Genomic DNA, 67,618 nt, shown 5'->3' with positions numbered 1-67,618 from the left:
CAGGGGCTGGGGAGCAGAGCAGGGCAGGGGCTGGGGAGCAGAGCAGAGCAGGGGCTGGGGAGCAGAGCAGGGGCTGGGGAGCAGAGCAGGGGCTGGGGAGCAGAGCAGGGCAGGGGCTGGGGAGCAGAGCAGAGCAGGGGCTGGGGAGCAGAGCAGGGCAGGGGGCTGGGGAGCAGAGCAGGGGCTGGGGGAGCAGAGCAGGGGGCTGGGGAGCAGAGCAGGGCAGGGGCTGGGGAGCAGAGCAGAGCAGGGGCTGGGGAGCAGAGCAGGGCAGGGGCTGGGGAGCAGAGCAGGGCAGGGGCTGGGAGCAGAGCAGGGCAGGGGCTGGGGAGCAGAGCAGGGCAGGGGCTGGGAGCAGAGCAGGGGCTGGGAGCAGAGCAGGGGCTGGGGAGCAGAGCAGGGCAGGGGCTGGGGAGCAGAGCAGGGCAGGGGCTGGGAGCAGAGCAGGGGGCTGGGGAGCAGAGCAGGGCAGGGGCTGGGAGCAGAGCAGGGCAGGGGCTGGGAGCAGAGCAGGGGCTGGGAGCAGAGCAGGGGCTGGGGAGCAGAGCAGGGCAGGGGCTGGGGAGCAGAGCAGAGCAGGGGCTGGGGAGCAGAGCAGGGCAGGGGCTGGGGAGCAGAGCAGGGCAGGGGGCTGGGGAGCAGAGCAGAGCAGGGGCTGGGGAGCAGAGCAGGGCAGGGGCTGGGGAGCAGAGCAGGGCAGGGGCTGGGGAGCAGAGCAGGGCAGGGGCTGGGGGAGCAGAGCAGGGCAGGGGCTGGGAGCAGAGCAGGGCAGGGGCTGGGAGCAGAGTAGGGCAGGGGCTGGGGAGCAGAGCAGGGGCTGGGGAGCAGAGCAGGGCAGGGGCTGGGGAGCAGAGCAGGGGCTGGGGAGCAGAGCAGGGCAGGGGCTGGGAGCAGAGCAGGGCAGGGGCTGGGGAGCAGAGCAGGGCAGGGGCTGGGGAGCAGAGCAGGGCAGGGGCTGGGGAGCAGAGCAGAGCAGGGGCTGGGGAGCAGAGCAGGGCAGGGGCTGGGGAGCAGAGCAGGGCAGGGGCTGGGAGCAGAGCAGGGGGCTGGGGAGCAGAGCAGGGGCTGGGGAGCAGAGCAGGGCAGGGGCTGGGGAGCAGAGCAGAGCAGGGGCTGGGGAGCAGAGCAGGGCAGGGGCTGGGGAGCAGAGCAGGGCAGGGGCTGGGGAGCAGAGCAGGGGCTGGGGAGCAGAGCAGGGCAGGGGCTGGGGAGCAGAGCAGGGGCTGGGGAGCAGAGCAGGGCAGGGGCTGGGGAGCAGAGCAGGGCAGGGGCTGGGGAGCAGAGCAGGGGCTGGGGAGCAGAGCAGGGCAGGGGCTGGGAGCAGAGCAGGGCAGGGGCTGGGGAGCAGAGCAGGGGCTGGGGAGCAGAGCAGGGCAGGGGCTGGGGAGCAGAGCAGGGCAGGGGCTGGGGAGCAGAGCAGAGCAGGGGCTGGGGAGCAGAGCAGGGCAGGGGCTGGGGAGCAGAGGCAGGGCAGGGGCTGGGTGCAGAGCAGGGCAGGGGCTGGGGAGCAGAGCAGGGCAGGGGCTGGGGAGCAGAGCAGGGCAGGGGCTGGGGAGCAGAGCAGGGCAGGGGCTGGGGAGCAGAGCAGGGCAGGGGCTGGGGAGCAGAGCAGGGCAGGGGCTGGGGAGCAGAGCAGGGCAGGGGCTGGGGAACAGAGCAGGGCAGGGGCTGGGGAGCAGAGCAGGGCAGGGGCTGGGGAGCAGAGCAGGGCAGGGGCTGGGAGCAGAGCAGGGCAGGGGCTGGGAGCAGAGCAGGGCAGGGGCTGGGAGCAGAGCAGGGCAGGGTCACGCAGCAGCCATCGGAGCCGGCGGAGCGGGGAAGGGCTCTGCCGCAACCTGCCCGGAGCAGACTCCGGAGCCATCCTCGATGGCATACTGCCCCCTGCTGGCAGTGCCACCCAGGGAACAGTGCCAGCTCTGGCAGTGCCACACAGGGCACAGTATCTTGCTGGGAAGAACTTTCTCCTCCCCTCCAGCCTGGACCACCCCTGGCACAGCTTGAGACTGTGTCCTCTTGTTCTGGTGCCGGGTGCCTGGGAGTAGAGCCCAACCCCCCCTGGCTGCAGCCTCCCCTCAGGTGCAAGGAGGTCTCCCTCAGCCTCCTTCACTCCACACTGCACACCCCCAGCTCCCTCAGCTGCTCCTCCCCAGCCCTGCTCCCCAGCCCTGCTCTCCCCAGCTCTGTTGCCCTTCCCTGGCCCTGCTCAGCCTCTCAAAGTCCTTCCTGCAGTGTGGGACCCAGAACTGAAGGCAGGATTCAGGTTGTGGCCTCCCCAGTGCCCAGCCCAGGGGCACCACCCCTGCCCTGCCCCTGCTGCCCTCCCCACTGGTGACAGAGGTCAGCCAGAACTGTTTCCAACCCCTCCTCCCCTCCATCACTGCCTCCTCCCTTCCCTCTCAGCCCAGGCTGATGTCTGCCCTGTTGCCATCCATCCCAGGGCAGTGTTTGGCCCCCAGCTCCCCAGGCAGGGGCAGAGGATGGATCTGAGGCTGCCAGCAGCTGGCTGCAGCTCCCCCAGGCCTCGGGGCCGGCAGCCATGGCCGCTCTGCCTCCTCCTCCTCACTGCTGCTCCTCTGTGCTGCTCGTTGGCTGCTCCTGGTTACTCCACAGGGCAGTCCCTGGAGTGCTCTGCACCCAGCTGCCAGCCCACAGGATGTGGCCAGAGCTAAACCAGGAGATGCCAAACACAGCTCCTGAGAGCAGAGGTTAAGCTCTGGGCGGCCAGAGATGGTCTAGGACTTGGTCTCAGGCTTGGAGCATGCTGCTGGCTGGGGCTGGGGCAGGGACAGGGCAGGGCAGGGCAGGGATAGGGCAGGGGCAGGGCAGGGGCAGGGCAGGGGCAGGGCAGAGCAGGGCAGGGCAGGGCAGGGCAGGGGCAGGGCAGGGCAGGGCAGGGCAGGGCAGGGCAGGGGCAGGGCAGGGCAGGGCAGGGCAGGGCAGGGCAAGGCAGGGGCAGGGGCAGGGCAAGGCAGGGGCAGGGCAGGGCAGGGCAGGGTAAGGGGCAGGGGCAGGGCAGGGCAGGGGCAGGGCAGGGCAGGGGCAGGAGCAGGGGCAGGGGCTTGGGAAGGGCAGGAGCAAGGGCAGGGCAGGCTCTGCTGGGCTGCACTCCCTGGAGTCTGTGTGGCTGAACCTGGCTGCTGTGCCTGAGGGCTCCTGGCTGGGCAGAGCTGGTGAGTTCCCAGCTCCAAAGCAGCAGCAGGGGAGCTGCAGCCTCCCCTGGGGGAAGGGCCAGATGGAGACTGTGGAGCTGGGTTGAAGAGCCTGTGGTGAAGGCCCAGCTGAGCTCTGGGGCTGGCAGAGGAGGGCTCAGCCCAGGCAGGGCTCTAGCATCTGCCTCTCCCTGCTGGGGGGAAGGGTTTGGCTGCCAGGCTCCCTGTGGGGCTGAGCCTGGGTGCCCTCAGGAGGGGCTCCCTGAGGGGCTGTGAGCCCAGCTCTCAGCCCAGGGCTCTGCTCCTCTCTGCTCCTCCCCCAGGGCCTCTGTGCTCATCCCAGCTGGAGCAGCTTGGTGCCCCCAGAGCTCTCCCTGGAGTAGTGCAGCTCACAGCCCCAAAGGGCTTCTGCAGAGCAGCTGGGGAGCTGCTGGCAGCAGGAGGAGGATGGAAGGGGCACAGTGGTTCCTCTCCAGGCAGCAGTGAGCTCTTAGACCACCTCAGTTTGGCTCTTGTTGGCATCCTCTGATTCCCCTGCTGGGGCCAGCAGCTCCACAGGAGTGCCTGAGCAGTGCTTTGGACCAACAGCTCTCTCCCCCCCACCCAAGATACCTCCCTGGAGGCCTCTCTGAGCTCTTGGCCTCTTCCTAGGACCTCCCCAAGACTGAGAGTGCTGGACAGGAGCAGGGATGTGACCTGCCCTGGGCCTTTCTGCTTCCTCCAGGCTGCAAGGGCTGTCCTGACCCTGCTCTGCTCTCCTGTCTTGAGCAGCCACAGAACCTCAGACTGCTTTGGGTGGGAAGAGACCTTCCAAGCTCACCCAGGCCACCCCCTGCAGCCCCCAGGGACAGCCCCAGCCAGGGCAGGCTGCTCACAGCCCCAACCAACCTCCCCTGCACTGCTGCCAGGCATGGGGCAGCTCCCAGCTCTCTGGGCAGCCTGGGCCAGGCTCTCCCCACCCTCACTGCCAAACATTTCTCCTTCTCTCCACTCCCAAGCTGCCTCTCAGTTTCCAGCCACCCCTCCTTGTGCTGCCCCACCAGGCCCTGCCCCTGCAGCTCTGCAGTCCCTGCTGGCCTCTCCTTTGGCCTCTGCTGCATTGCTGCCCCCTGGGTGGCCCAGCACAGCCTCTGGGTGGCCCAGGGACAGCAGGGTGGCTCACTGCAGCCTGGACAACAGGGCACCTGCTGGCTCCTGCTGCTGGCACTGCTGCACCCTCTAGCAAGGCAAGGTGCCAGTCCAGGCTGGGCAGTGCCCCATGGCATGGGGAAGGGGCCCACAGCTCCCCTCCCACAGCTGCCTCCTGTGGCCAGAGGCAGGCTCTGGGGGGCAGGTGGGGCACAGCTGGGAGCCCATGGCAATGGCCTCAGCATGGCCTGGATGGTCTGAGAGGTCTCTGCCAGCTGAAACACTTCTGTGGGTCAGCTCCATGTCCTCCAAGAGTGCAAGTGGCCTTCAGGTCCTCAGGAGGCTCCAGCTGCTCCCCACTGACCTCTGTCCATAGCCTCACAGAGTGCTCTGGGCTGGAAGGGAGCTCCACAGCTCCTCCAGTCCTGCCCCCTGCACTCAGCAGGGACATCCTCCCCTGGGGCAGCTTGCTCAGAGCCCTGGGCAGCCTCACCTGGAATAGCTCCAGGGCTGGGACCTCAGCCCCCTCCCTGGGCCAAGCAGGAGCCTGTGGCCACTCTCCAGCAGCACAGCAGACAGAATGCAGCTGCTGGGCCCTGGCCCTGTGGCCTCTGCAGAGAACACTGCCCTGGGAAGCCCTCAGCAGCTCCATGGATGCCATCAGGGAGCAGAAGACGCTTCCAGAGGAGATTCATCAGGCTCCTGCCAGGAATGCACAGTTTCTGCTCCTGTGGAGGTGCCCTGCTCTGCTGCTCCCCTGCTGCCCTGCTCTGCTGCTGCCCTGCTCTGCTGCTCCCCTGCTGCCCTGCTCCCCTGCTGCCCTGCTCCCCTGCTGCCCTCCTCCCCTGATGCCCTGCTCCCCTGCTGCCCTGCTCTGCTGCTCCCCTGCTGCCCTGCTCCCCTGCTGCCCTGCTCCCCTGCTGCCCTCCTCCCCTGCTGCCCTGCTCCCCTGCTGCCCTCCTCCCCTGCTGCCCTGCTGCCCTCCTCCCCTGCTGCCCTCCTCCCCTGGTGCCCTGCTGCCCTCCTCCCCTGCTGCCCTGCTCCCCTGCTGCCCTGCTCCCCTGCTGCCCTCCTCCCCTGCTGCCCTGCTCCCCTGCTGCCCTGCTCCCCTGCTCTGCTGCTGCCCTGCTCTGCTGCTGCCCTCCTCCCCTGGTGCCCTCCTCCCCTGCTGCCCTCCTCCCCTGCTGCCCTCCTCCCCTGCTCCCCTGCTGCCCTCCTCCCCTGCTGCCCTCCTCCCCTGCTCCCCTCCTCCCCTGCTGCCCTCCTCCCCTGGTGCCCTGCTGCCCTCCTCCCCTGCTGCCCTGCTCTGCTGCTGCCCTGCTCTGCTGCTGCCCTCCTCCCCTGCTGCCCTCCTGCCCTGCTGCCCTGCTGCCCTGCTCCCCTGGTGACCTGCTCCCCTGCTGCCCTGCTCCCCTGCTGCCCTCCTCCCCTGGTGCCCTGGTGCCCTGCTGCCCTGGTGCCCTGCTCTGCTGATGCCCTGCTGCCCTCCTCCCCTGATGCCCTCCTCCCCTGCTCCCCTGCTGCCCTCCTCCCCTGCTGCCCTGCTCCCCTGCTGCCCTGGTGCCCTGCTCTGCTGATGCCCTGCTGCCCTCCTCCCCTGCTGCCCTCCTCCCCTGCTGCCCTCCTCCCCTGCTCCCCTGCTGCCCTCCTCCCCTGCTGCCCTGCTCCCCTGCTGCCCTGCTCCCCTGGTGCCCTGCTGCCCTCCTCCCCTGCTCCTCTGCTGCCCTCCTCCCCTGCTGCCCTGCTCCCCTGCTGCCCTCCTCCCCTGCTTCCCTGCTGAGCTACTGCCCTGCTGCCCTGCTGCCCTGCTGAGCTGCTGCCCTGCTCCCCTGGTGCCCTGTTCTGTGTGCCCTGCCCTGGGTGCCCCTGTGCCCCTGGCTGAGCTTTTGAGGCCCCTTCCAGCCCCCAGCATCCTGTGGCTGTGACTCTGTGACCCTGCACCTGCAGGAGGCTCTCTGTGGGCTCACTGCCTCCTCCTCCTCCTCTGTGCCCTGTGCTGCAGCCCAGTTCTTCACTCAGAGAGTTGTTGGCCACTGGGATGTGCTGCCCAGGGAGGTGGTGGAGTCCCCAGCCCTGGAGGTGTTCAAGAGGGGATTGGATGTGGCACTTGGAGCCATGGTCTCATCATGAGGTCTGTGGTGACAGCTTGGACTTGGTGATGCTTGGGGTCTCTTCCAACCTTGGTGACACCATGAGACTGTGAGACTGGAGCATTGCTCAGCAAGCTCCCCTTGGTTGTGAGACAGGGGAGCATGGCATGCTCTCTGGGGGCTCCTCCAGGGACTCCTCCAGGGACTCCTCTATGGGCTCCTCCATGAGCTCCTCCAGGGACTCCTCCAGGGGCTCCTCTATGGGCTCCTCCATGGGCTCCTCCAGGGACTCCTCCCTGGGATCCTCCATGGGCTCCTCCTTGGGCTCCTCCTTGGGCTCTTCCATAGTCTCCTCCATGGGCTCCTCCATGGGCTCCTCCATAGTCTCCTCCATGGGCTCCTCCTTGGGCTCCTCCATAGTCTCCTCCATAGTCTCCTCCATGGGCTCCTCCATGGGCTCCTCCTTGGGCTCCTCCATAGTCTCCTCCATGGGATCCTCCATGGGCTCCTCCATGGACTCCTCCATGGGATCCTCCATAGTCTCCTCCATGGGCTCCTCCATGGGCTCCTCCATGGGATCCTCCATGGGCTCCTCCTTGGGCTCCTCCATGGGCTCCTCCATAGTCTCCTCCATAGTCTCCTCCCTGGGCTCCTCCTTGGGCTCCTCCCTGAGCTCCTCCATGGGCTCCTCCATGGGGTCCTCCATGGGCTCCTCCATGGACTCCTCCATGAGCTCCTCCACTCTCCCACTTGGAGGCAGGTGTCTCTTTCATCCTGATCTGCTGCCATAGAATCATAGAATCCCCAAGGTTGGAAGAGACCTCAGAGCTCATCAAGTCCAACCTGTCACCACAGACCTCATGACTAAACCATGGCTCCAAGTGCCACATCCAATCCCCTCTTGAACCCCTGCAGGGATGGGGACTCCACCACCTCCCGGGGCAGCACATCCCAGTGGCCAAGAACTCTCTGTGGAAGAGCTTTCTCCTCACCTCCTTCCTGGGGGGGGACATCTTCTATGTCTTTATCAGTGATCTGGGTGAGGAGATGGAGGCACCTGCAGCAGATCTGCAGGTGGCACCAGGCTGGGTGGCTGTGTCCCTCTGCTGGAGGGTAGGGAGGCTTTGCAGGGGGAGCTGGACAGGTGAGAGCCAAGGGGCAAGGCTCATTCTATGAAGTTCAACAAGGCCAAGGGCCAGGTCCAGGAGAGGGGCAGGTTGAAGATGGGGGAAAATTACTTTGCTGCAGGAGTGGTCAGGGACTGGCCCAGGCTGCCCAGGGAGGTGGTGGAGTCCCCATGGCTGGAGATGTTCCAAAACCCTGGGGCCATGGCACCTGGGGCCATGGTTTGGTGGCCATGGTGGGGCTGGGTCGCTGGTTGGAGTGGGTGATCCTGGGGAGCTTTTCCAGCCCAAGCACTGCTGTGGTGCTATGGAGTGGTTATGGAGTGGTTTGGGCTGGAAAAGAGCCTTTGGGATCATTGCATCCAACGCAGCGCTGCCAGCTCCGCAGGGCGCCGTCGAGCACCCGGGAGCTGGCACCGAGAGGCTGCGGTGTGCGAGCCCGCAGGGTGCCTGAGCCGCCCGCAGCGATGGGAGGCACCCCGCGGCACCGGCCCGGCCCGCCGGGGGGCTCGGGGCCGGAGGGTCCCGGGAGAGCCCCGGGGGAGCCGCGGGGGTGCCCGGCGCCCTCAGTCCCGTCGTGGCCGGCGGCTGTGGGCCGGGCCGGGCCGGGCTGGGCCGGGGGAAGGGGGAAGCGGCCGCCCCCGCCCTCAGTTAAAGAGCCACAGCGCAGGGCGGCCGCGCAGCGAGCGCGGAACGGCACCGCCGGCACCATGCGCTCCGCAGCCGCCCTGTGCTGCCTCCTCCTCCTCACTCTCCTCTTCATCCTCATCCTCCTGCCGCCACCGCCCGCCGCCGCCTACTTCGGGTCAGCACCGCCCGCGGGGACCGGCCCTTAGCATCGCCTCCGCGCCCCGGGGAGCGCGCAAAATCCGCGGGGCAGCGCTGGAGGGGACGGGGGTGGGAACGCGCAACGTCCGCGGGGCAGCGCTGGAGGAGACATGGGGAGGGAGCACAAAATCCGCGGAGCAGCGCTGGAGGGGATGGGGCAGGGAGCACAAAATCCGCGGAGCAGCGCTGGAGGGGACGGGGCAGGGAGCGCGCAGCGTCCGCGGGGCAGCACTCGAAGGGACATGGGGAAAGAGTACAAAATCCGCGGGGTAGCGGGGGGAACACCAGGGAGGGAGAGCGCTTTTTCCGCGGTTGCGCTGCCGAAGGCGGGCGCGGAGGCTCCGCGGGGTTGCTCGGTCCTCGGACAGGTCCCGGCCGGAGCCCGGCGGGGTGCGGGAGAGGGTCCCGGCCGGGCCGCGCACCTGCAGCCGCCGGCGCACGCCAGAGCCCGGGGAGCATCCCCGCAGCCTCCGGAGATCCCCCGGAGATCCCCTAGAGTATCCCCGCAGCCGCCGGAGATCCCCCAGAGTATCCCCGCAGCCCCCGGAGATCCCCCAGAGTATCCCCGCAGCCCCGGGAGGTTCTCCGGAGATCTCACAGAGTATCCCCGCAGCCCCTGGAGATCCCCCGGAGATCCCCTAGAGTATCCCCGCAGCCCCCGGAGGATCCCCGGAGATCCCCCAGAGTATCCCCGCAGCCCCCGGAGGTCCCCCGGAGATCCCCCAGAGTATCCCCGCAGCCCCCGGAGCATCCCCGCAGCCCCCGGAGGTCCCCCGGAGATCCCCAGAGTATCCCCGCAGCCCCCGGAGCACCTCCGCAGCGGGGACAGAGGTGGGAGGAAGGGTCGGGGTGCAGGGTGTCGCAGGAGCCCCCGCCGCGCTCCCGGGCACCCCGGCGAAGGGGAAGGATCAGCGAGGGCGGCAGGGCGCTGGGGGAGGCTTTTCCTTGGGAGATGCCTGGAGGAGAAGTGGGTTTCCTGAAGTGGTCGTGTTGGAATCTGGCTCCGCTCAGGCTCCGCTCAGCCCCGGGGCGCTGCTGGCTTTGCTGCCGCTCCCCAGGCTGCTTCCCCGGGAGCAGGGAGCCGGCGGCGGCCGGGGCCGGCAGGGGGGCGCCGGCGAGGTGTGGGCGCTGCGCGGCTCCGGGGGGATGGAGCTGTGCTGGGAACGGAGGGGCAGAGATGGTGCTGCAGCCTGGGGGCTCTGGCTCGTATCCCAGCCACCCACCCCCTCCCGTTTTAGTGTGCTTGGGGGGAGGGCAAAAATGAGTTTGAACAGGTTGGGTCAGCGCCGCATTTCTGGGGAAGGTTTGGGTTGTTTCGGGTTTGCTTTAATTTGGGGGTTGCTTTGCTTTGTTCTGTTCTGTTCTCTGGTGGTTGGCTTGCTTTGGTTCCTTTGCTTTGGTTTTGCTGTGGCTTTGTTCTGGTTTGGTCTGTGTCGTTTTGCTTGGGGAGCTGCTTCTCAGGCAGGTGCCTGACCCTGAGCAGCGCTGCTGCTGCCCGGCGCGCAGGGGCCGGGGGAGGAGACACAACACTTGCAGACACTGCTGTGGGTGAGCTCAGGACAGGTCTGCACTGGCTGGCACTTGGGGAGGGTCTCAGCGGCTCCCTGCTGACCCTCCCAGACACCTCTCCGTGTCTCTGCTGTCTGCTTTCTGCTGCGAGGCTTCCCCAAACCACCTGGGTCAGAGCTGATCACTTGTGTCCTGCGGCTGGGCCAGGGAGGACTCTCCCTGCTGGGTCATCCCCAGGCTGTCTCTGGACCTGCCCTGCAGCGGAGCTGTGTTTGGCTTCCCAGACACAGGGGCCCAGGGCTGGGCTTGGTGGAGGGGAGGGCTTAGTGCCCCCAGCCCAGCTTGGCCAGGGAAGAGCTTTGTGCCCCCAGCCCAGCTTGGTGGAGAGGAGAGCTTTGTGCCCCCAGCCCAGCTTGGCCAGGGGAGAGCTTTGTGCCCCCACCCCAGCTTGGCGGAGGGGAGAGCTTTGTGCCCCCAGCCCAGCTTGGTGGAGGGGAGAGCTTTGTGCCCCCAGCCCAGCTTGGCCAGGGGAGAGCTTTGTGCCCCCAGCCCAGCTTGGTGGAGGGGAGAGCTTTGTGCCCCCAGCCCAGCTTGGCCAGGGGAGAGCTTTGTGCCCCCAGCCCAGCTTGGCCAGGGGAGAGCTTTGTGCCCCCAGCCCAGCTTGGTGGAGGGGAGAGCTTTGTGCCCCCAGCCCAGCTTGGCAAGGGGAGAGCTTTGTGCCCCCAGCCCAGCTTGGTGGAGGGGAGAGCATTGTGCCCCCAGCCCAGCTTGGCAAGGGGAGGGCTTTGTGCCCCCAGCCCAGCTTGGCAAGGGGAGAGCTTTGTGCCCCCAGCCCAGCTTGGCCAGGGGAGAGCTTAGTGCCCCCAGCCCAGCTTGGCAAGGGGAGAGCTTTGTGCCCCCAGCCCAGCTTGGTGGAGGGGAGAGCATTGTGCCCCCAGCCCAGCTTAGCAAGGGGAGAGCTTTGTGCCCCCAGCCCAGCTTAGCAAGGGGAGAGCTTTGTGCCCCCAGCCCAGCTTGGCAAGGGGAGAGCTTTGTGCCCCCAGCCCAGCTTGGCAAGGGGAGAGCTTTGTGCCCCCAGCCCAGCTTGGCCAGGGGAGAGCTTAGTGCCCCCAGCCCAGCTTGGCAAGGGGAGAGCTTTGTGCCCCCAGCCCAGCTTGGTGGAGGGGAGAGCATTGTGCCCCCAGCCCAGCTTAGCAAGGGGAGAGCTTTGTGCCCCCAGCCCAGCTTAGCAAGGGGAGAGCTTTGTGCCCCCAGCCCAGCTTGGCAAGGGGAGAGCTTTGTGCCCCCAGCCCAGCTTGGCAAGGGGAGAGCTTTGTGCCCCCAGCCCAGCTTGGTGGAGAGGAGAGCTTTGTGCCCCCAGCCCAGCTTGGTGGAGGGGAGAGCTTTGTGCCCCCAGCCCAGCTTGGCCAGGGGAGGGCTTTGTGCCCCCAGCCCAGCTTGGCCAGGGGAGGGCTTTGTGCCCCCAGCCCAGCTTGGCAAGGGGAGGGCTTTGTGCCCCCAGCCCAGCTTGGCCAGGGAAGAGCTTTGTGCCCCCAGCCCAACTTGGCAAGGGGAGGGCTTTGTGCCCCCAGCCCAGCTTGGCCAGGGGAGGGCTTTGTGCCCCCAGCCCAGCTTAGCAAGGGGAGGGCTTTGTGCCCCCAGCCCAGCTTGGCCAGGGAAGAGCTTTGTGCCCCCAGCCCAACTTGGCAAGGGGAGGGCTTAGTGCCCCCAGCCCAGCTTGGTGGAGGGGAGAGCTTTGTGCCCCCAGCCCAGCTTGGCAAGGGGAGAGCTTTGTGCCCCCAGCCCAGCTTGGCCAGGGAAGAGCATTGTGCCCCCAGCCCAGCTTGGTGGAGGGGAGAGCATTGTGCCCCCAGCCCAGCTTGGTGGAGGGGAGAGCTTTGTGCCCCCAGCCCAGCTTGGCAAGGGGAGAGCTTTGTGCCCCCAGCCCAGCTTGGTGGAGGGGAGAGCTTTGTGCCCCCAGCCCAGCTTGGTCAGGGGAGGGCTTTGTGCCCCCAGCCCAGCTTGGTGGAGGGGAGAGCTTTGTGCCCCCAGCCCAGCTTGGCAAGGGGAGAGCTTTGTGCCCCCAGCCCAGCTTGGCAAGGGGAGAGCTTTGTGCCCCCAGCCCAGCTTGGTGGAGGGGAGAGCTTTGTGCCCCCAGCCCAGCTTGGTGGAGGGGAGAGCTTTGCGCCCCCAGCCCAGCTTGGCAAGGGGAGAGCTTTGTGCCCCCAGCCCAGCTTGGCCAGGGGAGAGCTTTGTGCCCCCAGCCCAGCTTGGTGGAGAGGAGAGCTTTGTGCCCCCAGCCCAGCTTGGTGGAGGGGAGAGCTTTGTGCCCCCAGCCCAGCTTGGCCAGGGGAGGGCTTTGTGCCCCCAGCCCAGCTTGGCCAGGGGAGGGCTTTGTGCCCCCAGCCCAGCTTGGCAAGGGGAGGGCTTTGTGCCCCCAGCCCAGCTTGGCCAGGGAAGAGCTTTGTGCCCCCAGCCCAACTTGGCAAGGGGAGGGCTTTGTGCCCCCAGCCCAGCTTGGCCAGGGGAGGGCTTTGTGCCCCCAGCCCAGCTTAGCAAGGGGAGGGCTTTGTGCCCCCAGCCCAGCTTGGCCAGGGAAGAGCTTTGTGCCCCCAGCCCAACTTGGCAAGGGGAGGGCTTAGTGCCCCCAGCCCAGCTTGGTGGAGGGGAGAGCTTTGTGCCCCCAGCCCAGCTTGGCAAGGGGAGAGCTTTGTGCCCCCAGCCCAGCTTGGCCAGGGAAGAGCATTGTGCCCCCAGCCCAGCTTGGTGGAGGGGAGAGCATTGTGCCCCCAGCCCAGCTTGGTGGAGGGGAGAGCTTTGTGCCCCCAGCCCAGCTTGGCAAGGGGAGAGCTTTGTGCCCCCAGCCCAGCTTGGTGGAGGGGAGAGCTTTGTGCCCCCAGCCCAGCTTGGTCAGGGGAGGGCTTTGTGCCCCCAGCCCAGCTTGGTGGAGGGGAGAGCTTTGTGCCCCCAGCCCAGCTTGGCAAGGGGAGAGCTTTGTGCCCCCAGCCCAGCTTGGCAAGGGGAGAGCTTTGTGCCCCCAGCCCAGCTTGGTGGAGGGGAGAGCTTTGTGCCCCCAGCCCAGCTTGGTGGAGGGGAGAGCTTTGCGCCCCCAGCCCAGCTTGGCAAGGGGAGAGCTTTGTGCCCCCAGCCCAGCTTGGCCAGGGGAGAGCTTTGTGCCCCCAGCCCAGCTTGGTGGAGAGGAGAGCTTTGTGCCCCCAGCCCAGCTTGGCCAAGGGAGAGCTTTTTGCCCCCAGCCCAGCTTGGTGGAGGGGAGAGCTTTTTGCCCCCAGCCCAGCTTGGCCAGGGGAGGGCTTTGTGCCCCCAGCCCAGCTTGGCCAGGGGAGGGCTTTGTGCCCCCAGCCCAGCTAACCCACAGGAGGTGGCTGGAGGCTGTTGCTGGAGCTGCTCTCTCTTGCTGAAGCCACCTGAGTGCCTCCTGGCCCCGTGGCAGTGACCTGTCAGCTGCTTTCAGGACACATGAGCTCAGTGTGTGCTGCCCCTGGGTGATGCACAGCTCAGATGTGAGGACCTGGTGTCACCTTTTAATGCTTCTTCCCTTGGGGGGCTGGGCATGGACGTGTCCTGTGTGGTCTCACTCCTCACTGCAACGTCACAAGAGGAGACTAAAGTCTAAGGCCTCAGGGAGTGTTTGGTGGTGAGTGCTGATGTGAGACCTGGGAGGGCTTTCAGAGACAAGCTGGAGCTGATGGACTGCAGAGGCACTGGAGGGGCACTGGAGGGGCACTGGAGGGGCACTGCAGAGGCACTGGAGGGGCACTGGAGGGGCACTGCAGAGGCGCTGCAGAGACACTGGAGGGGCACTGCAGAGGCACTGGAGGGGCACTGCAGAGACACTGCAGAGACACTGGAGGGGCACTGCAGAGACACTGGAGGGGCACTGCAGAGACACTGGAGGGGCACTGGAGGGGCACTGCAGAGACACTGCAGAGACACTGGAGGGGCACTGGAGGGGCACTGCAGAGGCACTGCAGAGACACTGGAGGGGCACTGGAGGGGCACTGCAGAGGCACTGCAGAGACACTGGAGGGGCACTGGAGGGGCACTGCAGAGACACTGGAGGGGCACTGCAGAGGCACTGGAGGGGCACTGGAGGGGCACTGCAGAGGCACTGGAGGGGCACTGCAGAGGCACTGGAGGGGCACTGGAGGGGCACTGCAGAGGCACTGGAGGGGCACTGGAGGGGCACTGCAGAGGCACTGGAGGGGCACTGGAGGGGCACTGGAGGGGCACTGCAGAGGCACTGCAGAGACACTGGAGGGGCACTGCAGAGACACTGGAGGGGCACTGGAGGGGCACTGCAGAGGCACTGGAGGGGCACTGCAGAGGCACTGCAGAGACACTGGAGGGGCACTGGAGGGGCACTGCAGAGGCACTGGAGGGGCACTGCAGAGGCACTGCAGAGACACTGGAGGGGCACTGGAGGGGCACTGCAGAGGCACTGCAGAGGCACTGGAGGGGCACTGGAGGGGCACTGCAGAGACACTGGAGGGGCACTGGAGGGGCACTGCAGAGGCACTGCAGAGACACTGGAGGGGCACTGGAGCCCTTTAGAAGCCCTGAGGTGGCTGCCAGCCCTGGCTCAGTTCAGCAGTAAGGCATCTGGCACCCAAGTCACTGCTGAGCTGCAGGGGACCTTAGAGCCTGCTTCAGCAGCTGCCTCTGCGTGTGGCAGAGAGGAGGGAGCCAGGCACAGGAGCCACAGCTCTGCTCTCCAAACACTTCATTGGGAGAACCTTCAAAGATGTAACAGTGGAGGAGGCTTTTGGGTGGCTACCAGCAGGGAGAGGACCTGAGCCCTCTCTGTGGTTTGGCAAGGGTGAGGTGGTGCTGGTGGAGGAGGTTTAGGCTGCAGGTGAGGAAGAAATTCTTCCCAGCAAGAGAGATTGGCCACTGGGATGTGCTGCCCAGGGAGGTGGTGGAGTCCCCATCCCTGGAGGTGGTCAGGAAAGGCTTGGATGAGGCACTTGGTGCCATGGGTTAGCTGTCAGGAGGGGTTAGGGATTAGGTCATGGGTTGGACTTGATGAGCTCTGAGGTCTTTCCCAGCCTGGCTGATTCTGTGATAGCAGTGAAGAAAAGGCCATGGGAGGCACTGCTCAGGATGTGAGGGAGACTTCTGAGGCTGTCAGGGAGGGACAGGACTGGGGGGGATGGAGCAGAACTAGAAGTGGGGAGATTGAGATTGGCTGTGAGGAAGAAGTTGTTCCCCAGGAGGGTGGTGAGAGCCTGGCACAGGCTGCCCAGGGAGGTGGTGGAAGCCTCCTGCCTGGAGGTGTTTGCAGCCAGGCTGGAGGTGGCTGTGAGCAACCTGCTGTGGTGTGAGGTGTCCCTGGGCATGGCAGGGGGCTGGAGCTGGCTGAGCCTTGAGCTCCCTGCCAGCCCTGACAGCTCTGTGGTTCCATGATTCCAGCAGGACAAAGGTGAGGCAAGAAGTGTGCAGGGTAGTGCAGCAAAAGCTGTCCAAGGGCCTGGGAAGGGTGAAGGGCACCAAGCAATATGCAAAGTGGATTGGGTGCAGTCCTGGGCACACTACCCTAAGCCATCCTGCTTTTGGCAGGGGCATTGGGCTTGGTGATCTCTGGAGGTGCCTTCCAGCCTCTTAACTGTGAGTGTGGCCAAGGTGAGCAGAGCCTCACAACAGAGAGATCAGCACAGACCCTTTGGATGGTTTGGATTGAAAAGAACCTCAGAGATCATCTGCTCCAACCCTGGACCTGGAGGGGTGCTTGGCTCTGGCACAGGACATCCAGGGGCAGAGCTCCTCTGGGAGCACAGGGAGCAGGGCAAAGTCTCTGTCCTTGAGCTGCTGCCCTCTGGTTGTGAGAATCGTGGAACCACAGAGTGGCTCAGGCTGGAAGGGACCTCAGAGATCTTCTGCTCCAAGCCCCTGCCATGCCCAGGACACCTCCCACCAGCCCAGGGCCTCATCCAGCCTGGCCTTGGACACCTCCAGGCAGGAGGCAGCCACAGCTGCTCTGGGCAGCCTGCTCCAGGGTCTGACCACCCTCACAGTGAAGGATTTCTTCCTTGTAGCTAATCTGCATCTCCCCTCTGTCAGTCTGCAGCCCTTACATCCCACCCCACCTCTACAGGCCCTGGCAAAGTCCCTGCCCAGCTCTCCTGTAGCTGCCTTTAAGCACTGCAAGACCACAGTAAGGTTTTCCCAGAGCCTCCTCTCCTCCAGGCTGAAGACCCCCAGCTCCCTCAGCCTGTCCCCACAGCAGAGGTGCTCCAGCCTCTGCCACCTTCCTAGTGCCCCTCTGGACCCACCTGAGCAGGTCCAATGTCCTTCTGCTGTGGGCAGACCCTAGAGGCCACAGCCCCAGACTGGCTGTTGGGCTGCCTGCTGCCAGGGCTGAGCTTCAACAGCCCTTGAGCCACAGAGGGGCAAATTACAGCCCCCCTGTCAGAGAGGGGCACTGCAGTCAGCTCTGCCCCAGATGTGGCCCAGCTGCTGCCCAGGCTGTGCTGGGGCTGCCTGGCTCAGGAGCTGCAGGAGCTCCCCAGAGGGACACCTCTGAAAGTCCTTTCTGCTTCCTTTGCTTTCCCCTTTGCTTCAGTCCTCCCCCAGGCTGCTGCCTCCCCTGAGGTATTCCCTCCTCAGCCAGGCTTTCCCTTTGGGATGCACAGCCCCTGGGGTGGGTGAGTGGCTGGGAGCCTCCCTAAACTCTCTCAGCCTCCTGCTGCCTTCTTAGGGGCCCTGTGACACAAAGGGAAAAGCAGTTTAGGAAGTGCTGGAGGGCAAAGAGCTCCTCACAGGGTCTGAGGTTAGGAAGAGGCTCACCTCGGGTAGGACATTGTTGGGCAGGCAGAAGCAACAAACTTCTCCTGGGGAGACCTCCAGGGAGCAGGCTGCAGCTTGTCTCACCATGGGGCAGCCTGGCCTGAGCTCTGTGTCACCCACATCTGCTGCAGGGTTTCTGTGAGGCTCCTCCTGAAACACCAGAGGTGGGCAGAGAGGCTCCAGGCTTCCTGGAGCTACACATGGGCTGCTGTCCTCATCCTCAGCTCCTCCTGTCCCAGCCTCACCCTCAGCTCCTCCTGTCCCATCCTCATCCTCAGCTCCTCCTGTCCCATCCTGATCCTCAGCTCCTCCTGTCCCAGCCTCATCCTCAGCTCCTCCTGTCCCAGCCTGATCCTCAGCCCCTCCTGTCCCATCCTGATCCTCAGCTCCTCCTGTCCCAGCCTCATCCTCAGCTCCTCCTGTCCCAGCCTCACCCTCAGCTCCTCCTGTCCCAGCCTCATCCTCAGCTCCTCCTGTCCCAGCCTCATCCTCAGCTCCTCCTGTCCCAGCCTGATCCTCAGCCCCTCCTGCCCCATCCTGATCCTCAGCTCCTCCTCTCCCATCCTCATCCTCAGCCCCTGCTGTCCCAGCCCCCCCCTGCCCTCTCTCCCCCTGCTGCTCCTGCTCCCATCACTCAGTGGCACAACTTCAGCTCCTGTCAGGATGGAGGAGTTTCTGGGGCCCCTCAGAGAGTAAATTAAATCCCTGGCTTGAGGCTCTGCTGACCACCCCTGGTGTCCAGTTTGTGGGTCCCCAGCTGAAGAGGGACAAAGATCTGCTGGAGAGAGTCCAGGGGAGGCTACAAGGATGATTCAGGGACTGAAGATCTCTGCTCAGGGCAGAGGCTGAGAGCCTTGGGGCTGTTGAGCCTGGAGAGGAGGAGGCTGAGAGGGATCTGATCAATGCCTATCAATAGCTGAGGGCTGGGGGACAGGTGCCAGGCTCTGCTCAGAGCTGCTCAGGAACAGGAGAAGGAGCAGCAGGGACAAGCTGGGAGCCAGGAGGTGCCACCTCAACAGGAGGAGAAACTTCTTAGGTGTGAGGCTGCTGGAGGCCTGGAGCAGGCTGCCCAGAGAGGCTGTGGAGAGCTTCCAACCCCCCCTGGATGTGTTCCTGTGCCCTGCCCTGGGTGCCCTGCCCTGGGTGCCCAGCCCTGGGTGCCCTGCTCTGGCAGGGGTTGGACTGGATGAGCTCTGGAGGTGCCTTGCAACCCCTCCACCCTGTGGCTGTGATGGTGTCAAATGAGACCTTGATCCAGATGTGAGTGCCTCAGAGCTGCTGTGCTCAGCTGCCCTGTGCCCCTCCAGAGCTGCCCAGCAGGCTCTGGGGCCCAGCAGCCCAGGCTCCTCGTCTGCTGGGGCAGCTCTCTGGTACTGCCCTGGGGGGCAGAGGCAGGCACTCTGCTGCCCAGCTGCCAGCGCTCCTGCCGAGGCTTCTGCAGCCCTTCCTCCCCCTGCCGAGGAGACACAGGCGGCGCTGGGGCTCCTCACAGCCTGCAGCCTGGCAGGGGGCTCGTGGCAGCCTCTCCTTTGGGTGCTGCTGGGGTGGTCAAAGAGAGTCTGGCAGCAGGGAGAGAGGGGCAGGGCAGCTCTCAGCTGAGCCCTGGGGAGATGGAGGCCCCAGGTGGGTCTGCAGTGACCACCCAGCAGGGGGGATGGGAAGTGCAGAGGCATTCCAGAGGCAAGGGCTCCCCAGCTGCTCCCCAGCTGCTTTTGCTTCTCTTTGGTCCCCACATCCCAGCAGGTTAGGGATCCCCAGGGCTGCTTTTGCTTCTCTTTGGTCCCCACATCCCAGGAGGTTAGGGATCCCCAGAGCTGCTTTTGCTTCTCTTTGGTCCCCTTGCTCTCTTTAGTCTCCATCCCAAGAGGTTAGGGCTCCCCAGGGCTGCTTTTGCTTCTCTTTGGTCCCCACATCCCAGCAGGTTAGGGCTCCCCAGGGCTGCTTTTGCTTCCCTTTGGTCCCCTTGCTCTCTTCAGTCTCCATCCCAAGAGGTTAGGGCTCCCCAGGGCTGCTTTTGCTTCCCTTTGGTCCCCTTGCTCTCTTCAGTCTCCACATCCCAGGAGGTTAGGGCTCCCCAGGGCTGCTTATGCTTCTCTTTGGTCCCCACATCCCAAGAGGTTAGGGCTCCCCAGGGCTGCTTTTGCTTCCCTTTGGTCCCCACATCCCAGCAGGTTAGGGCTCCCCAGGGCTGCTTTTGCTTCCCTTTGGTCCCCACATCCCAGCAGGTTAGGGCTCCCCAGGGCTGCTTTTGCTTCCCTTTGGTCCCCACATCCCAGCAGGTTAGGGCTCCCCAGGGCTGCTTTTGCTTCCCTTTGGTCCCCTTGCTCTCTTCAGTCTCCATCCCAGGAGGTTAGGGCTACCCTTGGTTGCTTTTGCTTCTCTTCTCTTGCTCTCTTCAGTCTCCATCCCAGGAGATGGCATTTCCCCAAGAATCATCCTGCTGGGTGCTGAGTGCTTGCTGCAGGGGATGTGGCCAGTCCAGAGCTGGGCTGCCAATCAGCTCTCCTGTGTAATGATTGACCCCAGTGCTGGCCTGGGCTGATGGGCAGAGTGCACTGCCCTGAGCCCCAGGGCTGCCTGCAGATGTTCCATGTGGCTGAGCTCAGGGGGGGAAGGATTCAAACCAAGTGTGTGCAGAGGCCAGCAGGGGCAGGGCAGGGGTGGTGCCCCTGGGCTGGGCACTGGGGAGGCCACAGCTGGAACCCTGGGGTCACTTCTGGGTCCCTCACTGCAAGAAGGACTTTGAGAGGCTGAGCAGGGCCAGGGAAGGGCAACAGAGCTGGGGAAGGGTCTGGAGAGCAGGGCTGGGGAGGAGCAGCTGAGGGAGCTGGGGGCGGTTAGTGTGGAGTGAAGGAGGCTGAGGGAGACCTCCTTGCTCTCTGCAGCCCTGGGAGGAGGCTGCAGTGAGCTGGGGGTTGGGCTCTGCTCCCCAGGCTCAGGGGATGGAAGGAGAGGAAATGGCTGAAACTGTGCCAGGGGAGGCTGAGGTTGGAGAGGAGGCAAAATGTCTTTGGTGCAGGAGTGGTCAGGGCCTGGCAGAGGCTGCCCAGGGAGGTGGTGGAGTCCCCAGGGCTGGAGGTGCTCAGGAACCTGTGGCCATGGCCCTTGGGGTGGTGGTTTGGTGGCCATGGGGGGGCTGGGCTGAACTCAAGGATAGTAAAAGCTTCTTCCAAGCCAAACAATTCTGTGAGTCTCTGATTCCATGGCTGTGAGAGCCCAGGGGAGGGTGAGGAAGCCAGCCAGGGTGAGCCAAGTGAAGCCAAGGCACTGGTGCAAGGGCTCCCATCTAGACCCTCACTCCACTGGCACAGACACAGAGCTCTCATCCCAGGGCAGTGGGAGGAGTTCCCATGCTGCTCTCTGTGGAGTTCCAGGAGGATTCATTTCCAAACCCCAAATGCTATCTGGACACAACAGCTCTTGGTGTTCCCAGGAAGGGTTTGCAGCAAGTAGGGGAAAAAACAACCAAACCACCACCCCCAAAAGGCTAATTCCAAAGGACTTCAACCCAGCACCTCCCATCAGCCTCACCTGAGCTTTCACTTCCAGCCCTTTGTGAGGAGCAGAGTGCTTGACACAGAGCCTGGAGGACAAGAGGTGCCAAGATGTCATCTGCCAGAGGGTCTGACACGACCCTTTGAGATCAAGAGTGTGTCCCAAGGTGCTGCTCTGGGGGTCCTGCCACCTTCCCCCCCTGAGGGCAGCAGGTGGGACAAAGGTGCCCAGGGGTTGAGTGGTGGAGGCTCCATCCCTGCAGACATTCAGCAGCAGGCTCAGTGTGGCCCTGGGCAGCCTGCTCCAGCTGGAGCTGTCCCTGCTGCCTGCAGGGGGTTGGACAGGATGACCTCTGGGGGTCCCTTCCCACCTGATGTACTGATTGCAGAGGGCCCTTGCCAGGCTGGGCAGATGGGCAGAGGCCAACAGGATGGCATTCAACAAGTGCCAGGGGCTGCACTTTGGCCACAACAACCCCAGGCAGGGGGTCAGAGTGGCTGAGAGCTGCCAAACAGAGAGGGACCTGGGGGTGCTGATTGGCAGCTGCCTGAACAGGAGCCAGCAGTGTGCCCAGGGGGCCAAGAAGGCCAAGGGCATCCTGGCCTGCAGCAGGCAGAGTGTGGCCAGCAGGAGCAGGGAAGTCCTTGTGCCCTGTGCTCAGCACTGCTGAGGCCACACCTGGAGTCCTGTGTCCAGTTCTGGGCTCCTCAGGTTAGGAAAGAGGTTGAGCTGCTGGAAGGTGTCCAGAGAAGGGCAAGAAAGCTGGGGAGGGGTCTGGAGCACAGCCCTGGGAGGAGAGGCTGAGGGAGCTGGGGTTGCTTAGCCTGCAGAAGAGGAGGCTCAGGGGAGACCTTCTTGCTCTCTGCAACTCCCTGCAGGGAGGCTGTAGCCAGGTGGGGGTTGGGCTCTTCTCCCAGGCACCCAGCACCAGAACAAGAGGACACAGTCTCAAGCTGTGCCAGGGGAGGTTTAGGCTGGGGGTGAGTAGAAAGTTCTTCCCAGAGAGGGTCATTCATCATTGGGATGTGCTGCCCAGGGAGGTGGTGGAGTCCCCATCCCTGGAGGTGTTCAGGAGGGGATTGGATGTGACACTTGGGGCCATGGGCTAGTCATGAGGTCTCTGGTGCCAGGTTGGACTTGATGATCTCTGAGGTCTTTTCCAACCTTGGTGATACTGTGAGACTCTGTGAGTCTGTGTAGTCAGGAGAGCTCAGGAGGCTGCTGGCCACCCAACTGCCCAGGGCTTGGGAAGCAGTGCTGCTCTGAAAGGATTAAACCTGCTCCCTGAGCTGCAGGCAGAGAGGAGAGCTGGGGACCTGTCGTGCTCCCTGGTGGCCTTGCTCTGATCTCATCCTCCCACACTCCCTCAGCCCTCCCTGCAGGCTTGCTGCAGCTCCCTGTGGGCTGGAGAGATTGCTGTGCAACATGAAAGGCTCCTGAGATCAGATAGGAGCACTGCTGTGGCTCCTGGCCTGGGAGGGGGAGCAGGGGCACATTTCTCGGGGGGTTTAAGGCCCTGCAGACCCAGGGGACGTTGGGCACTGCACAGGAAAAGGCTCTCATTAAAAGTCTCTTAAGCAGCTGGAATGTGGCTGGAAGGAGATTAAAGGAAATAGATGAACTTAGCAAAGTGCTCAGAGCCCAAAGCAGAGGGAAGGGAAAAGTTTGAGCTCCTCATTGTTCTCTGGGGGTGCAGGCAGGTGTGCATTAATGCAGGGAGCTGCCTGCTCCTGCTGTATGATCTGCAGATAATGAGCCCTCAATCATCCCCAGCTGAGCTGCAGCTGAGCTGCAAACCTCTGCAGCTTGATAGTTAACCTCCCAAGAATGCCCTGGCACCTGAGCTCCAGCCCCATCTCATCCCACCTTAGGCTCACCCCCAGAAGACACAGCCAGAGCCACCTGAAGGTGTCCAGAGCAGGGCAAGGAGGCTGGGGAGGGGTCTGGAGCACAGCCCTGGGAGGAGAGGCTGAGGGAGCTGGGGTTGCTTAGCCTGCAGAAGAGGAGGCTCAGGGGAGACCTTCTTGCTCTCTGCAGCTCCCTGCAGGGAGGTTGTAGCCAGGTGGGGGTTGGGCTCTTCTCCCAGGCACCCAGCCCCAGAACAAGAGGACACAGTCTCAAGCTGTGCCAGGGGAGGTTCAGGCTGGAGGTGAGGAGAAAGTTCTTCACTGAGAGAGTTGTTAGCCCTTGGGATGTGCTGCCCAGGGAGGTGGTGGAGTCCCCATCCCTGGAGGTGTTCAAGAGGGGATTGGATGTGGCACTTGGAGCCATGGGTTAGTTGTCAGGAGGGGTTGGGTGCCAGGTTGGACTGGATGAGCTCTGAGGTCTTTTCCAACCTTGGTGATTCTCCAGGGTGACCTCAGCTGTGTCTGCCCCAGGAGTGAGCTCTGCCCCCAGCTGCTCCACCTTGGGCAGCTCCTTGGACCTCTCTGCTGCTTGCCTCAACTGAGGGTTAGGTGAGGCAGGAGTCCTGAGAGCTGTGCCTGGGCCCTGGTCCCAAGCCATGGAGCCTGTTCCCTGCAGGATCACAGAACCATGGGATCATGGAATGTTACGGCTTGGAAGGGATCTCTGGAGATCATTGAGTCCAACCCCCTGCCAGAGCAGGGTCACCCAGGGCAGGCCACACAGGAACACATCCAGGCAGGGCTGGGAAGGCTCCAGAGGAGACTCCACAACCTCTCTGGGCAGCCTGCTCCAGGCCTCTGGGAGCCTCACAGTGCAGAAGTTCCTCCTCATGCTGAGCTGCAACCTCCTGTGCTGCAGTTTCCATCCACTGCCCCTTGGCCTATCCCAGGGCACAGTGAGCAGAGCCTGGCCCTGTCCCTTCCTTCCTGCCCCCCAGCCCTCAGCTATTGATAGCCATTGATCAGATCCCTCTCAGCCTTCTCCTCTGCAGCCTGACCAGCCCCAGGGCTCCCAGCCTCATCCCCTCCAAGCACAGTGCTGCTGGCTTTCCATGCTGCCCCTCTCCTGGCCTGGCTGAGCAGGGGGCAGTGCCCCTGGGGGAGGCTCTCACAGGAGCATTGATTTATTGCAGGGAGCTTCAGCCACCTGCCTTGGCCCAGCCAAGCTGCTGCTGATTGTGCCTGCTCCTCCAGGCCTCCAGCTCTAGAGGCACCCCCAAGGGCTGCTGCACCTTCACAACTCCATCAACCCAAGCAGTACTCAGTTTGCCAGGGAGCAGCAGGCAGGGAGGGTGTCAGAGCTCAAAGTGGGGCTGGATCCAGTTTTAGGAAGTGTTTTGGGTTTCCTTTTCCCCCATGAAGCTTTTGCTTTGCTGGGGGTAGCAGATGAGTTGGGTTTGGTGTCTGTGCTGTGTGGGTGGCCCCAGGCTGTGCTTGCTGGGAGCTGCTGAGAGTGCTCTAAAAATGGAATCAGATTCTCCAGAGGTTGCTGTCCTGGTGCCTGCCCCTGCCCTGTCCAAGCTTCCCACAAGCAGTCACAATCAGCATCCCCCAGGGGCTGGAGAATGGCAGCAGCTCCTCCTCCCAGACCTCAGTGCTCATAGCCTGGGGGTGATCCCTGGGACACCCTGGGGGTGATGCATAGGACATCCTGGGGGTGATCCCTGGGACACCCTGGGGGTGATGCATAGGACATCCTGGGGGTGATCCCTGGGACACCCTGGGGGTGATCCATAGGACATCCTGGGGGTGATCCCTGGGACACCCTGGGGGTGATCCCTGGGACATCCTGGGGGTGATCCATAGGACATCCTGGAGGTGATCCCTGGGACACCCTGGGGGTGATCCATGGGAAACCCTGGAGCTGATCCATAGGACATCCTGGAGGTGATCCCTGGGACACCCTGGGGGTGATCCATGGGGGTGACCCTGGAGATAGAATAGAATAGAATAGAGTAGAATAGAATAGAATAGAATAGAATAGAATAAACCAGGTTGGAAGAGACCTCAGAGCTCATCCAGTCCAACCTCTCCCCCAGCACCATCTGAGCAACTCAACCATGGCACCAAGGGCCTCATCCAGGCTCTTCCTGAACACCTCCAGGGCTGGGGACTCCACCACCTCCCTGGGCAGCACATCCCCAGGGCCAATCTCTCTTGCTGGGAAGAATTTCTTCCTCACCTCCAGCCTGAACCTCCCCTGGCACAGCTTGAGACTGTGTCCTCTTGTTCTGGTGCTGGGTGCCTGGGAGAAGAGCCCAACCCCCCCCTGGCTTCAACCTCCCTGCAGGGAGTTGCAGAGAGCAAGAAGGTCTCCCCTGAGCCTCCTCTTCTGCAGGCTAAGCAACCCCAGCTCCCTCAGCCTCTCCTCCCAGGGCTGTGCTCCAGACCCCTCCCCAGCTTTCTTGCCCTTCTCTGGACACCTTCCAGCAGCTCAACCTCTTTCCTAAGCTGAGGAGCCCAGAACTGGACACAGGACTCCAGGTGTGGCCTTGGGATGAGTAAGGACAATCAGGCAGCAGTCATCTCTGCAGCTCTCTGCTTTGTTCCCAGTTGAAGTCTTCCTGTTGGGCTTGGAAAGAGAGCCACCAGACCCCCACCCAGGAGCTGCTGCTGCTCCTGAAGCCCCTGTGACAAGGAAGGGCTGAGAGCTGATCACAGCCTGTGGAGGAGGGAGCTGGTCTGTCCCCTCCTGGTCAGTGAAGCCTCTGCTGCTGTGCCAGCAGTGTCAGACAGGGATGCATGCTGGCTCAGCTGGGGTGGAGAACACTGAGCTCAGCCTGCAGCCTGGCAGGGTGGGAGCTCTGCTTGCCCAGAGAAGGGACCTGGGGCAGCTGGGATGCTGGGCACAGGTGGTGGTTCTGTTGGCACATGGAGAATCAGAGGCTTGCTGTAGAGCACCTCAGTGGAGCTGCAGAGGTGGCTCCAGGCAGTGAGCAAAGGCAGTGGTGCTCATGGAGCTCCTCAGCTCCTCCCTCCAGTGTCTGTTCCCTTTTCCCTGGGTGCCATGGCCTTGGGGAACGGTGACCTGCAGCACAGAGTCACCAGAACCCACATCTGACCTGCTGAGCAGCTGTGCTGGGGTCTGGCTGCTGGAGACCCCCACAGTCACAGAGCCACAGAGCAGACCTGGCTGGAAGAGAGCTCCAAGCTCAGCCAGTCCAGCCCCTGACCCAGCACTGCAGGCTCAGCACCAAACCATGGCCCTAAGCACCAGGGCCCTGCTGCTTGCACACCCCCAGGCATGCTGACTCCAGCACTGCCCTGGGCAGCCTCTGCCAATGCCTGAGATCCCTTCCAGGGCACAAAGATTTCCTGAGCTCCAGCCTGAGCCTCCCCTGGGGCAGCCTGGAACCATTGCCTCTGCTCCTGGCCCTTGGCACCAAGGAGCAGAGGCTGTGCCCTGCTCACTGCAACCTCCCTGCAGGGAGCTGCAGAGAGCAAGGAGGTCTCCCTCAGCCTCCTCTGCTCCAGCCTGAACCCTGCCAGCTTCCTCCTCACAGCCCAGGGGCTCCAGGCCCTTCTCCAGCCTGGCTGCCCTGCTCTGGACAGGCTCCAGCCCTTCAGTGTCCTGCCTGGAGTGAAACCCAGAGCTGAGCACAGCACTGCAGCTGTGGCCTCCCCAGGGCTGAGCACAGGGGGATGGTCACCTCCTGGCTTCTGACCCAAGCCAGGCTGCCCTTGGCCTTCTTGGCCCCCTGGGCACTGCTGGCTCCTGGTCAGTGACTGCCAACCAGCACCCCCAGGTCTCACCACCAAGCAGGGTGCAGCTCTCTGCCCTTTGGCTGAGTGTTGCTGTTCCCCTGAATCCCCTAACAGCCACAACCTCTTCCTGAGCCCAGCACTGTCCTGCTGAGCTGGGCACAGCCTGACCATCGTGGTGGCACCTGAGCCTCAACCTGCCCATGCTGGAGCTGGCACAGCTTCATCTGCAGGTGCAGAGCTTGTGTAGTGCTGATGCAGATGCTCCAGGTGAGACCACAGCTGGAGCCCTGGGGCCAGCTCTGGAGCCTCTGTGCCAGGAAGGCTCTGGAGGGGCTGGAAGGTGTCCAGAGAAGGGCCAGGAGGAGGAGCAGAGGGCTGGAGCTGCTCTGCTGTGAGCACAGCCTGAGGGAGTTGGGGCTGTTCAGTCTGGAGAGGAGAAGGCTCCCAGGAGACCTCCTTGTGGCCTTGCAGGATCTGCAGGGGGCTGCAAGAAAGCTGGGGAGGGACTTCTGAGGGTGTCAGGGAGGGAGAGAACTGGGGGGGATGGAGCAGAGATGGAAGTGGGGAGATGGAGATTGGTGAGAGCCTGGCCCAGGCTGCCCAGGGAGGTGGTGGAAGCCTCCTGCCTGGAGGTGTTTGCAGCCAGGCTGGAGGTGGCTGTGAGCAACCTGCTGTGGTGTGAGGTGTCCCTGGGCATGGCAGGGGGCTGGGGCTGGCTGAGCCTTGAGCTCCCTTCCAGCCCTGACAGTTCTGATTCTATGCAGGCAGGAAGCAGAGCTCCAGGGAGCACAGCTGCCAGCTCCTAGCAGCACACTGGGTCAGGCAGTGCCCATCTGTGGCTCTCCCTCACTTGGCTCAATCTTGTGTCCCTCACAACAGTTCCTCCAGCTGTGGCTGTCCTCTCTGCAGTGCTGGGTGCCAGCTGGGTGCCAGCTGGGTGCCAGGGCCCTGAGCTGTGCAGTCTGAACTGCTCTCTGCAGCTCCCCAAGCTGGGTCACTTCCAGACTGCTGGGCTGACCCTGGCCTCTCAGTTTCCAGGGCTGCCTGCTTGCTCCTTGGCTCCCTCTGGGCCAGCTCACATTCCTGGCCCCTGGCTGAGCAGTGGCAATGGCATTAAGAGCTCCTTCCCACCCACTTGGTTCCTGAAGGTTAACACTTGGTTAATTCCCAGGGATTCCCTGCTTCTGGGGGGGGATGCAGGTCCCTGGATGGCTTCCAGCTCTCAGTTAATGGCACTTGCCCCTCGTGAGCAACATGTGGATCCCTCTGGAGGCTGCAGGCTGCTGTGGGCTCAGGTCAGCTGAGCTGAGCTGTGCCTCCTGGGCCTGGGGAGCTGAATGGACTGCAGACAGGCATCCAGAGCAGGAGAAACGTCCATGAAGCATGGGGAGAACCAAAACTGCAGCTGCAGAGCCTGGCTGGTGCCCTCCAGCCCTGAGAAGAGGGTGGGCTGACAGCCACAGAATGCTTTGGGCTGGGAGGGGCTGTAAAGCTCATCCAGCTCCAGCCCCCTGCCATGGGCAGGGACACCTCCACTGCAGCAGGCTGCAGAGAGCATTGTCCAGCCTGGCCTGCACTGCTGCCAGGCATGGGGCAGCTCCCAGCTCTCTGGGCAGCCTGGGCCAGGCTCTCCCCACCTTCACTGCCAAACATTTCTCCTTCTCTCCACTCTCAAGCTCCCTCTTGCCCTTTCCAACCATCCCCCCTTGTCCTGTCCCATCAGGCCCTGCTCAAAGCTCTGTCCCCAGCTCTCTGCTGGGCCCTTGAAGCACTGCAAGGCCACCAGAAGCTCTCCCTGGAGCCTTCTCCTCTGCAGGCTGCCCAAGGCCAACTCTCTCAGCCTGGCTCCCAGCAGAGGGCTTCCACCAGAGGGCTCTCAGCAGAGGATCCCAGCACAGGCTCCCAGCACAGGGCTCTCAGCACAGGCTCTCAGCAGAGGGCTCTCAGCACAGGCTCTCAGCACAGGCTCTCAGCAGAGGGCTCCCAGCACAGGCTCTCAGCAGAGGATCCCAGCACAGGCTCTCAGCACAGGGCTCTCAGCACAGGCTCTCAGCACAGGGCTCCCAGCAGAGGGCTCTCAGCACAGGCTCCCAGCACAGGCTCTCAGCACAGGCTCTCAGCACAGGGCTCTCAGCAGAGGGCTCTCAGCAGAGGGCTCTCAGCAGAGGACTCTCAGCACAGGGCTCTCAGCACAGGCTCCCAGCACAGGCTCTCAGCACAGGCTCTCAGCACAGGCTCTCAGCACAGGGCTCTCAGCACAGGCTCTCAGCACAGGCTCTCAGCAGAGGGCTCTCAGCACAGGCTCTCAGCACAGGGCTCTCAGCAGAGGGCTCTCAGCACAGGCTCTCAGCAGAGGGCTCTCAGCACAGGGCTCTCAGCACAGGCTCTCAGCACAGGCTCTCAGCAGAGGGCTCTCAGCACAGGCTCTCAGCAGAGGGCTCTCAGCACAGGCTCTCAGCAGAGGGCTCTCAGCACAGGCTCTCAGCACAGGCTCTCAGCACAGGCTCTCAGCACAGGCTCTCAGCAGAGGGCTCTCAGCACAGGCTCTCAGCAGAGGGCTCTCAGCACAGGCTCTCAGCACAGGCTCTCAGCACAGGCTCTCAGCAGAGGGCTCTCAGCACAGGCTCTCAGCAGAGGGCTCTCAGCAGAGGACTCTCAGCACAGGGCTCTCAGCACAGGCTCCCAGCACAGGCTCTCAGCACAGGCTCCCAGCAGAGGGCTCTCAGCACAGGCTCTCAGCACAGGCTCTCAGCAGAGGACTCTCAGCACAGGGCTCTCAGCACAGGCTCTCAGCACAGGCTCTCAGCACAGGGCTCTCAGCACAGGCTCCCAGCACAGGCTCCCAGCAGAGGGCTCCCAGCAGAGGGCTCTCAGCACAGGCTCTCAGCACAGGCTCTCAGCACAGGCTCTCAGCACAGGCTCTCAGCAGAGGGCTCTCAGCACAGGCTCTCAGCAGAGGGCTCTCAGCACAGGGCTCTCAGCAGAGGGCTCTCAGCAGAGGGCTCTCAGCACAGGCTCTCAGCACAGGCTCTCAGCACAGGCTCTCAGCAGAGGGCTCTCAGCAGAGGGCTCTCAGCACAGGCTCTCAGCACAGGGCTCTCAGCAGAGGGCTCTCAGCAGAGGGCTCTCAGCACAGGCTCTCAGCAGAGGGCTCCCAGCACAGGGCTCCCAGCAGAGGGCTCTCAGCACAGGCTCTCAGCACAGGCTCTCAGCAGAGGGCTCTCAGCAGAGGGCTCCCAGCACAGGGCTCTCAGCACAGGCTCCCAGCACAGGCTCCCAGCACAGGCTCTCAGCACAGGCTCTCAGCACAGGCTCTCAGCACAGGGCTCTCAGCACAGGCTCTCAGCAGAGGGCTCTCAGCACAGGCTCCCAGCACAGGCTCTCAGCACAGGTTCTCAGCAGAGGGCTCTCAGCAGAGGGCTCTCAGCACAGGCTCCCAGCACAGGCTCTCAGCACAGGCTCTCAGCACAGGGCTCTCAGCACAGGCTCTCAGCACAGGCTCTCAGCAGAGGGCTCTCAGCACAGGCTCTCAGCACAGGCTCTCAGCACAGGCTCCCAGCACAGGCTCTCAGCACAGGCTCTCAGCAGAGGGCTCTCAGCACAGGCTCTCAGCACAGGCTCTCAGCACAGGCTCCCAGCACAGGCTCTCAGCACAGGCTCTCAGCAGAGGGCTCTCAGCACAGGCTCTCAGCACAGGCTCCCAGCACAGGCTCTCAGCAGAGGGCTCTCAGCACAGGCTCTCAGCACAGGCTCTCAGCACAGGCTCTCAGCAGAGGGCTCTCAGCAGAGGACTCTCAGCACAGGCTCCCAGCACAGGCTCTCAGCACAGGCTCTCAGCAGAGGGCTCTCAGCAGAGGGCTCTCAGCACAGGCTCTCAGCAGAGGGCTCTCAGCAGAGGGCTCCCAGCACAGGGCTCCCAGCAGAGGGCTCTCAGCACAGGCTCTCAGCACAGGCTCTCAGCAGAGGGCTCTCAGCAGAGGGCTCCCAGCACAGGGCTCTCAGCACAGGCTCCCAGCACAGGCTCCCAGCACAGGCTCTCAGCACAGGCTCTCAGCACAGGCTCTCAGCACAGGGCTCTCAGCACAGGCTCTCAGCACAGGCTCTCAGCAGAGGGCTCTCAGCACAGGCTCCCAGCACAGGCTCTCAGCACAGGTTCTCAGCAGAGGGCTCTCAGCAGAGGGCTCTCAGCAGAGGGCTCTCAGCACAGGCTCTCAGCACAGGCTCTCAGCAGAGGGCTCTCAGCACAGGCTCTCAGCACAGGCTCTCAGCACAGGCTCTCAGCACAGGCTCCCAGCACAGGCTCTCAGCACAGGCTCTCAGCAGAGGGCTCTCAGCACAGGCTCTCAGCAGAGGGCTCTCAGCACAGGCTCTCAGCACAGGCTCCCAGCACAGGCTCTCAGCAGAGGGCTCTCAGCACAGGCTCTCAGCACAGGCTCTCAGCAGAGGGCTCTCAGCAGAGGGCTCTCAGCAGAGGGCTCTCAGCACAGGCTCTCAGCACAGGCTCTCAGCAGAGGGCTCTCAGCAGAGGACTCTCAGCACAGGCTCCCAGCACAGGCTCTCAGCACAGGCTCTCAGCAGAGGGCTCTCAGCACAGGCTCTCAGCACAGGCTCTCAGCAGAGGGCTCTCAGCACAGGCTCTCAGCACAGGCTCTCAGCACAGGCTCTCAGCAGAGGGCTCTCAGCAGAGGGCTCTCAGCACAGGCTCTCAGCAGAGGGCTCTCAGCACAGGCTCTCAGCACAGGCTCTCAGCAGAGGGCTCTCAGCACAGGCTCTCAGCACAGGCTCTCAGCACAGGCTCTCAGCAGAGGGCTCTCAGCAGAGGGCTCTCAGCACAGGCTCTCAGCACAGGCTCTCAGCAGAGGGCTCTCAGCACAGGCTCTCAGCACAGGCTCTCAGCACAGGCTCTCAGCAGAGGGCTCTCAGCAGAGGACTCTCAGCACAGGCTCTCAGCAGAGGGCTCCCAGCACAGGCTCTCAGCACAGGCTCCCAGCACAGGGCTCTCAGCACAGGCTCTCAGCACAGGCTCCCAGCACAGGGCTCTCAGCACAGGCTCTCAGCACAGGCTCCCAGCACAGGGCTCTCAGCAGAGGGCTCTCAGCACAGGCTCTCAGCACAGGGCTCTCAGCACAGGCTCTCAGCACAGGCTCCCAGCACAGGCTCTCAGCACAGGGCTCTCAGCAGAGGGCTCTCAGCACAGGCTCTCAGCAGAGGGCTCCCAGCACAGGCTCTCAGCACAGGCTCTCAGCACAGGCTCTCAGCAGAGGGCTCCCAGCACAGGCTCTCAGCACAGGCTCCCAGCACAGGCTCTCAGCAGAGGGCTCCCAGCACAGGCTCTCAGCAGAGGGCTCCCAGCACAGGCTCTCAGCACAGGCTCTCAGCACAGGCTCTCAGCAGAGGGCTCCCAGCACAGGCTCTCAGCACAGGGCTCTCAGCACAGGCTCCCAGCACAGGCTCTCAGCACAGGGCTCTCAGCACAGGCTCTCAGCAGAGGGCTCTCAGCACAGGCTCCCAGCACAGGCTCTCAGCACAGGGCTCTCAGCACAGGCTCTCAGCACAGGGCTCTCAGCACAGGCTCCCAGCACAGGCTCTCAGCACAGGGCTCTCAGCACAGGCTCTCAGCAGAGGGCTCCCAGCCCTCCTCATTGTTTTTGCAGCAGGAACATGTTTCCCATCTTGCAGCAGAAGTGTTGCTTGCTCTGGGAAGATGCTTCCCAGCACCACCTCCCCCTTGGTCTCTGCTGTCTCTGTCCAGGGGCAGGGTCCCAGTGCACACAGCCCTGGGGGGCTGCTGCTTAGTGCCCTGTGGAGCTGGCACAGAGCTGTGGCATGCAGAGGCCTGCAGTGTGGCTGTGACACAAAGCTCTGTGTCTGACACTGGGAAGGACACAGAACTGCAGGGCTGTGATCAGGTCCTCTCCATGGGGCCAAGCAAGATTCCCCCTGGAGGCTGCAGGTGACAAAGGCAGATTGAGACTGGAGATGAGGAAGAAACTCTTGAGAGTGAGGGTGGAGAGGCTCTGGAGCTGGCTGCCCAGGGAGGCTGTGGCTGCCTCCTGCCTGGAGGTGCTCAGGGCCAGGCTTGAGACTGAACACATCCCAGTGCCAGGGGCTGCACTTTGGCCACAGCAACCCCAGGCAGTGCTACAGGCTGGGGGCAGAGTGGCTGAGAGCAGCCAGGCAGAGAGGGACCTGGGGGTGCTGGTGGACAGCAGCTGAACAGGAGCCAGCAGTGTGCCCAGGGGGCCAAGAAGGCCAAGGGCATCCTGGCCTGCAGCAGGAAGAGTGTGGCCAGCAGGAGCAGGGAAGTCCTTGTGCCCTGTGCTCAGCACTGCTGAGGCCACACCTGGAGTCCTGTGTCCAGTTCTGGGCTCCTCAGCTTAGGAAAGAGGTTGAGCTGCTGGAAGGTGTCCAGAGAAGGGCAAGAAAGCTGGGGAGGGGTCTGGAGCACAGCCCTGGGAGGAGAGGCTGAGGGAGCTGAGGTTGCTTAGCCTGGAGAAGAGGAGGCTCAGGGGAGACCTTCTTGCTCTCTGCAGCTCCCTGCAGGGAGGTTGGCAGAACAAGAGGACACAGTCTCAAGCTGTGCCAGGGGAGGTTTGGGCTGGAGGTGAGGAGAAAGTTCTTCCCAGCCAGAGAGATTGGCCACTGGGATGTGCTGCCCAGGGAGGTGGTGGAGTCCCCATCCCTGGAGGTGTTTAGGAAGAGCCTGGATGAGGCCCTTGGTGCCATGGTTGAGTTGCTCAGATGGTGCTGGGGGAGAGGTTGGACTGGATGAGCTCTGAGGTATTTTCCAACCTGGTTAATTCTATTCTATTCTATTCTATTCTATTCTATTCTATTCTATTCTATTCTATTCTATTCTATTCTATTCTATTCTATTCTATTCCATTCCATTCCATTCCATTCCATTCCATTCCATTCCATTCCATTCCATTCCATTCCATGTGTAAAGGAGGAGGCCTTGAGCAGCCTGGGGCTGGTGGGAGGTGTCCCTGCTCGTGGCAGGGGTGGAACTGGCTGAGCTTTCAGATCCCTTCCAACCCAAACCATCCCAAAGCACACTCCTATGTTCCTTCCCTCTCCCCACAGTGTTGCTGTGCTCCTCTGCCTTGCTGTGTGGTGGGAAGGGCTCTGCTCCCTCAGTACTGATCAGTCTTCTCAGCTGGGGAAGTTCCCTGACCACAGAGTCACAGAAACATTCAGGTTGGAAGAAGCCCTCAAGACCACCAAGCCCAAGCCCTGGCCCTGCTCTACAGGCAGGTGTTTGAGCCAGGCTGGAGGTGGCTGTGAGCAGCCTGCTGTGGTGTGAGGTGTCCCTGCCCATGGCAGGGGGCTGCAGCTGGCTGAGCCTTGAGCTCCCTTCCAGCCCTGCCAGCTCTGTGGTTCAGTCCCTGCCAGAGGAGAGCAGGGAAGTGCAGCTGTGGTCAGGGCAGGAGGACACAGTGCTGTCTCCTCCACTTGCTTCCCAGGGCATGGGACTGTGCTGCCCTCCTCCTCCTGAGCCCCAGTCCCTGCGCACAGAGCCACACAACTGTTTGGGTTGGGAAAGGCCTCCAGGCTCACTCAGATCCTTGAGCTCCCTTCCAGCCCTGACACCTCTGTGCTTCTATGATCCTCTATCTGAGCTGAGGTCACCTGGCATGGGCTGCCCTTTGGCCAGCCTGGGTCATCTGCCTCAGCCCTGGCCCCTCCCAAGCTCTTGCCCACCCCCACTGCACTCCTGGGGGGAAAGCACTGGAAGGAGACAGGCTGGGTACCTGCAGCAGCAGCCAGAGCACTGCTGTGCCATCAGCTGTGCTGCAGAGCACAGCACGGGAGGGATGCTGGGAGGGGAATCACCTCCAGTTCAGCCAAACCAACACTCATGGCCAGAGGTGTCCTGGGGACTGCACAGCCTGCTGGGGAGCCTGTTCAGTGCCTCCTGACCCTCCCTGGGCAGCCTGTGCAGTGCCCCCAGACCCTCCCTGGGCAGCCTGTGCAGTGCCCCCTAACCCTCCCTGGGCAGCCTGTTCAGTGCCCCCTGACCCTGCCTGGGCAGCCTATTCAGTGCCTCCTGACCCTCCCTGGGCAGCCTGTGCAGTGCCCTCTGACCCTCCCTGGGCAGCCTGTTCAGTGCCCCCTGACCCTCCCTGGGCAGCCTGTTCAGTGCCCCCTGACCCTGCCTGGGCAGCCTGTTCAGTGCCCCCTGACCCTCCCTGGGCAGCCTGTTCAGTGCCCCCTGACCCTGCCTGGGCAGCCTGTTCAGTGCCCCCTGACCCTCCCTGGGCAGCCTGTTCAGTGCCCCAGACCCTCCCTGGGCAGCCTGTTCAGTGCCCCCTGACCCTCCCTGGGCAGCCTGTTCAGTGCCCCCAGACCCTCCCTGGGCAGCCTGTTCAGTGCCCCCTGACCCTGCCTGGGCAGCCTGTTCAGTGCTCCCTGACCCTCCCTGGGCAGCCTGTCCAGTGCCCTCTGACCCTCCCTGGGCAGCCTGTTCAGTGCCCCCTGACCCTCCCTGGGCAGCCTGTTCAGTGCCCCCTGACCCTGCCTGGGCAGCCTGTTCAGTGCCCCCTCTCCCTCCCTGGGCAGCCTGTTCAGTGCCCCCTGGCCCTGCCTGGGCAGCCTGTTCAGTGCCCTCTGACCCTGCCTGGGCAGCCTGTTCAGTGCCCCCTGACCCTCCCTGGGCAGCCTGTTCAGTGCCCTCTGACCCTCCCTGGGCAGCCTGTTCAGTGCCTCCTGACCCTCCCTGGGCATCCTGTTCAGTGCCCCCTCTCCCTCCCTGGGCAGCCTGTTCAGTGCCCTCTGACCCTGCCTGGGCAGCCTGTTCAGTGCCCCCTGACCCTCCCTGGGCAGCCTGTTCAGTGCCCCCTGACCCTCCCTGGGCAGCCTGTGCAGTCCCCCCAGACCCTCCCTGGGCAGCCTGTTCAGTGCCCCCTCTCCCTCCCTGGGCAGCCTGTTCAGTGCCTCCTCTCCCTCCCTGGGCAGCCTGTTCAGTGCCTCCTGACCCTCCCTGGGCAGCCTGTGCAGTGCCCCCTGACCCTCCCTGGGCAGCCTGTTCAGTGCCCCCTCTCCCTCCCTGGGCAGCCTGTTCAGTGCCTCCTCTCCCTCCCTGGGCAGCCTGTTCAGTGCCTCCTGACCCTCCCTGGGCAGCCTGTTCAGTGCCCCCTGACCCTCCCTGGGCAGCCTGTTCAGTGCCCCCTGACCCTCCCTGGGCAGCCTGTTCAGTGCCCCCTGACCCTCCCTGGGCAGCCTGTTCAGTGCCTCCTCTCCCTCCCTGGGCAGCCTGTTCAGTGCCTCCTGACCCTCCCTGGGCAGCCTGTTCAGTGCCCCCTGACCCTCCCTGGGCAGCCTGTTCAGTGCCCCCTGACCCTCCCTGGGCAGCCTGTTCAGTGCCCCCTGACCCTCCCTGGGCAGCCTGTTCAGTGCCTCCTCTCCCTCCCTGGGCAGCCTGTTCAGTGCCTCCTGACCCTCCCTGGGCAGCCTGTTCAGTGCCTCCTCTCCCTCCCTGGGCAGCCTGTTCAGTGCCCCCTGACCCTCCCTGGGCAGCCTGTTCAGTGCCTCCTCTCCCTCCCTGGGCAGCCTGTTCAGTGCCCCCTCTCCCTCCCTGGGCAGCCTGTTCAGTGCCTCCTCTCCCTCCCTGGGCAGCCTGTTCAGTGCCCCCTGACCCTCCCTGGGCAGCCTGTTCAGTGCCTCCTGACCCTGCCTGGGCAGCCTGTTCAGTGCCCCCTGACCCTGCCTGGGCAGCCTGTTCAGTGCCCCCTGACCCTCCCTGGGCAGCCTGTTCAGTGCCTCCTCTCCCTCCCTGGGCAGCCTGTTCAGTGCCCTCTGACCCTCCCTGGGCAGCCTGTTCAGTGCCCTCTGACCCTCCCTGGGCAGCCTGTTCAGTGCCCCCTCTCCCTCCCTGGGCAGCCTGTTCAGTGCCCTCTGACCCTCCCTGGGCAGCCTGTTCAGTGCTCCCTGACCCTCCCTGGCAGCCTGTTCAGTGCCCCTGACCCTCCCTGGCAGCCTGTTCAGTGCCCCCTCTCCCTCCCTGGGCAGCCTGTTCAGTGCCCCCTGACCCTCCCTGGGCAGCCTGTTCAGTGCTCCCTGACCCTCCCTGGGCAGCCTGTTCAGTGCCCCCTGACCCTCCCTGGGCAGCCTGTTCAGTGCCCCCTCTCCCTCCCTGGGCAGCCTGTGCAGTGCCCCCTGACCCTGCCTGGGCAGCCTGTTCAGTGCTCCCTGACCCTCCCTGGGCAGCCTGTTCAGTGCTCCCTGACCCTGCCTGGGCAGCCTGTTCAGTGCCCCCTCTCCCTCCCTGGGCAGCCTGTTCAGTGCTCTCTGACCCTCCCTGGGCAGCCTGTTCAGTGCCCCCTCTCCCTCCCTGGGCAGCCTGTTCAGTGCCCTCTGACCCTGCCTGGGCAGCCTGTTCAGTGCCCCCAGACCCTCCCTGGGCAGCCTGTGCAGTGCCCCCTGACCCTCCCTGGGCAGCCTGTTCAGTGCCCCCTGACCCTCCCTGGGCAGCCTGTTCAGTGCCCCCAGACCCTCCCTGGGCAGCCTGTGCAGTGCCCCCTGACCCTCCCTGGGCAGCCTGTTCAGTGCTCCCTGACCCTCCCTGGGCAGCCTGTTCAGTGCTCCCTGACCCTCCCTGGGCAGCCTGTTCAGTGCCCCCTCTCCCTCCCTGGGCAGCCTGTTCAGTGCTCTCTGACCCTCCCTGGGCAGCCTGTTCAGTGCTCTCTGACCCTCCCTGGGCAGCCTGTTCAGTGCCCTCTGACCCTGCCTGGGCAGCCTGTTCAGTGCCCCCTCTCCCTCCCTGGGCAGCCTGTTCAGTGCCCTCTGACCCTGCCTGGGCAGCCTGTTCAGTGCCCCCAGACCCTCCCTGGGCAGCCTGTGCAGTGCCCCCTGACCCTCCCTGGGCAGCCTGTTCAGTGCCCCCTGACCCTCCCTGGGCAGCCTGTTCAGTGCCCCCTCTCCCTCCCTGGGCAGCCTGTTCAGTGCCTCCTCTCCCTCCCTGGGCAGCCTGTTCAGTGCCTCCTGACCCTCCCTGGGCAGCCTGTTCAGTGCCCCCTGACCCTCCCTGGGCAGCCTGTTCAGTGCCCCCTGACCCTCCCTGGGCAGCCTGTTCAGTGCCCCCAGACCCTCCCTGGGCAGCCTGTGCAGTGCCCCCTGACCCTCCCTGGGCAGCCTGTGCAGTGCCCCCTGACCCTCCCTGGGCAGCCTGTTCAGTGCTCCCTGACCCTCCCTGGGCAGCCTGTTCAGTGCCCCCTCTCCCTCCCTGGGCAGCCTGTTCAGTGCTCCCTGACCCTCCCTGGGCAGCCTGTTCAGTGCCCTCTGACCCTGCCTGGGCAGCCTGTTCAGTGCCCCCAGACCCTCCCTGGGCAGCCTGTGCAGTGCCTCCTGACCCTCCCTGGGCAGCCTGTTCAGTGCCCCCAGACCCTCCCTGGGCAGCCTGTTCAGTGCCCCCTGACCCTCCCTGGGCAGCCTGTTCAGTGCTCCCTGACCCTCCCTGGGCAGCCTGTGCAGTGCCCCCTGACCCTCCCTGGGCAGCCTGTTCAGTGCTCCCTGACCCTCCCTGGGCAGCCTGTTCAGTGCCTCCTCTCCCTCCCTGGGCAGCCTGTTCAGTGCCTCCTGACCCTCCCTGGGCAGCCTGTTCAGTGCCCTCTGACCCTCCCTGGGCAGCCTGTTCAGTGCCCTCTGACCCTCCCTGGGCAGCCTGTTCAGTGCCTCCTCTCCCTCCCTGGGCAGCCTGTTCAGTGCCCCCTCTCCCTCCCTGGGCAGCCTGTTCAGTGCCCCCTGACCCTCCCTGGGCAGCCTGTTCAGTGCTCCCTCTCCCTCCCTGGGCAGCCTGTTCAGTGCTCCCTCTCCCTCCCTGGGCAGCCTGTTCAGTGCTCCCTCTCCCTCTCTTTGCAGCCTCCTCTGCCCTCCCTCCGGCGCCCCTCCTGCCCCCCGCTCCCCTCCGCCGCCTCCCACAGCTCACCTCTGTGTCTCTTCCTCGCAGGCTGACCGGGAAGGAGGCTCTGTCGGCGCTGGCAGCGGCGGGGGGCTCTGCGGGGGGCTCTGCGGCGGGCCGGGGCCATGCCAAGCAGTGCGAGCTGCTGCAGCTGTCCCGCAGGCAGCGCCGGCTCTGCCGCCGGGAGCCGGGGGCTGGCCGAGACGCTGCGCGACGCCGTGCGCCTGGGCACCCTCGAGTGCCAGGCCCAGTTCCGCAGCGAGCGCTGGAACTGCAGCCTGGAGGGCCGTGCCAGCCTGCTGAAGAGAGGTACAAGGAAGCCCCTGCCCCGGGGCCAGGGCGGGGGGAGGGCTGCGGGGATGCCCTCTGCTGCCCGGCGATGCCGGCAGGGCGCTGCCGGTCCTTGGCACACGGGTTGGGTCCTGGCCTTGGCACATGGATTGGGTCCTGTCCGTGGCACACAGGCTGGGTCCTGTCCTTGGCACACAGGTTGGGTCCTGGCCTTGGCACATGGATTGGGTCCTGGCCTTGGCACACAGATTGGGTCCTGTCCGTGGCACACAGGTTGGGTCCTGTCCGTGGCACACAGGTTGGGTCCTGGCCTTGGCACATGGATTGGGTCCTGTCCATGGCACACAGGTTGGGTCCTGTCCTTGGCACACAGATTGGGTCCTGTCCTTGGCACACGGGTTGGGTCCTGTCCTTGGCACACAGATTGGGTCCTGTCCTTGGCACATGGGTTGGGTCCTGGCCTTGGCACACAGATTGGGTCCTGTCCGTGGCACACAGGTTGGGTCCTGGCCTTGGCACACAGATTGGGTCCTGTCCTTGGCACATGGATTGGGTCCTGTCCTTGGCACACAGGTTGGGTTCTGGCCTTGGCACAGATTGGGTTCTGGCCTTGGCACACAGGTCAGGTCCTGTCCTTGGCACATGGATTGGGTCCTGTCCGTGGCACACAGGCTGGGTCCTGTCCTTGGCACACAGATTGGGTCCTGTCCGTGGCACACAGGCTGGGTCCTGTCCGTGGCACACAGGTTGGGTCCTGTCCTTGGCACATGGATTGGGTCCTGTCCGTGGCACACAGGTTGGGTCCTGTCCATGGCACACAGGTTGGGTCCTGTCCATGGCACACAGGTTGGGTCCTGTCCTTGGCACACAGATTGGGTCCTGTCCGTGGCACACAGGCTGGGTCCTGTCCGTGGCACACAGGTTGGGTCCTGGCCTTGGCACATGGATTGGGTCCTGTCCGTGGCACACAGGTTGGGTCCTGTCCTTGGCACACAGATTGGGTCCTGTCCTTGGCACATGGATTGGGTCCTGTCCGTGGCACACAGGTTGGGTCCTGGCCTTGGCACACGGATTGGGTCCTGTCCATGGCACACAGGTTGGGTCCTGTCCTTGGCACACAGATTGGGTCCTGTCCGTGGCACACAGGTTGGGTCCTGTCCTTGGCACACAGGTTGGGTCCTGTCCTTGGCACATAGATTGGGTCCTGTCCTCCCCCTGCCTGTGTAGTGTGTGAGGGGCTGGTGGCAGAGTGTTCACAGCCCTGGCTGGGAGGTTTGTGACCAGAGTTTCCTCCCAGACTGACCATCTGCCCTGGCTGCCCACCAGGGGTGGCACTGAAACATCCTAGGATGGGTTGGAAGGGACCTCAGAGATCCCTCAGCTCCAACCCCCTGCCATGGGCAGGGAGCCCTCCCCCTGCCCAGGCTGCTCAGGGCCTTGAACACTTCCAGGCAGGAGGCAGCCACAGCCTCCCTGGGCAGCCTGTGCCAGGCTCTCCCCAGCCTCACTGCCAACAACTTCCTCCTCTCCAGTCTCAGTCTCTCCTCTCCCAGCTCAAAGCCATTGCCTGGCACTCCCAGCCCTTGTCCAATGTCCCTCCCTAGGAGCCTTTCAGGTACTGCAAGGCTGCTCTGAGGTCTCCCTGGAGCCTTCTCCTCTGCAGGCTGCACAGCCCCAGCTCTCCCAGCCTGGCCCCACAGGGAAGTTCTGCAGCCTCTGATCTTCATGACCTCCTCTGTCCCCTCTCCAGCAGCTCCAGGTCCTTCCTGTGCTGGGGGCCCAGAGCTGGAGGCAGTGCTGCAGGTGGGGGCTGAGCAGAGCAGAGGGCAGAATCCCCTCCCTGTGCTGCTGCTCTCCCTGCTCTGGCTGCAGCCCAGCTCAGGGCTGGCTCTGGGGAGTTTGTCACCAGCTGACAGCCCCAGGTCCTTCTCCTCAGGGCTGCTCTCCAGCCACTGCTCACCCTGCCTGGATCAGTGCCTGGGATTGCCCTGCCCCAGCTGCAGGACCTTGCCCTTGGCCTTGCTGAACCTCCTGAGGTTGTCCTGGGCCCAGCTCTGCAGCCTGCCCAGCTCCCTCTGGCTGGATCCTTCCCTCCAGAGTCTCAACCAGGCCACACAGCTTGGTGTCCTTGGCAAACTTGCTGAGGGTGCTCTCAGTGCCACTGCCCACTTGGGTGACAAAGATGTTAAGCTGGTCCCAGTGCTGTCCCCTGAGGGTCTCCACTCCTCACAGGCTTTTGGTGCTGCCTCCCATTACATCCCCCCAGAAAAGCTGAGGAAGTGAGGCACAGAGGGCTGGTCAGTGAGGTGCATTGCAAACTGCCCCACAGCAGAGCTCAGAGGGTTGGCAGCAGAGGCACAGGGTCAGCTTGGAGGCCTGTGGCCAGTGGTGTTCCCCAGGGGGCTGTGCTGGCTCCAGTTCTGTTCAACACTGAGTGCCCCCTCAGCAAGCTCCTGGTGATCCAGAGCTGGGGGGTGGCTGACACCTGCCAGGCTCTGCTGCCACCCAGCCAGAGCTGCACAGAGCTGGGGGAAGGCAAAGCTCCTGAGGTTCAATAAGCACAAGGGCAGGGTCCTGCAGCTGGGGAGGGACAGCAGCAGGCACCAGGACAGGTTAAGGGCTGCCCTGCTGGAAAGCAGCTCCATGGAGAGTGCTGGGGGGCAGCAAGGTGTACAGGGGACAGCAATGTGCCCTGGGGGCCAGGAGAGCCAAAGGGGTCCTGGGGGGCAGCAAGGTAAGTGTGGTCAGCAGGGCTGGGGAGGTTCTGCTCCCCCTCTGCTCTGCCCTGCTGAGACCACAGCTGCAATCCTGTGCCCAGCTCTGGGCTCCTCAGTTCCAGAGAGACAGAGACCTGCTGGGGAGAGCCCAAGGCAGAGCCAGGAGGAGGAGTTGGGGACTTGAGCATCTCCCCTGTGGAGAGAGGCTGAGAGCCCTGGGGCTGTTGAGGCTGGAGAGGAGAAGGCTGAGAGGGATCTGATCAATGTCTGTCAGTGTCTGAGGGGTGGGGGTCAGGTGGAGGGGGCCAAGCTCTCTCCTGTGGTGCACAGTAACAAGCCAAGGAGCAGCAGCTCCAAGCTTGAACAGCAGAGGTTTCATCTCGGCAGGAGGAGAAACTTCCTTGGTGTGAGGCTGCTGGAGGCCTGGAGCAGGCTGCCCAGAGAGGCTGTGGAGTCTCCTGGTGTGGACACATCCTGCCTGGATGTGATCCTGTGCAGACTGCTCAGGGCTGGCCAGGGACAGCACAAGGGGCACTGGGGGCAAGCTGTAGCAGAGGAGCTGCCAGGGGAGCAGGAGAGGAAACTTTGTCCCTGTGAGGGTGCAGAGCCCTGGAGCAGGCTGCCCAGAGAGGCTGTGGATGGAGTCTGCTGCTCTGGAGAGCTTCCAACCCCCCCTGGATGTGTTCTGGGTGCCCTGCCCTGGGTGCCCTGTCCTGGGTGCCCTGCCTTGGCAGGGGTTGGACTGGATGAGCTCTGGAGCTCCCTTCCAAGCTCTATTGCTCTGTGGTGCTGTGGTGCCGTGCTGCTGTGCTGCTGTGGTGCTGTGGTGCTGTGGTGCTGTGCTGCTGTGGTGCTGTGGTGCTGTGGTGCTGTCTCCCTGGGGACAGGCACAGGCTCTGCTGCACCCAGCAGCCCCTGCCCAGCCCTTGCTGCCTTCCAGCCCTTCCATGGTGGTCAGCAGCGTTTGCTGGGGCTCAGGCTTCAGTGCCTCTGAGCTTTGGTGCTTTGCTGATGTTCAGTGCCTCAATGGCTGATGGAAGGAGCCTGGATCAGCACATCAGAGCTGCTGGTGAAATGAAAATGTTCATCTTAGGGTCGAATTCCCAGCACTGGAGGCTTGGAGACCTCAGGTGGAGAAGAGCCTTTTGGGATGGAAACTTCTCCACACTCCCATGGAAAATGCTCAGATTGAGTCGAGGGAAAGGCAAAGCTCCTACCTGGACAGAGCAGGACCCTCAGGGCCAGGCTCACTTCAGAGTCACTGAATGTCAGGGGCTGGAAGGGAGCTCCAGAGCTCAGCCACCCAGGGCAGGGCACCCAGAACAGAGCCAAGGGGGGTTGGAAGCTCTCCAGAGCAGCAGACTCCATCCACAGCCTCTCTGGGCAGCCTGCTCCAGGGCTCTGCACCCTCACAGGGACAAAGTTTCCCCTCCTGCTCCCCTGGCAGCTCCTCTGCTCCAGCTTGCCCCCAGTGCCCCCTGCGCTGTCCCTGGCCAGCCCTGAGCAGAGCCTGGCTCCAGCCCTGCACAGCTTTCTGCCCAGCAGTGAGGGCAGCCCTCAGGCTCCTCTGCTCCCAGCCCCAGCTGCCTCAGCCTGGCCTCAAGGGCTCTGCTGTGAAGTTTTCAGGGCACTGTGGGAGAAGCTTCTGCTCCTTTTGAGTGACTTTCTGACATCTTTACCTTCATCAGCCTCAAAGAACTCCAAAATGACAACTGAGTAATCCTCAGCTTCAAATGGCTGCAGAGCAGCTCTTGAGCTGCTGGGGGCAAGCCCCAACACTCCCAGGGGCTCCTGACTGACACCATAAAATATCACCTGCCACTGGAAACCTGTCCTGGCAGCTGGGGAGGGGGGTCTGAAGACTTTGATTGCCCCATCTGGAGGATCAGTGATGATTTAATACAGCAAAGAATGCTCCCTCCATGAGAGGAGAGCTGCCTGGGAGAGATTCCCAGAGCTCCTTTGCCTTCCACTTGCAGACTGTGCCTCACAAAGGACTTCAACACTTCCAGCTGCTGCTTTGGAGCTGCTCCTCACAGGTCCCTGCTGCTCTCCTGGTGCTGCCTTGGGGGTCAGACAGTGGGCTGTGCCTTAGGGGGTCAGGTAGGGACAGGACATGGGGGAATGGATCCAGCTCTGGAGCCCTCAGCACAGGAAGGAACTGGAGCTGATGGAGAGGGTCCAGAGGAGGCCATGAAGATGGTCAGAGGCTGCAGCAGCTCTGCTGTGGGGGCAGGCTGAGGGAGCTGGGGCTGTGCAGCCTGGGGAAGAGAACGCTGCAGGGAGACCTGAGAGCTGCCTGCCAGTACCTGGAGAGGGCTACAAGCAGGCTGCAGAGGGACTGCTCCCAAAGGCCTGCAGGGACAGGCCCAGGGGCAGTGGTTTGGAATGAGAGCAGGGCAGATTGAGATGGGATGTGATGAGCAAGCTCTGCCCCAGGAGGCTGCTGGAACACTGCCCAGGCTGCCCAGGGAGGTGGTTGGGGTCCCAGCCCTGGAGCTATTCAAGCTCAGGCTTGCTGTGGCCCTGGGCAGGCTGCTCCAGCTGGAGCTGTCCCTGCTGCCTGCAGGGGCTTGGACTTTGTGACCTTTGCAGATCCCTCCCAAGCCAAACCCTTCTCTGGTTCTTCCACACCAACTCTTTCTCCACTTCTACAACTCTCTGCCCTGCTCCTTTCTGTTTGCTTGGGCTCTTGCTGGGCTTTGTTTGCTCCCCATGGAGATCTCTTGCACTTGCTCTGAACTGCTCCCAGTACCTTTGTCTTTGTCCCAGCATCTTTGCTCTGGCAGAGCCACCCCATGGCTGCACTCCTGCTGCTGGTCAGGAGCACACCACAGCCCAGAGCCACCACAGCAGACATCTGCCTGTGTTCACAGGAACACAGGGGCTAAGCAATGAGCCCAGGGGGCTCAAGGGAAGCCTTGGAGATGGGCATGGTCCTGCCAGAGAGAGCTGGCTTGCTTCAGCCTCTTGGCATTCAGCTCTCTCCTGGCTGTTTGTAACCAAAGTGCCCAGAGAAGAGCTCTGCAGTGAGCTGTGCCCCTTGCACCGAGTCCTTCAGACGTCACTGAGGCATTAGCAAGGCACTCAGCAGGGGCAGGAGAGTGACTCAGCCCCCAGCCAGCCCCTCCAGCCCCACCAGCCAGCGCCCCCTGCCAGCCCCTCCAGCCCCCAGCCAGCCCCTCCAGCCAGCCCCTCCAGCCCTCTGCCATCCCCTCCAGCCAGCCCCTCCAGCCCCCAGCCAGCCCCCCCAGCCAGCCCCCAGCCAGCCCCTCCAGCCCCACCAGCCAGCCCCCCCACCAGTCCCTCCAGCCCCCAGCCAGCCCCTCCAGCCCTCTGCCATCCCCTCCAGCCAGCCCCTCCAGCCCCTAGCCAGCCCCTCCAGCCCTCTGCCCCTCCAGCCCTCTGCCATCCCCTTCAGCCCCCAGCCAGCCCCTCCAGCCCTCTGCCCCTCCAGCCCTCAGCCATCCCCTCCAGCCATCTGCCATCCCTTCCAGCCCCCTGCCATCCCTTCCAGCCCCCAGCCAGCCCCGCCAGCCCCCTGCCAGCCCCTCCAGCCCCCACCCAGCCCCGCCAGCCCCCTGCCAGCCCCTCCAGCCCCCACCCAGCCCCGCCAGCCCTTCCAGCCCCTCCAGCCCCCTGCCAGCACCTCCAGCCCCCTGCCAGCCCCTCCAGCCCCCTGCCAGCCCCTCCAGCCCCTCCAGCCCCCAGCCAGCCCCTCCAGCCAGCCCTTCCAGCCCTTCCAGCCCCACCAGCCCTTCCAGCTCCTCCAGCCCCCTGCCAGCCCCTCCAGCCCCTCCAGCCCCCAGCCAGCCCCTCCAGCCAGCCCCTCCAGCCCTTCCAGCCCCACCAGCCCTTCCAGCCCCTCCAGCCCCCTGCCAGCCCCTCCAGCCCCCACCCAGCCCCACCAGCCCCCTGCCAGCCCCTCCAGCCCTTCCAGCCCCTCCAGCCCCCAGCCAGCCCCTCCAGCCTGGCCATCAGCTGCAGGCTGCCTGCTGTGGGGTGAGCTGCCCTGGCATGGTGGCAGGAGAGGTGCCCAGGGCACATGGAGCAACCTCTGCTTGGGTCTCCTCAGGTCGTGCTGCCTGGAGCTGGTTGCTGCTCCTTTGTGCTGTGTGCTACTGGAAAGCCATCTCCAGCAGCTGCTTTGCTGCTCCTTGGTGCTGCACCAGGGCTTGAGCCCTGCCCTTGCTCAGGTGGTTGTGAGTGCAACCACCAAGGGGTGTCCAGGCCCTTGGGAAAGGAGGGGAAGGGGGAAAGGGAGGTAGAAGGCATCACCTTGGCCTTTGCAGACAAGCTTTTGGCAGCCTGGTGCCAGTGAAGCTTTGCCCTGCCAGGAGGTGGAAGGCAGGGAGCAGAAGGAGGCACTCTGGAAGTGTCCTCCTTAGCTGCAGTGCCTGCTGTCTGCAGGGGCCTGACCACAGGCCATGGGCTCTGACTCCAGACGGCCTCAAATGTGGCCAGCACCTCTGTGGAGGGCCCCAGGAGGAACCAAACCATCCCTGGGCAGAGATAGCAGAGCAGTGTGGTGTTCCACAGGCAGTGGTGGCAGGCTGGGTGGAGCTGGCTGCCACTGCAGCTTCAGATGGCATGGGAAAGTGGTTCTGAACTCCTGCTCCCAGACCCTTGCCCCTTGTCCTGTCCCCACAGCCCCTTCTGAGCAGTCCCTCCCCAGCTGCCTGCAGCTGCCCTGCAGATACTGCACTGCAGCTCTGAGGCCTCCCTGCAGCCTTCTCTTCTCCAGGCTGAGCAGCCCCAGCTCCCTCTGCCTGTCCCCACAGCAGAGGGTCTCCAGCCTCTGATCACCTTCATGGCTTCCCTGGGACCTGCTCTATCAGCTCCAGGTCCCTCTTGTGCTGAGGGCCCCACAGCTGGGCCCAGCCCTGCAGCTGAGCTCTCCCCAGAGCAGAGCAGAGCAGAGCAGAGCAGAGGGGCAGGATCCTCTCTCCAGCTCTGGCTGCACTGCTTTGGCTGCAGCCCAGGCTGCCCTTGGCCTCCTGTGCTGCCAGTGCCCAGTGCTGGCTGCTGCCCAGCTGCTCTCCCCCAGCACCCCCAAGCTCTTCCCTGCAGGCTGCTCTCAGCCTGCCCCCAGCCTGCCCTGACATCGAGGGCTGCCCCGACCCAGGTGCAGGACCTTTGCCTTGCTGACCCTCACAAGGCTCTCCTCTGTGTCCAGCCTGTCCAGGTCCCCCTGGCTGGCATCCATCCTTGCCCAGGGCTCTTTGGCTGATTCCTGAGTGGCCTCCTGGCTCGCTGCTGGCTGGGTCAGGCTGGGCTGCTGCTAGCCCAGCAGCCTCGGGGCCGGGGCTGGGTTCGGCGCCCGCAGCGGGGCGCAGGGTTTTGGCTGTGTGTTTCTGAGCTGTGCCTGCTCACAGGCAGCCGGCAGAGAGCTCACCTTGCCTCTCCTCCCCGTGCCCCCCGCAGGCTTCAAGGAGACAGCCTTCCTGTACGCCGTCTCGGCCGCGGCGCTGACGCACTCCCTGGCCAGAGCCTGCAGCGCGGGGCGCATGGAGCGCTGCACCTGCGACCAGTCCCCGGGGCTGGAGAACCGCAAGGCCTGGCAGTGGGGAGTCTGTGGGGACAACCTCAGGTACAGCACCAGGTTCCTGAAGAAGTTCCTGGGGCAGAAGAGGGTCGGCAAAGACCTGAGAGCCAAGGTGGACATCCACAACACCAACGTCGGCATCAGGGTAAGGAGCGGGGCCGGGGGGCAGGGAGGGCTCGGGGCAGGGCTGGGGGTGAGAGGGGAGTGCACTGCTCCAGAGGGTCACAGAGTCACTGAGTCAGAGTGTCACAGAGTCACTGAGTCAGAGTCTCACAGTCTCACCAAGGTTGGAAGAGACCTCGAGGATCATCAAGTCCAAGCTGGAACCACAGACCTCCTGACTAAACCATGGCACCAAGTGCCACATCCAATCCCCTCCTGAACACCTCCAGGGATGGGGACTCCACCACCTCCCTGGGCAGCACATTCCAATGGCTAACAGCTCTGTCAGTGAAGATCTTTCTCCTCACCTCTAGCCTAAACCTCCCCTGGTACAGCTTGAGACTGTGTCCTCTTGTTCTGCTGCTGCTTGCCTGGCAGAAGAGCCCAACCCCCACCTGGCTCCAACCTCCCTGCAGGGAGTTGCAGAGAGCAAGAAGGTCTCCCCCTGAGCCTCCTCTTCTGCAGGCTAAGCAACCCCAGCTCCCTCAGCCTCTCCTCCCAGGGCTGTGCTCCAGACCCCTCCCCAGCTTTCTTGCCCTTCTCTGGACACCTTCCAGCAGCTCAACCTCTTTCCTAACCTGAGGAGCCCAGAACTGGACACAGGACTCAAGGTGTGGCCTCAGCAGTGCTGAGCACAGGGCACAAGGACTTCCCTGCTCCTGCTGGCCACACTCTTCCTGCTGCAGGCCAGGATGCCCTTGGCCTTCTTGGCCCCCTGGGCACACTGCTGGCTCATGTTCAGGCAGCTGTCAATCAGCACCCCCAGGTCCCTCTCTGTTTGGCAGCTCTCAGCCACTCTGCCCCCAGCCTGTAGCTCTGCCTGGGGTTGCTGTGGCCAAAGTGCAGCCCCTGGCACTTGGACTTGTTGAATGCCATCCTGTTGGCCTCTGCCTATCTGTCCAGCCTGGCAAGGTCCCTCTGCAGAGCCCTTCTGCCCTCTCACTGACCAACATCTGCTCCCAGCTTGGTGTCAGCTGCACATTTACTGCTGACTGACTCAATGCCCTCATCCAGATCATCAATGAAGATGTTAAAGAGCACAGGGCCCAGCACTGCTCCCTGGGGCACACCACTGGTGCCTGGCTGCCAGCTGGCTGTGGCACCATTCACCACCACTCTCTGGGCTCAGCCTCCAGCCAGTTACTCACCCAGCTCAGAGAGCTGCTGTCCCAGCCAGGGGCTGACAGCTTGGCCAGCAGTTTGCTGAGGGGGATGGTGTCAAAGAGCTGCTCCCCTGGGTGCCATGCACCCAGGCATCAGCTGCTGAGAGCTGCTGCTGGGAGGAGCTGGTGATGGGAGGCAGAGCAGCATCCTGTCCCCTCTGGTGGTGTCAGGAGCGGAGCGACAGCGAGGCACAGCACGGAGAGCTGGGATGTTCAGCGGCTGAGCTGCTCCATGCCACAGCCTCAGGGAGCTCAGAGAACAGCTGGAGCCTGCTGGGATGTGTGCAGTGGAGAGGCAAGATTGTCAGCCCCTTAGCAAAATCACTGCTGGTGATTTGCTATGGAACTGAGGGTGGCACAAGACTGGGTCACGGAGACCATTAGAGCACAGCCCAAGCCCTGCCCCATCAGGGCTCCCACAGCAGCCTGCCCAGGGGCACAGTGCCCAGGGGGGGTTGGAAGCTCTCCATGCAAGGAGACTCCACAACCTCTCTGGGCAGCCTGCTCCAGGCCTCCAGCACCCTCACACCAAACAACTTTCTCCTCCTGCTCACATCCAACCTCCTGGGCTCCAGTTTGTGCCCCCTGCCCCTTGTCCTGTCCCTGGGCACCACTGAGCAGAGCCTGGCCCCAGCCTCTTGCCCCCCCCAGCTCCTTTAGCTCTTGCTGAGCATTGCTCAGCTCCCCTCTGGGGCTGCTCTTCTGCAGGCTCTCAGCCCCAGGGATCTCAGCTTTGCTCCTCACAGAGCTGCTCCAGGCCCCTCAGCAGCTTTCCATCCTCCCCTGGACTCTCTCCAGCAGTTCCCTGTCTCAATGTTCTTGGCTGGTACATCCCAGGCTCCTGACCTACCTCTGCTTCCCCTTCACTGAGCCCAACTCATGGCCTGCTCAGAGCTCTGCTGTCCTTTGAGTGCACCAAGGAGAATCCTGCATGCAGGAGGTGCTCAGGTTTATGCTTGGATCTCTCCTGCTGTCCCAGGTAGGCTTAGCAAGAATTCTTCAGAGTCTTCAGCCACTTGTCCTCACCCAGGCTCCCTCCTGCCTGGCTCCCTCTTGCCTGGCTCCCTCCTGCCTGGCTCCCCAGATAACTCTGCAGCCCTTCCTCTGGTTTCTTCTGGGTTTAGTTTTGCCTCCATAAAGCAGGAATAATAAAGTCAGTGAAACTGAAGCACTCCCAGGCTGCTGCAGGCTGAGCTGCTCCACCTGCACAAGTCACAGAGCCACAGAGCTGCCAGGGCTGGAAGGGAGCTCAAGGCTCAGCCAGCTCCAACCCCCTGCCATGCCCAGGGACACCTCACACCACAGCAGGTTGCTCACAGCCACCTCCAGCCTGGCTGCAAACACCTCCAGCCAGGAGGCTTCCACCACCTCCCTGGGCAGCCTGTGCCAGGCTCTCACCACCCTCCTGGGGAACAACTTCTTCCTCACAGCCAATCTCAATCTCCCCACTTCTAGTTCTGCTCCATCCCCCCCAGTCCTATCCCTGCCTGACACCCTCAGAAGTCCCTCCCCAGCTTTCTTGCAGCCCCCTGCAGATCCTGGAAGGCCACAAGGAGGTCTCCTGGGAGCCTTCTCCTCTCCAGCCTGCACAACCCCAACTCCCTCAGGCTGTGCTCACAGCAGAGCAGCTCCAGCCCTCTGCTCCTCCTCCTGGCCCTGCTCTGGACACCTTCCAGCCCCTCCAGAGCCTTCCTGGCACAGAGGCTCCAGAGCTGGCCCCAGAGCTGCAGCTGTGGTCTCAGCAGAGTGGAGCAGAGGGGCAGAATCCCCTCCCTGGCCCTGCTGGCCACACTTCTCTTGCTGCAGCCCAGGCTCTGCTTGGCTCTCTGGGCTGCAAGTGCTCCCTGCTGGCTCCTGCTGAGCTTCTCCTCCCCCAGCACCCCCAAGGCCTTTCCTCCAGGGCTGCTCTCACAGCCTGGATCAGTGCCTGGCATTGCCCTGCCCCAGCTGCAGGATCTTGCAGGTCCAGCTCATGCTCCCAGCAGGCAGTGACCACGGCTTCTCCTCCCGCCCAGGCTGTGAAGAACGGCCTCCGGACCACCTGCAAGTGCCACGGCGTGTCGGGCTCCTGCGCCGTCCGCACCTGCTGGAAGCAGCTCTCTCCCTTCGCGGAGGTCGGCCGCCTGCTGAAGCTGCGCTACGACGACGCCGTCAAGGTCTTCAGCAGCACCAACGACGCCGTGGGGCACTCGGAGCTGGCTGCCCCCCCGCGGCACAGCCACCTGAAGCACCCTGCACCCCCCCGCTCCACCGACCTGGTCTACGTGGAGGACTCCCCCAGCTTCTGCCGGCCCAGCAAGTACTCGCAGGGCACGGCGGGCAGGCCCTGCTCCCGGGAGGGCAGCTGTGACAGCATGTGCTGCGGCAGGGGCTACAACACCCAGAGCAGGCTGGTCTCCTTCTCCTGCCACTGCCAGGTGCAGTGGTGCTGCTACGTGGAGTGCCAGCAGTGCATGCAGGAGGAGGTGGTCTACAGCTGCAAGCAGTAGAGACGCTGCTGGGGGGGTCGGACGAGTCCGGGAGGACAGCAGGAGGGAGAGAGACGATTCTCTGCCGTGGGTGAGGGCAAAGCAAGCTCCGAAATGTCCAGAGGTCCAACTGCCCCCCGGTGGAGATCCTCCTGTTCGGGGAGAGCCCCTGCAGCAGGGGGGGAAGCAGGGGGGTGGTCAGATACAGCCCGGGGAGGAGGGATGGAGAGCAGGGCTGGTGTGGGGACGGCGCTGGAGCAGCCACAAAGCCCTCCGGAGCTGGAGCGCCGCAGGAGCATCTCCCTCCTCGTCCACCCCTCACCTGCTCTTGTGTCAGCTGGGGTGAGGGTGCCGGAGCTGGAGGGGGGAAGAGACTCAAGGGAGCAGGAGGCAAGCCCCAGGGCCTGGCTCCAGCACCAGGACAGCCTCCGGAGCTGCTCTGAGGAGCTGGCGGAGCCCCTCCTGCTCCGGGCTTGGACACAGAGGCTGCCGGCTCTGGGCTCGGACACAGAGGCTGCCGGCTCCGGGCTCAGACACAGGCTGCTGGCTCTGGGCTCAGACAGAGGCTGCCGGCTCCGGACTCGGACACAGAGGCTGCCGGCTCCGGGTTCAGACACAGGCTGCCGGCTCCGGACTCGGACACAGACGCTGCCGGCTCCGGGCTCGGACACAGGCTGCCGGCTCCGGGCTCGGACACAGGCTGCCGGCTCCGGACTCGGACACAGAGGCTGCCGGCTCCGGGCTCAGACACAGGCTGCCGGCTCCGGACTCGGACACAGAGGCTGCCGGCTCTGGGCTCGGACACAGGCTGCCGGCTCCGGACTCGGACACAGGCTGCCGGCTCCGGACTCGGACACAGAGGCTGCCGGCTCTGGACTCGGACACAGGGGCTGCCGGCTCCGGGCTCAGACACAGAGGCTGCTGGCTCCGGGCTCGGACACAGGCTGCCGGCTCTGGGCTCGGACACAGAGGCTGCCGGCTCCGGGCTCAGACACACAGGCTGCCGGCTCCGGGCTCGCACACAGAGGCTGCCGGCTCCGGGCTCAGACACAGGCTGCCGGCTCCGGGCTCGGACACAGAGGCTGCCGGCTCCGGGCTCAGACACAGAGGCTGCTGGCTCCGGGCTCGGACACAGAGGCTGCCGGCTCCGGGCTCGCACACAGAGGCTGCCGGCTCCGGGCTCAGACACAGGCTGCCGGCTCCGGGCTCAGACACAGGCTGCCGGCTCCGGGCTCAGACACAGAGGCTGCCGGCTCCAGGCTCGGACACAGGCTGCCGGCTCCGGGCTCGCACACAGAGGCTGCCAGCTCCGGGCTCGGACACAGAGGCTGCCAGCTCCAGGCTCGGACACAGGCTGCCGGCTCCGGGCTCGCACACAGAGGCTGCCAGCTCCAGGCTCGGACACAGGCTGCCGGCTCCAGGCTCGGACACAGGCTGCCGGCTCTGGGCTTGGACACAGAGGCTGCCGGCTCCGGGCTCGGACACAGGCTGCCAGCTCCGGGCTCAGACACAGAGGCTGCCGGCTCCAGGCTCGCACACAGAGGCTGCCGGCTCCAGGCTCGGACACAGGCTGCCGGCTCCGGGCTCGGACACAGAGGCTGCCGGCTCCGGGCTCGGACACAGAGGCTGCCGGCTCCGGGCTCGGACACAGGCTGCCGGCTCCGGGCTCGGACACAGGCTGCCAGCTCCGGGCTCAGACACAGAGGCTGCCGGCTCCAGGCTCGCACACAGAGGCTGCTGGCTCCGGGCTCGGACACAGAGGCTGCCGGCTCTGGGCTCGCACACAGAGGCTGCCGGCTCCAGGCTCGCACACAGAGGCTGCCGGCTCTGGACTCGGACACAGAGGCTGCCGGCTCCGGGCTCAGACACAGAGGCTGCCGGCTCCAGGCTCGGACACAGGCTGCCGGCTCCGGGCTCAGACACAGAGGCTGCTGGCTCCAGGCTCGGACACAGAGGCTGCCGGCTCTGGGCTCGGACACAGAGGCTGCCGGCTCCGGGCTCAGACACAGAGGCTGCCGGCTCCGGGCTCAGACACACAGGCTGCCGGCTCCAGGCTCGGACACAGGCTGTCGGCTCCGGGCTCAGACACAGGCTGCCGGCTCCGGGCTCAGACACAGAGGCTGCCGGCTCCAGGCTCGCACACAGAGGCTGCTGGCTCCGGGCTCGGACACAGAGGCTGCCGGCTCTGGGCTCGCACACAGAGGCTGCCGGCTCCAGGCTCGCACACAGAGGCTGCCGGCTCTGGACTCGGACACAGAGGCTGCCGGCTCCGGGCTCAGACACAGAGGCTGCCGGCTCCAGGCTCGGACACAGGCTGCCGGCTCCGGGCTCAGACACAGAGGCTGCTGGCTCCAGGCTCGGACACAGAGGCTGCCGGCTCTGGGCTCGGACACAGAGGCTGCCGGCTCCGGGCTCAGACACAGAGGCTGCCGGCTCCGGGCTCAGACACACAGGCTGCCGGCTCCAGGCTCGGACACAGGCTGTCGGCTCCGGGCTCAGACACAGGCTGCCGGCTCCGGGCTCAGACACAGGCTGCCGGCTCCGGGCTCGGACACAGGCTGCCGGCTCTGGGCTCGCACACAGAGGCTGCCGACCGCCCTCCCCTCAGCGCCGCGGCTGTGCCTCGCAAGCAGCAGCTCGCACCCCGGCGGGGCTCACCTCCATCACCTCCCAGCCGGATGCTGGACTCCCAGAGCCTTCCAAGCGCGTTGTACCCTTGCCGTGCGCAGCGGAGCCGGCGCTGGCACAGCCCGGGGGTGCCAGAGGGACTCTCCGGGCTCGGTGACCTTGCCCCACTGCAGCACGCTGCCTGCCGGGGGTTGTTCCGTGGGGCGGGACCCAGGGTGGTGGTGCCAGTTGTGCCTCTTTCTTTCCCCCTCCCCAATCAAATTATCAATCTCCTTTTTGTCTTCTGTGGCCCACTCCTTGCCCTGGTGCCCGGGGGGCAGCACGTCCCCGGCCCCTGCCCTGGGCTAAGGGCAGGGCAGGGACTCGAAGGGGAATCAGGAGCCTGAGAGCTGAGGCAGCCTGCAGTCTGGGAGCCACCAGTGGCAGGCTCTGCACTGAGACGATGCATCTGGCAGGGGACAAGGTGACCTGGGGGAAAGCCACAGAGTGCATCAGCATGAAAGGGACCCCCCAAGGTCATCCTGTCCACCCCCCTGCAGTCAGCAGGGACAGCTCCAGCGAGGCCAGGCTGCCCAGGGCCACACTGAGCCTGGTCTTGACTGTCGGCAGGGATGGAGCCTGGGCCCCAGCCCTGGGCAGCCTGCTGTGGTCTCAGCCCTGGGCAGCCTGCTGTGGTCTCAGCCCTCTGCAGCAGAGCTGTGCTGCCCTGGCTCTGAGCCCTGCTTTTCTGGGTGGCTCTGAGCTGAGCCCGGCAGGGGCAGCCTGGTTTGCCTCTTGGCCAGGGCTTGGAGGCAGTTTGGGAAGGGCAATGAGAGCCCTCCCGAGCTGTGCCCAGATGTGTGCAGCTGTGTGCAGCAGGGCCAGGCTGGGGCTGGGCTGCAGCACAGCTCTGCTGCTCCAGGGCTGCTCCAGGGCTGCTCCTGCTCAGTGCCACAGCAGCACTCAGAGGCTTTGTGCTGGGAGCAGCTCTGCAGGGGCCCTGAGCTGCTCTCTGCTTGGTGGTGGCTCCCTCCCAGCAGGAGCAGGGCTCTGGAGAGAGGATGTGCTCAGAGCCAACCCCACTGCCTGGGGAGGGGAGGGGAGGGGAGGGGAAGGGAAGGGAAGGGAAGGGAAGGGAAGGGAAGGGAAGGGAAGGGAAGGGAAGGGAAGGGAAGGGAAGGGAAGGGAAGGGAAGGGAAGGGAAGGGAAGGGAAGGGAAGGGAAGGGAAGGGAAGGGAAGGGAAGGGAAGGGAAGGGAAGGGAAGGGAAGGGAAGGGAAGGGAAGGGAAGGGAAGGGAAGGGAAGGGAAGGGAAGGGAAGGGAAGGGCTGTCTAGAAGGACTGAGCCACAGGCTGGGCTGGACAAGCTGTCAGAGTCATCATCATGGAGTCATGGAATCATGGAAACAGAATGCCAGCATCATAGGCTCACAGGATGGTAGGGGTTGGCAGGCAGCTCCAGAGATCATTGAGTCCAATCCCTCTGCCTAGATCAGGCTGCACAGGAACCTGCCCAGAGGGGTTCTGACAGTCTCCAGAGAAGGAGACTCCCCAGCCCCAGAAGGAGTCTCCCCAGCCCCAGAAGGAGTCTCTCCAGCCCCAGAAGGAGGCTCCCCAGCCCCAGAAGGAGTCTCTCCAGCCCCAGAAGGAGGCTCCCCAGCCCCAGAAGGAGACTCCTCAGCCCCAGAAGGAGGCTCCCCAGCCCCAGAAGGAGACTCCCCAGCCCCAGAAGGAGGCTCCCCAGCCCCAGAAGGAGACTCCCCAGCCCCAGAAGGAGGCTCCCCAGCCCCAGAAGGAGACTCCCCAGCCCCAGAAGGAGCCTCCCCAGCCTCAGAAGGAGTCTCCCCAGCCTCACACTGCCACAGCCTGTGCTGGAGTTCTCCCAGCCCCTGGGAGGATGCCAGCTGCATGCTGCAGCTCTCTGCTGACCTCAGGCAGCTGCTCCACTGTGCCCTCCACAGCCCCTGCCTGAGCTGTGTGCCCTCACCCTCACCTCACCCTGGCCTTTGGTTTATGCAACACTTTATTGATTTCTGATCCACAGAAGGAGGGAAGAGAACTGCCTCAGAGCAGAGATAAACACGCAGAGGCTACCAAGTCAGAGAGTCACAGAGCCACAGGGCTGCCAGGGCTGGAAGGGAGCTCAAAGCTCAGCCAGCTCCAACCCCCTGCATTGGGCAGGGACACCTCACACCACAGCAGGTTGCTCACAGCCACCTCCAGCCTGGCTGCAAACACCTCCAGGCAGGAGGCTTCCACCACCTCCCTGGGCAGCCTGTGCCAGGCTCTCACCACCCTCCTGGGGAACAACTTCTTCCTCACAGCCAAGCTCAATCTCCCCACTTCTAGTTCTGCTCCATCCCCCCCAGTCCTATCCCTCCCTGACACCCTCAGAAGTCCCTCCCCAGCTTTCTTGCAGCCCCCTGCAGATCCTGGAAGGCCACAAGGAGGTCTCGTGGGAGCCTTCTCCTCTCCAGCCTGCACAACCCCAACTCCCTCAGGCTGTGCTCACAGCAGAGCAGCTCCAGCCCTCTGCTCCTCCTCCTGGCCCTGCTCTGGACACCTTCCAGCCCCTCCAGAGCCTTCCTGGCACAGAGGCTCCAGAGCTGGCCCCAGAGCTGCAGCTGTGGTCTCAGCAGAGTGGAGCAGAGGGGCAGAATCCCCTCCCTGGCCCTGCTGGCCACACTTCTTGCTGCAGCCCAGGCTCTGCTTGGCTCTCTGGGCTGCAAGTGCTCCCTGCTGGCTGCTGCTGAGCTTCTGCTCCCCCAGCACCCCCAAGGCCTTTCCTTTGGGGCTGCTCTCCAGCCAGTCCCTGCCCAGCCTGGATCAGTGCCTGGGATTGCCCTGCCCCAGCTGCAGGACCTTGCCCTTGGTCTTGTTGAACCTCCTGAGGTTGTCCTGGGCCCAGCTCTGCAGCCTGCCCAGCTCCCTCTGGCTGGATCCCTTCCCCCCAGCCTGCCCAGCTCCCTCTGGCTGGATCCCTTCTCCCCAGCCTGCCCAGCTCCCTCTGGCTGGATCCCTTCCCCCCAGCCTGCCCAGGTCCCTCTGGCTGGATCCCTTCCCCCCAGCCTGCCCAGCTCCCTCTGGCTGGATCCCTTCCCCCCAGCCTGCCCAGCTCCCTCTGGCTGGATCCTTCCCCCCAGCTCTCAGCAGCACCACTCACCTTGGTGCCATCTCAAACCTGCTGAAGGTGCACTCAGTGCCACTCTCCATGGCACCAAGTCCTTCCCTTTGGCCAGCTCCAGACCTTGCTCCCTGTCAGCTTGCTTTGGCCCCAGCTGGCTTGCAGGAGGCTGAGTGCTGCTGACAGACAGAGCTCTGCTCCCAGGGTTAATTGGCCTTGCTCCTGGCTTGTTCCCTCCCAAAAGCCCAAGAATTCCACCCAGAGCAGAGCCTTCTTTGCAGGCTGCTCCTAATCTTTTGGGAGCTGAAACCTTCCCACGAGTCTCAGTGCTGAGCACTCAGTGAAGGAAGCTCTCCCTGAGTCAAAGCTGGCACCACAGGAGAGGGCAACCAGCTTTGCTCTGCCACCCTGCCCCCAGCCTCCTGCCCCTCACCTCCTGGCTGGGCCAGGGAACACACAGCACAGGGGGGGGTTGGGGGCTCCCATGCTCATTCACATTCCAGTGGAAGAGGCTGCCAGGGAGGTGGTGGAGTCTCCATCCCTGGAGGTGTTCAGGGAAAGCGTGGAGGTGGCCCCTGGAGCCATGGCTTAGAGGCCATGGTGGTGGTGGTTGGACTGGATGAGCCTGGAGGCCTTTCCCAGCCCAAACAGTTCTGTGGCTCTGTGCACAGGGACTGGGGCTCAGGAGGAGGAGGGCAGCACAGTCCCATGCCCTGGGAAGCAAGTGGAGGAGACAGCACTGTGTCCTCCTGCTCTGACCACAGCTGCACTTCCCATCTCTCCTCTGGCAGTGACTGAACCACAGAGCTGGCAGGGCTGGAAGGGAGCTCAAGGCTCAGCCAGCTCCAGCCCCCTGCCATGCCCAGGGACACCTCACACCACAGCAGGCTGCTCACAGCCACCTCCAGCCTGGCTGCAAACACCTCCAGGCAGGAGGCTTCCACCACCTCCCTGGGCAGCCTGTGCCAGGCTCTCACCACCCTCATGGCCAACAACTTCTTCCTCACAGCCAATCTCAATCTCTCTACTTCTAGTTCTGCTCCATCCCCCCCAGTCCTGTCCCTCCCTGACAGCCCAGAGCAGAGGGGCAGGAGCCTCTCCCTCCACCTCTGGCAATGGGCACTGGCAGCACTGGCAGCTGAGCTGCCCTTGGCCTTCTGGGCTGCCAGTGCCCATTGCTGGCTCCCTGCCCCAGGCCTGATTCCTGCCCCCCTCAGAGGTGTCCCAGACCCCTATCCCTCCCTGACACCCTCAAAAGTCCCTCCCCAGGTCTCTTGCAGCCCCCTGCAGATCCTGGAAGGCCACAAGGAGGTCTCCTGGGAGCCTTCTCCTCTCCAGCCTGCACAACCCCAACTCCCTCAGGCTGTGCTCACAGCAGAGGCATTTCTAGGCATGGCCAATCCATTCTCCACAGCCAGATGCCTCAATCTGTGCCATGAGGGTGGAGGATCACTGGATCAGGTTGCCCCCAGGGAGGTGGTTGAGGCCCCAACCCTGGAGATATCCAAGGTGAGGCTCAAGAAGGCTCTGAGCAACCTGATCTGGTGGAGGATGTCCCTGCTGAGTGCAGGGGCTTGGAGGAGCTTTGGAGGTCCCTTCCAGCCCAGAGCACTCTGTGGCTCTGTGGCTCATCTGAGGGCCCTGGGATGCTCCTAGGTGCTGGGAATCGCTCTTGGCCTTGCTCCTTTCCTCTCCTCTCTGGGCTGGGTGCTGCAGTGGGGTGCAGGGGCTCCAGCAGACACATCCCTGCAGGCTGGGATCTGTGCAGCTCCGGCACAGGGCTGTGCAGGGGCCCTGCAGGCAGCTGAGCTCTGCCTCCAGCCTTGCCACAAAGCTGTCTGAGGAAGGCAAACCGCTGGAGTGAGCTCCTGGCAGCGCTGCCTGGGGCAGTGCCAGCTGCTGGCAGCCGCGGCCCTGCGGCTGCTCCGAGCCTCTGCTCATCTCCTCCTGCAGCAGCAGCAGCAGCAGCAGCAGGCTGCTTGTGGCACCCTGAGTGTCAGCTCCTCTCCTGAGGGCTTTGTGTTCACTGAACTCCAGGCGACCCTGCTGAGCAGCTTTGGGTTTGCCTCTGGCAGTGGCAGCTCTCTGGAGCAGGCTGTGGAGCTCTGCTCTGCCCCTGCCCTCCAGAGCCAGCCTGGAGCTGCTCCAGAGGACCTGCAGAGCCTCACACACCACTGGCAAGCTGGCTTCAGCCCTTCCCAGAGACCCCAGTGCCAGTGCAGGCTCTGAGCTGGGCTGCAGGCTGAGCAGGAACCTGCTGAGGTGTCCTTGGTGCTTGCAGGGCTTTGAGTGCACTGCCTGCAAAGTGCAGCTTGTGTCCTGCTCTCCTGCAGCCTCCCTGGGCCACAAGAGGGGAGGAAGCCTCCCAGGACAGGGCAGACACCCAGGCCATGGCCTGTGGAAGGAAATCCACCTTGGTAGGACCTTTCCTATGTCTCTGAAGAGCATTTCAGATCTGTAGGCTACTTCTGCCAGCCCCAAGGCAAGGCAAGGGAGGCATGAGAGGAGCCTTGAGAGGAGAGCCTGAGGCAGCTGAGGGCTCTTAGCCCTGGGGAGCTCACCTGAGCTTTGCTGGAGTGCAGGTGGCCAAAGCAAGCTGAAAGGTGAGGCTGTGCCTGGAGGTGCTGGCAGCAGGAGCTGTTGAATAGGAGCTGGGCAGGAAGGTGCTCCAAGGGCAAGGGAAGCTCTGCTCTGCATGCAGCTGAGGCTCCTGGCCCTGCATGGCCCAGGCCTGCCTGGGAAGGAGAATCCAGAGAAGGTCTGAGGATAGCTACTTCCCTCCCTGCTGGCACAGCATCACAGAGTCACCAAGGCTGGAAGAGACCACAAGGATCATCGAGTCCAAGCTGTTACCACAGAACTCCTGACCAGACCATGGCACCAAGTGCCACATCCAATCCCCTCTGGAACACCTCCAGGGATGGGGACTCCACCACCTCCCTGGGCAGCACATTCCAATGGCCAACAACTCTCTCAGTGAAGAACTTTCTCCTCACCTCCAGCCTGAACCTCCCCTGGCACAGCCTGAGACTGTGTCCTCTTGTTCTGGTGCTGGGTGCCTGAGAGAAGAGACCAACCCCTTCCTGGACACAACCAACTTTTAGGGAGTTGCAGAGAGCAAGAAGGTCTCCCCTGAGCCTCCTCTTCTGCAGGCTAAGCAACCCCAGCTCCCTCAGCCTCTCCTCCCAGGGCTGTGCTCCAGACCCCTCCCCAGCCTCATTGCCCTTCTCTGGACACCTTCCAGCAGCTCAACCTCTTTCCTAACCTGAGGAGCCCAGAACTGGACACAGGACTCCAGGTGTGGCAAGAGATAGCAAGTGGCACTTGCCCCAGGCACTGTCCAAGGGCTGAGCTTGGCCTCAGTGCACCAGGGAGGTTTGGTACCTGCTGAAGGAGACTTTGGTGGTTGGCCTTTGAGCCAAGCCTGGAGAAGGAATTCTGCTGGCCTCTGGCTTTGCTCTGCAAGGTTAACTCAAAGCCAGGCTCAGCCCTTCCCTGTGGCAGCTGAAGAGCTTTCTGCTCAGCCCCTGCCAGGCAGCACAGCTCCTCTGGGCCTGGAAACCAGCGATGGAAACCACTCCAAATGCCCCACCTGGGGCTGGGGATGAGACCTGAGCAGGGCTGGAGCTGGAGGCAGGGCTGGAGGTGGAGGCAATGCTGGAGCTGGAGGCAGGGCTGGAGCAGGAGGCAGGGCTGGAGCTGGAGGCAAGGCTGGAGCTGGAGGCAGGGCTGGAGCTGGAGGCAGGGCTGGAGTTGGAGGCAGGGCTGGAGTTGGAAGCAGGGCTGGAGGTGGAGGCAGGGCTGGAGGTGGAGGCAATGCTGGAGCTGGAGGCAGGGCTGGAGGTGGAGGCAGGGCTGGAGCTGGAGGCAGGGCTGGAGGTGGAGGCAATGCTGGAGCTGGAGGCAGGGCTGGAGCAGCTGACAGGCAGGGAGGCTCTGGACAGCTCTTGCTCATCCTTCTGTCCCCAGGGGGCAGCTCACAGGCAGGGAGGCTCTGGGCAGCTCTTGCTCATCGTTCTGTCCCCAGGAGGCAGCAGACAGGGAGGCTCTGGACAGCTCTTGCTCATCGTTCTGTCCCCAGGGAGCAGCAGACAGGGAGGCTCTGGGCAGCTCTTGCTCATCGTTCTGTCCCCAGGAGGCAGCAGACAGGGAGGCTCTGGGCAGCTCTTGCTCATCGTTCTGTCCCCAGGAGGCAGCAGACAGGGAGGCTCTGGGCAGCTCTTGCTCCTCGTCCCTTCCCCCCAGCAGCGCGGTGCTGCCGGCTGAGCCCAGGCTGTGCTGGGAGCGCAGGGAGGAGACCTCTCTGCCCCTCTCCCCAGGCTGCAGGAGTCACAACCTGGATCAGCACAAGCTGCTGAGCTTCACCTCTCTCTCCCCTGCCGCTGGGCTTGTCCAGGCAAACCTCTGCTGCCAGAGGAGCTGGGTTTGGATCCTCACCTGCCCTGCACTTCTCTCCTGGCTTCTGCTGCCCCCCCGGGGCCCTCCTGCCCTCAGCTGCCTGGGGCTGTGCTTCCTTGCTCACATTCTTGCTGCTCTTTTCCCCTTTCCTCCATCTCCTCCTCTCCACCACGGGGCCTGCTGAATTCAGGGGGTGGGGGGAGAGGGATCAAACCCAGGAGAGCTTGTCCCAGAATTGAGAAGGGGAGGGAGAAGGAAACCAAACCACCACACAGAGACATAGGATGGACTGGGCTGGAAGGGAGCTCCAGAGCTCCTCCAGTCCAACCCCCTGCAGGCAGCAGGGACATCCCCGACTGGAGCAGCCTGCCCAGGGCCTCCTCAAGCCTCACCTGGAATACCTCCAGGGCTGGAGCCTCAGCCCCCTCCCTGGGCAACCTGCTGCAGTGTTCCAGCAGCCTCCTGCTGCAGAACCTGTTCCTCACATCCAATCTCAGTCTGCTCTGCTCTGGTTTGAAGCCACTGCCTCTCCTCCTGCCCCTGCAGGCCTTTGGGAGCAGTCCCTCTGCATCCCTCTTGTAGCCCTCTCCAGATACTGGAAGGCTCCCTGGAGCCTTCTCTTCTCCAGGCTGAGCAGCCCCAGCTCCCTCAGCCTGTCCTCACAGCAGAGCTGCTCCAACCCCCTGAGCATTCTCATGGCCTCCTCTGGAGCCTCTCCCCCAGCTCCAGGTCCTTCCTGTGCTGAGGGCTCCAGAGCTGCACCCAGCACTGCAGGTGAGGTCTCAGCAGAGCAGAGTGGCAGAATCTCCTCTCTGGGTCTCTGCTTTGGATGCAGCCCATGCTGGGATTTGCCTTCTGTGCTGCAGGCTCACCCTGCCTGCTCCTGGCCAGCCTCTCATCCTTCAGCACCCCCAAGCCCTCCTCCTCAGGGCTGCTTTCTAGCACCTCACCCCCAGCCTGCACTGATAGTGAGGCTTGCTGCCTCTGCCTGTGTCCTCTGCCAGGCAGCCCCTGAGAAGGTGAAGCCTGCCACAGTCAGCTGCAAGCCTGTGGCTGCTCAGGTTACTGCCCTGGCCTCCTTGCTAACCCCAGGGGATGAATTTGGTTGTTTCCAAAGCAAACAGATGTAAGACAAGAGAGACAGAGTCTCTGAAGAGTGAGGCCAGAGAGGCCTGGAGTGCCTGGAAGCTGCTTCTTAACTCTTCTGCACTTCAATTGCTGCTGCTTTGATATGAAGAGGAGGAACCAAAGTCACTCCTGCTGCACTGAAACCATCCAGGAGAATAACCCTGGGAGCAATCCCTTCCCTGCAAGAGTGGTCAGGGCCTGGCACAGGCTGCCCAGGCAGGTGCTGGAGTCACTGCCCCTGGAGGGGTTCAGGAAAGATGTGGCCATGGCCCCTGGGGCTGTGGTTTAGTGGCCAGGATGGTGCTGGGTTGCTGGTTGGACTGGGGGAGCCTGGAGGCCTTTCCAGCCTGCATGGCTCTGCTCTGAGGCTCAGTGCTGAGACTTCCCTACAAATGAATGGAAACAGAGCAGCTCCACAGCCCTGCTGCAGGCCACAGCTGCAGGCCAGGGGAGAGATGGTGCAGCTGTGGTCACTGGTTTGGAACTGGGGCAGGGCAGGGTTAGGTTGGCCATCAGGAGGAAGCTCTGCACAGGGAGGCTGGGGAGACCTGGCACAGGCTGCCCAGGGAGGTGCTGGAGGCTCCATACCTGGAGGCATTCACGGTCAGACTTGGTGTGGCCCTGGGCAGCCTGCTCCAGCTGGGGCTGTCCCTGCTGCCTGCAGGGGGTTGGACCAGGTGGCCTTGGAGGGTCCCTTCCAGCCTGATGCAATCTGTGAGTCTGTCACCCAGAGTGTTCCTGAACCCTGGCTGCTGGGTTTAGCCCCCAGGCTCCTTTGGATCTCTGTAGCTGTTACTGGCAGTAGCTCAAACTGCTCCCCTCGGCAGCTGTGCCAGGAACACCTCCCCTGGGGGCTTCCCCACCCAAGAATTGCTCCCTTGCCACTGCAGCCTCATTCAGATGGACTCAGAGTGGGCAGTGATGGTTTTGGACGTTTAGAACTGCACATATTCAGCTGCTGCAGCTCTTGTGGCTGCTGTGTCGGTGGCAGAAGCAGCTGGAGCCCCTGTGGGGTCAGCTGGAGGCAGCTGGGCTGGAGGCTCCTCGGCTGGAGGCAGCTGGGCTGGAGGCTCTCGCTGCCGCCCTGCGCGGCTCACAGACCTGAGGCAGGAAGCTGCTGCAGGACTCCACGGCCTGAGCCCTCCCCTGCCCACCCACCCCGACAGAGCTCCGGCACCCCCGGGCCCCCCAGCTCCTGCTTAATGCAGCTCCAGTCGCCCCAGGCTGGACAGCAGGGCCGGGCAGGCCAGACAGGAGCTGTGACCCCGCGCTGGGCGCTGGGGGAGGCTGAGCCAGAGACCATCGCTGAGAGCCCTGCGGGCAGGGGTCAGCAGCTCAGGCTGCAGGGACGTGCAGAGCCTCATGCTGCTGGGGGCGCCTCAGGGGCCACAGGCACAGCACAGCTCTCCTGCCTCTCGTTGCTCCCCTGATGCTCCATTCGGGCACTCTGAGGAATCTGTCCAGTCTGGAGAGAGGAGAAGGCTCCCAGGAGACTTCATTGCTCCAGGAAAGCTGGGAAGGGACTTTGGAGGGTGTCAGGGAGGGAGAGGACTGGGGGGGATGGAGAAAAAGTAGCACTGGATAGATTGAGATTGGCTGTGAGGAAGAAGTTGTTGCCCAGGAGGGTGGTGAGAGCCTGGCACAGGCTGCCCAGGGAGGTGGTGGAAGCCTCCTGCCTGGAGGTGTTTGCAGCCAGGCTGGAGGTGGCTGTGAGCAACCTGCTGTGGTGTGAGGTGTCCCTGGGCATGGCAGGGGGTTGGAGCTGGCTGAGCCTTGAGCTCCCTCCCAACCCTCAATATCCTGAGATTCCATGATCTGGGGTAGTGAGGAAGTGGGGAGGGATGGGCAAGGGAAGGGGCACAGTCCCTTCAGTGCTTGTCTAGGTCCTGTGAGACCCATCCTGTGCCACAGTGTCACAGAATACTTCAGGTTGGAAGGGACCTTCAGAGGCCACCTGGTGAGGCCAACCCCTGCAGCCAGCAGGGACAGCCCCAGCCAGGGCAGGCTGCTAACAGCCCCAACCAACCTCCCCTGCAGTGGTGCCAGGCATGGGGCAGCTCCCAGCTCCCTGAGCAGCCTGGGCCAGGCTCTCCTCACCCTCATTTCTCCCTTCTCTCCAGTCTGAGTCTCCCTCTTTCACCTTTATTTAAGCCATGGCCTTTATTTAAGTCAAGAGCCTCTTCAACCAGCACCTTAGCTCCTTCTCTGCAGGACTGCTCTCAACCCACTCCTCACCCAGCCTGGATTTGTGCTTGGGATTGCCCTGATCCAGCTGCAGGACCTTGCCCTTGGCCTTCACCAGGCTGGCACAGACTCTCCTCCAGCCTGCCCAGGTGCCCCGGGGTGGTCCTCTCCTTGCACCAGGGAGCAGCAACCTCACACAAGGAGTGACCCTGCCCAGTCCCACCACTGCCTCAAACTTACCTCCCACTTGCCAGCACCAGACTGAAGCCATCTGATGGCCACAAGCCCTTGGTGCAATTCCCCTCTGCCTTCCCCCCCTGAACAGCTTCCTCTGGCTCTCATGGCTGCTTCTGAACTCTCACATTTGCTCTGGGGCTGACCCCACTCCCAAGCTTTTCTTCTTCCCTGCTGCTTTCCAGAGACAATCTCCAGGGCAGGAGGAGCTACCAGGGGGTTGGGAAATGTCATCTTCCCAGTCCAGCTCCTGAATTCCAGCTCCTCCAGACCTGAGGGCATCCTGCAGGATGGCTGCAGAGGGACTTTTTGTAGGGGGGGTTTAGCAACAGGCCCAGGGGAAATGGTTTGGAGCTGAGGCAGAGCAGGGTCACACTGCAGCTGAGGAAGAAGCTCTGCAGTGGGAGGCTCAGGAGACTCTGGCACAGGCTGCCCAGGGAGGCTGTGGCTGCCTGCTCCCTGGGGGTGTTCAGGGCCAGGCTGGTGAGGTCTGGAGCAGCTGAGTCTAGCTGAGAGCTGTCCCTGCCCATGGCAGGGGGTTGGAGCAGATGAGCTCTGAGGTCCCTTCCAGGCTGAGCCATTCTGTGCTCTTCTCTCACACATGGTCAGGGCCATGGGACAGGTCCCAGGATTCCACTGCTGCCTCTGTCTTGGCAGTGCCCCCAAGCCTTGTGCTATTAACACATCAAAGTGAGGCAGAGCTGACAGCTCAGCTGCAGTGTGAGGGGAGCCTGTCTGCTGGCTGAGGCAGGAGCAAGTGGATTCATGTCCCTGTGCTCACTGCACTCACTGCAGGAGGTTAGCAAAACACAGGCTGCCTCCCACCACAGTCAGATACCTCCAGGGAGTGATTAAGAAGTTCCCTTGGGAAGCCTCCCACAGTGTCCCCCCTGCAGTCCTGGTTCTGGTGTCAGGGGAATCATGATGAGGACACCTCTGGGTGCTGGGAACCAAGGAAGGGCTTCAGCCAGGTTACAGACAAGGCCTCATTACAGCGAGCTCAGGTTGCAGAGACATTTAGGGACACAGTTCCCTCCTCAGACTGCTTGGCAGCTCTGACCCAGCTGTGCTGAGACAGTCACAGAATCATTCCAGTTGGGAAATCCCCCCAGGACCACCCAGTCCAACACCAGCCCAGCCCCACCATGGCCACCTCCATGGGGACTCCACCACCTCCCTGGGCAGCCTCTGCCAGGCCCTGACCACTCCTGCACCAAAGACATTTTGCCTCCTCTCCAACCTCAGCCTCCCCTGGCACAATTTCAGCCATTTCCTCTCCTATCCCCTGAGCCTGGGAAGCAGAGCCCAACCCCCAGATCACTGCAGCCTCCTCTCAGAGCTGCAGAGAGCAATGAGGTCTCCCTCAGCCTCCTCTCCTCCACACTGAATCCCCCCAGCCCCCTCAGTTGCTCCTCCCCAGCCACTCCTCCCCAGCCCTGCTCCCCAGACCCTTCCCCAGCTCTGTTGCCCTTCTCTGGCCCTGCTCCAGCCTCTCAATGTCCTTCTTGGAGTGAGGGACCCCAGGATTTGAGGAGCATCCTCCCCACTGCTTCAGCCAAATCCCAATCCTTCAATGTCATCTTCCTTCGAAATCCTTCCTAGTGCCAAGTTCCACACCAGACCTCAGCCACTGCCAGCTCCAGCTCTTTGCTTCTCTCATTTCTTGTCCCAAGCCACTGATCAGTGGGAGCGATGAGGGCAGCTTGGCCAGGCCTGAGCATGGCTGTGCTACAACCTCCCAGCCCTGGCAGGCGCAGCACAGCTCCAGCAGTGTCTGCCTGGGGGTGGACAGCACAGAGGAGGGAATGAGGAGCAGCTGGGGGGGCAGAGGGCCAGCCAACCCCTCAAGAAGGCTGAGGGGATGCCACTGCTCTGGCCACACTGCCTACTGCACCACACAGCCCACTGCACCACACTGCCCACTGCACCACACAGCCCACTGCACCACACTGCCCACTGCACCATGCTGCACACTGCACCACACTGCCCACTGCACCACGCTGCACACTGCACCACGCTGCCCACTGCACCACGCTGCACACTGCACCACACTGCCCACTGCACCACGCTGCCCACTGCACCACGCTGCACACTGCACCACACTGCCCACTGCGTCATGCTGTCCACTGCACCACGCTGCCCACTGCACCACACTGCCCACTGCACCATGCTGCCCACTGCACCACACTGGCCACTGCACCACACTGGCCACTGCACCACACTGCCCACTGCACCACGCTGCCCACTGCACCATGCTGCCCACTGCACCACGCTGCCCACAGCACCACGCTGCCCACTGCACCACGCTGCCCACAGCACCACACTGCCCACTGCACCATGCTGCCCACTGCACCACGCTGCCCACTGCACCACGCTGCCCACTGCACCATGCTGCCCACTGCACTACACTGCCCACAGCACCACGCTGTCCACTGCACCACGCTGTCCACTGCACCATGCTGCCCACTGCACCACACTGTCCACTGCACCACGCTGCCCACTGCACCACGCTGCCCACTGCACCATGCTGCCCACTGCACCATGCTGCCCACTGCACCACGCTGCACACTGCACCACACTGCCCACTGCACCACACTGCCCACTGCACCATGCTGCCCACTGCACCACACGGCAAACTGCACCAAGCTGCACACTGCACCACACTGCCCACTGCACCACACTGCCCACAGCACCACGCTGCCCACTGCACCACGCTGCCCACTGCACCATGCTGCCCACTGCACCACGCTGCCCACAGCACCACGCTGCCCACTGCACCACGCTGCCCACAGCACCACACTGCCCACTGCACCATGCTGCCCACTGCACCACGCTGCCCACTGCACCACGCTGCCCACTGCACCATGCTGCCCACTGCACTACACTGCCCACAGCACCACGCTGTCCACTGCACCACGCTGTCCACTGCACCATGCTGCCCACTGCACCACACTGTCCACTGCACCACGCTGCCCACTGCACCACGCTGCCCACTGCACCATGCTGCCCACTGCACCATGCTGCCCACTGCACCACGCTGCACACTGCACCACACTGCCCACTGCACCACACTGCCCACTGCACCATGCTGCCCACTGCACCACACGGCAAACTGCACCAAGCTGCACACTGCACCACACTGCCCACTGCACCACGCTGCCCACAGCACCACGCTGCCCACTGCACCACGCTGCCCACTGCACTACACTGCCCACTGCACCACACTGCACACTGCACCACGCTGCCCACTGCACCATGCTGCCCTCTGCACCACGCTGCCCACTGCGTCATGCTGTCCACTGCACCACGCTGCCCACTGCACCACACTGCCCACTGCACCATGCTGCCCACTGCACCACACTGGCCACTGCACCACACTGCCCACTGCACCACGCTGCCCACTGCACCATGCTGCCCACTGCACCACGCTGCCCACAGCACCACGCTGCCCACTGCACCACGCTGCCCACAGCACCACACTGCCCACTGCACCATGCTGCCCACTGCACCACGCTGCCCACTGCACCACGCTGCCCACTGCACCATGCTGCCCACTGCACTACACTGCCCACAGCACCACGCTGTCCACTGCACCACGCTGTCCACTGCACCATGCTGCCCACTGCACCACACTGTCCACTGCACCACGCTGCCCACTGCACCATGCTGCCCACTGCACCATGCTGCCCACTGCACCACGCTGCACACTGCACCACACTGCCCACTGCACCACACTGCCCACTGCACCATGCTGCCCACTGCACCACACGGCAAACTGCACCAAGCTGCACACTGCACCACACTGCCCACTGCACCACACTGCCCACAGCACCACGCTGCCCACTGCACCACGCTGCCCACTGCACCATGCTGCCCACTGCACCACGCTGCCCACAGCACCACGCTGCCCACTGCACCATGCTGCCCACTGCACCACGCTGCCCACTGCACCACGCTGCCCACTGCACCATGCTGCCCACT

The 67,618-nt window shown here is 63.9% G+C and overlaps 1 protein-coding gene across 1 annotated transcript; it reads left to right on the top strand.

The window, feature by feature from the left end:
* The first annotated feature begins 8,561 nt into the window (after positions 1–8,561).
* Positions 8,562–50,048, top strand: LOC137459872 (protein Wnt-9b-like). Its single transcript, XM_068170586.1, is given in 5 exon segments — positions 8,562–9,150; positions 37,578–37,807; positions 37,809–37,926; positions 46,050–46,315; positions 49,511–50,048. Coding segments are annotated over 5 exon segments (1,677 nt in total). The 3' UTR covers positions 49,985–50,048.
* The last annotated feature ends 17,570 nt before the right edge of the window (positions 50,049–67,618 follow it).

This window comes from Melanerpes formicivorus, unplaced genomic scaffold (genome assembly GCF_026170545.1).
Source record: "Melanerpes formicivorus ecotype bairdi unplaced genomic scaffold, bMelFor1.0.p_v2 SCAF_435, whole genome shotgun sequence".
Taxonomy (NCBI): Eukaryota; Metazoa; Chordata; class Aves; order Piciformes; family Picidae; genus Melanerpes; species Melanerpes formicivorus.
Note: the sequence above shows the minus strand (reverse complement) of the source record. Positions and strands in the feature narration are given on the sequence as shown.